A 54,312-nucleotide genomic window follows, 5' to 3' on the forward strand; every position below is an offset into this window, starting at 1 on the left:
AACTACATGGGAGGATCTTGTCAATGATCTCAAGGCAGCTGGGACCATAGTCACCAAGAAAACAATTGGCAACACATCACGCCGTGAAGGACTGAAATCCTGCAGCGCCCGCAAGGTCCCCCTGCTCAAGAAAGCACATATACATGCCCGTCTGAAGTTTGCCAATGAACATCTGAATGACTCAGAGGACAACTGGGTGAAAGTGTTGTGGTCAGATGAGACCAAAATTGAGCTCTTTGACATCAACTGAACTCGCCGTGTTTGGAGGAGGAGGAATGCTGCCTATGACCCCAAGAACACCATCCCCACCGTCAAACATGGAGGTGGAAACATTATGCTTTGGGGGTGTTTTTCTGCTAAGGGGACAGGACAACTTCACTGCATCAAAGGGACGATGGACGGGGCCATGTACCGTCAAATCTTGGGTGAGATCCTCCTTCCCTCAGCCAGGGCATTGAAAATGGGTCGTGGATGGGTATTCCAGCATGACAGTGACCCAAAACACACGGCCAAGGCAACAAAGGAGTGGCTCAAGAAGAAGCACATTAAGGTCCTGGAGTGGCCTAGCCAGTCTCCAGACCTTAATCTCATAGAAAATCTGTGGAGGGAGCTGAAGGTTCGAGTTGCCAAACGTCAGCCTCGAAACCTTAATGACTTGGAAAAGATCTGCAAAGAGGAATGGGACAAAATCCCTCCTGCGATGTGTGCAAACCTGGTGGCCAACTACAAGAAACGTCTGACCTCTGTGATTGCCAACAAGGGTTTTGCCACCAAGTACTAAGTCATGTTTTGCAGAGGGGTCAAATACTTATTTCCCTCATTAAAAGGAAAATCATTTTATAACATTTTTGACATGCGTTTTTCTGGATTTTTGTTGTTGTTATTCTGTCTCTCACTGTTCAAATAAACCTACCATTAAAATTATAGACTGATCATTTCTTTGTTAGTGGGCAAATGTACAAAATCAGCAGGGGATCAAATACTTTTTTCCCTCACTGTACTTTTCCCACCCTGCACTGTGAATGTTTACATGGTGTGTTCAATAAAGACAAGCGTATAATTGTTTGTGTGTTATTATTGTGGGTTATTGTTGTGACCTAGATGAAGATCAGATCAAATGTTATGACCAATTTATGCAGAAATCCATGCATTTCCAAAGGGTTCACATACTGCAATGTTTACAGTGGCAAGAAAAAGTGAGTGCCATGAGTCCATAGTTGCCATACTATAGAAAGAGAAACTGCATGGGAACAGAGGGACACCACATTGTTTTCTTACGAGTCTTTAAAAATATTTAAGTCTATTGACTTAACTGTGCATCAATCTAAGTGACATAATACAAAAATCCCCATTACAAACTATTATGACCACTATGAAAAGGGGACTCTCGAGAACACGATGTTCTCCGTTGTGCCACAAGTGTCACGGGACTCGTCTGAAGGTAACCCATACAAACAAATGGAAGTATGGAGGTAGTTTTGTGCCAACAAAAATAAAGGGTTAAGGATGTGTCCAAAAAAACATATTTCCTAATATTTCATATATCTCCTAGATATAGGACAGACACTGGCAGGTGCATGCATGCTGACTTCGGTCGGCAGCTGTAGTGTTCCTCCGACACATTGGTGCGGGTGGCTTCCGGGTTAAGAGGGCAGTGTGTAAAGAAGCAGTGCGGCTTGGCAGGGTTGTGTTTCGGAGGACGCATGGCTCTCGACCTTCGCCTCTAACGAGTCCGTACGGGAGTTGAAGCAAATGGACAAGACTGTAACTACCAAACTGGATATCACGAAATTGCGGAGGAAAAAAATAAATAACCAAATAATGTAATATTATTCCTTATGAGTTATTTTTTGACAGTGGTATATCTGTAATGACTAAAGTGAAGCAAGGTTTCATGGAAATGTGCCCATAATGTCTGAACAGAATTAAATCAATATTTCTCAAGTTTATTTTATGATTTTTTTTTAAATACCTGCATGTTGCCTCTGTTTGGTCCTGTGCTTGTCTGTCCCATCTCCTCATGAATCTGATTGGCCCACACAGAGTGGTCAAGAAGCCATCATACAGCTCTTCATGGTACCCACACATACTTTGGAAAACTAACAGATTTCTTCCTTTAAAGACAGGGGAAAACCGAACTTCACCACAAAGACAGTCATTGTCAGTGCTCCAATATGCCGTGACTGGCTAACAAATTTGCTGGAGCTGATAAGGTGGTTTAAAATCAGCCCAGATCGTTGCACAAGGGAAGATTCATAAACTTCCCAGGACAGCGGTGAAACTGGATCCCTGATGTAACATGGTACCAGCACAGCTCCTTTCTTCTCCCATCTGCAGATATACCTTGCATCCGACTCGTCAGATGGTTGTCATTGATTGTACGTACGTACTGTCTTGAGCAAAGTGTGTGTGAGCAGTGTGTGTGTGTTTTAGCAGCATGGTTAAGAGAATGTGAGTGTGTGTATGGATCCAGTCTGTTGAAATTTCCAACGACCTTATCTCAAAGACAGAGACACAAAGTGGTGGGACGGTTTACTGCAGATAAAGTGATTAGAGAGCAGAGCAGAATGACAAGGACAGCGACATGGGCCATTCATACAGATAAACAGCCAGCAAGGAAAAACAAAACACAAAGGGGACAGCAGGCCCTCTAGGAGTGTACGTGTCTTGGGACATGTATAACTCATATTATGTATGTGATTGGTGAATACATTCATAGCATTGTAGATACAATACTAAGGAAAAAGTTATTTCAAATGTTTTTCAGTTATTACAGCTCTAAAACGGTCAAAGCATAGGTGATTAGCTAAGAGACTAAATTAAGTTATTTCAAAATTATTTCAGAAAATACTGAATGCATATAGGCATAGATGAGACAGATTTTTCACCGGATGTATAAAATGTGAAGCATCCAGTTGGCATTTCCACTTACTAACAAATATGGTGATGAGAGGAAGCCCTGTGGCAGGCAAGTGGGAGAAGATGGAGCGAGGTGGATTTTGTCCGACTTCCTGCTCATTTTCTCATCGATGAAACATTTGATCTCCATACAGTTTTCTGTTTCCCAAACTAGAATATGTAACAAAGAATGGATTGCGTTTTGTAGACTTTACCCTTTGCCAAAGTTTTTAAAAATTGCGTTGTTTAGGAGTGCAAGGGCGAATTGAGCTATTGCAAAGGCGTTCTCTAATGGAAATATGCAAATAAATGCTAGAATGCGCCAATAGGATCTCACTAGCTCTGCCCACTATAATTAATTTGCTCCCATAGACCGGCACAGTGGACTCGTCATAATACCCAGTAATGGTTCCAATCGTTTTTCCCCCATTCATTTTTGCATCTGGAATTTTAAATCTACTTCACATAAGGTCTGTGTTTTGTGTAGGCTTACCCTGGTGTGACATTTTGATAGCCATGTAATTCTCTCTCAGACAAGGTGAGTTTTGTCAATATATTCACCTCAATTTACTCTCAAATTCGAAATGCTAATTAGCAACAGAGAATACCACAGCAAGACTACAAATTCCTGCAGGAAATTTCTGCACTTAAAGCTGTCAGCTACGTTAACCAGCGTGCCCAGAGACCTGTGCCCAATCCATTCATTTCCATCCCCTTTCCTCTGTCCAAGCTAGGCCACAGACAACACATTAGCTAGGTAACAGAGTAGTAGATCAAAAACATTTTTTGCTTTACTTAGCCTAGATAATTGTTTGTACAGTATGTGAACTTGGTGTCCATTTCCTCCCTTATGGCATTTTTCAAGGATGAGGAAAACAACATTAAAAGGGAAGAAGACCACTATGGTTAGAGGCAACTTACCGGTTTGGTCAGGGCCAGCATGACGCAACTTATCCGGTGTCGGTGAGCATAGCTATTAAGTTTGAGCATCTTAGCAATACAATGTTTTCTATACAAAGAACCACTTATTCAATGACATAATTATTAACCAGATTACCCCTGATACCAGACTTTGATTAGCGGTAACTCGATGAGCGGTAATTCTAGAATGTTGTCATTGAGAATGAATAAAACAATCTATTGACATTCAGAATGGACTTTTGTTTAGACATCTAGCCTGTATTGTAGTTTTGTGACCAGAGACAAATCTTCAAAAAGGCAAAGTATTTATTTATTCAGAGTGCTACATGCATTCCGTTTTGATTTATAGGATCCTTCCCACTATATGATTGATATGTCAAGTGATAAAATCCCAAGTTAACAAAAAAAGTTTATGGAAAAACTGCACTTGTCCTCATGTGAAAATTACAGTTTATGAAATATTCTACAGCTGTAATGTCATCAATAAAAGAAAACTATTTATTTGGCACATTTATTACAACAAATACATTTCAAGGTGTCATTGGATGGGGTGTTGTCTGTAAAGTGAAGCACAGATAAAGAGGAGAACATCAAGGCATTCAAAATGGCTACAGGGATGGATGTGCAGGAGTCAGGACTTTGGGTCACATGGTCTGGTATCCTGGAATCACCAGATGGTCTGGTGGGCACCACAACAGTGGTGGAGGTTAAGCGACCGTATGGTGCAAGGGACCTTACCATTGAAGAGGCAGTGAAGTCAAAGGATTTCTATATCCAGAGGGGGTGTCTTACAGCCTCCGTGAAGATCCTCCTTACTGGCACCAGGTTCAAGGGCAGCTCCACATCACTGGAAGGGACACTTTATCCTTCGTTGTGTGGACCACCAAACCCTCCATCACCATCCAGCGTGACGACCTTGGGCAGACTCATATTGCTGGACTAGAGGAGCTTTTCAAGGACCACAGGCTCACAAAATTGGCACTGCAACAGTGAACATCTAAATATCTTGTAAATAGTTCTCGCACAAATCCGTTTTTGGTCTTACATTGCGGTTTAATTCCAATTTGTTTTTTTTTGTTTTTTTTTGGGGGGGGGGGGAGGCACTGGATCAGCGTTCTAGTCGCACCTCCTGTCAGTACCCGTTTTCAGGGAAGCCAAGGGTCCAAAAATATTCCAAATAGTTCATACGCACACTAGGCTCCCAGAATGTTATATTACATACAAGTTTTGCTCAAAGCAGCCAACTAAAGTACTGTAGTTAATTAATGTAAGTTCAATCACAAAGGCTGGTCTGAGTGCATCTCACAGTTTCATTCAGTGGTACAACACAATTAACATAGCATTTTATCATGTGCACAGTAGGAATTTACACTACCGGTCAAAAGTTTTAGAACACCTACCCATTCAAGAGTTTCTTTATTTTTACTATTTTCTACACTATAGAATAACAGTGAAGACATCAAAACTATGAAATAACACATGGAATAATGTAGTAACCAAAAAAGTGTTCAATTAAATTATATTTTATATTTGAGATTCTTCAAATAGCCACCCTTCACCTGTAAGGAACGCCGTTTGGGTAGCAGCAGCGTAGGGGGGGTGGGGTGGGGGGGCAATGTAAATAGTCTGGGTAGCCATTTGATTTGCTGTTCAGGAGTCTTAAGGCTTGTGGGTAGAAGCTATTTAGAAGCCTCTTGGATCTAGACTTGGCACTCCGGTACCACCTGCCATGCGGTAGCAGAGAAAACAGTCTATGACTAGGGTGGCTGGAGTCTTTGACAATTCCTCAGACACCGCCTGGTATAGAGGTCCTGGATGGCAGGAAGCTTGGCCCCGGTGATGTACTGGACCGTACGCACAACTCTCTGTAGTGCCTTGCAGTCGGAGGCCGAGTAGTTGCCATACCAGGTAGTGATGCAACCCATCAGGATGCTTTTGATGGTGCAGCTGTAAAACCTTTTGAGGATCTGAGGACCCATGCCAAATTTTTCAGTCTCCCGAGGGGGAATAGGTTGCTGAGATCTTGGTTGAAAACAGCAGAGGTGTATTTGGAGGGCAAGTTGGTTAGGATGATATCAATGAGGGTGCCCGTTTTTATGAATTTGGGGTTGTACCTGGTGGGTTCATTGATCATTTGTGTGAGATTGAGGGCATCAAGCTTAGATTGTAGGATGGCCGGGGTGTTAAGCATGTCACAGTTTAGGTCACCTAGCAGCACGAGCTCGGAAGATAGATGGGGGGCAATCAATTCACATATAGTGTCCAGGGCACAGCTGGGGGCAGAGGGTGGTCTATAGCAAGCGGCAACGGTGAGAGACTTGTTTCTGGAAAGGTGGATTTTTAGAAGTAGAAGCTCGAATTGTTTGGGTACAGACCTGGATAGTAAAACAGAACTCTGCAGTAGATTGCAACTCCGCCCCCTTTGGCAGTTCTATCTTGTCGGGAAATGTTATAGTTAGGGATGGAAATTTCAGTGTTTTTGGTGGTCTTCCTAAGCCAGGATTCAGACACGGCTAGGACATCCAGGTTGTCAGAGTGTGCTAAAGCAGTGAATAAAATACACTTAGGGAGGAGGCTTCTAATGTTAACATGCATGAAACCAAGGCTTTTACGGTTACAGAAGTCAACAAATGAGAGCACCTGGGGAGTGGGAGTGGAGCTAGGCACTGCAGGGCCTGGATTAACCTCTACATCCCCAGAGGAACAGAGGAGGAATAGGATAAGGGTACGGCTGAAGGCTATCAGGACTGGTCGTCTAATGCGTTCAGAGCAGAGAGTAAAAGGAGCAGGTTTCTGGGCCCGATAGAATAGATTCAAGGCATAATGTACAGACAGAGGTATGGTAGGATGTTAGTACATTGGAGGTAAACCTAGGCATTGAGTAATGATGAGAGAGATATTGTCTCTAGAGATGTTTAAACCAGGTGATGTCACCGCATATGTGGGAGGTGGAACTAAAATGGTAGGTTAAAGCATATTGAGCAGGACTAGAGGCTCTACAGTGAAATAAGACAATCACTAACCAGGACAGTAATGGACAAGGCATATTGATGTTAGGGAGAGGCATGCGTAGCTGGGTGATCAATAGGGGTCCAGTGAGTGGTTGGGCTGGCTGGAGACACGGCGATTCAGACAGCTAGCAGGCCGGGGCTAGCAAGCTAGCAGAAGGGCCTTAGAGGGACGTCTCGATGGAGGGAAAGTCTGTTTTAGCCTCTGCTTGCGGTGACGTCGATATACCAGTCATGATGGATTAGTAGGGTTCCGAGTAGCAGAGGGATCCAAGTCCAATTGGCAAAAAAGGTATAGTGGCCCAATAAATTGGCCGATGGATCTATACAGCTAACAGTCCAATATGCTCTAGACATCTAGTGGGCTGCGGCTAGCAGCTAGCGGGGCACGGCTAGCAGATGGGCATTCAGGGGACGTGGCGATGTAGAGGCCAGTTGAGTACCCCCTCGAGCAGATTACATTGTAGTCCAGTTGTGAAGGATCGGCGGGGTTCCATACGGCCCCATACCGGCAGTAGAAGGGGTCCAGGTATTGTAGCCCAGGAGTGGCTGATGGGCCTCTTTAGCCAGCCGGGAGAAAGGGCCAATCATGGGCTAGCTCCAGGCTAATTGGTGCTTGCTCCGGGACCGACGTTAGCCAGTAGTCACTCGGATAGCAGCTAGCTAGCTGCGATGATCCAGGTGAAAATGTCCAGAGCTTGCGGTAGGAATCCAGGGATATGGTCAGAAAATAGGTCCGGTATGCTCTGGTTTGAGTCGCGTTGTACAAACTGGCGAGAGCTTTCCGAGCCAAAGGTTAGCTGATGACCGCTAGCAGTGGTTAGCTGACTACTAGCTAGTAGCTAGTGAGCTGGCTAGCTTCTGTTGGGGGATTCCGGATTCGAGGTAAATAAAAACACTTTAGGAAAAAAAACAGATCCACACCATATTGGGTGAGGCGGGTTGCAGGAGAGTGTTTTGAAGTTGAGTTTAGAAAAATATTTTAAAAAGATATGTGAAGAAAAATAAGAATAATGTAGTCAGGTTACCTTAGTGTTCTTGGGCACAGGGACTATGGTGGTCTGCTTAAAACATGTTGGTATTACAGACTCGGATAGGGAGAGGTTGAAAATATCAGTGAAGACACTTGCCAGTTGGTCAGCGCATGCTCGCAGTACACGTCATGGTAATCGGTCTGGTCTTGTGAATGTTGACCTGTTTGAAGGTCTTACATCGGCTGCGGATAGCATGATCACACAGTCATCCGGAACAGCTGATGCTCTCATGCATGTTTCAGTGTTACTTGCCTCGAAACGAGCATAGACGTTATTTAGCTCGTCTGGTAGGCCAAATTCAATGTTTTACACAATATTGTATCATATTTGATGAGCTACTGACCTGTTCGTCCACAGGCTCGATGTGCTGCAGTCTCCACAACTGGACACTTGTGCTCTGCTCACACTGCCACAGGATGTCCATGCATCAGATGGTCTGAGGGATGCACTCAGTGGTGGGTATTTAACAATGCTAGTCAACATCCTCTCAACATGGATCCTGTTTTTCGCCATGTCTTTTGTGAGATGTATCGCACTCTGTGAACCTTCCGTGGTTCAGGAATGGAGAAAAGTTCACAGTAACTCCTGCAGCCATCAAGCTCTGGATCAAAACCTTTGTCTGCCAAAATCATGTATCCAGGTGTGAAGATCTTCTCAAACCCTGACTTCTGGACAATGGCTTTGTCCGACACAGATCCAGATCACTGCAGTATGTTATCATCGCATTAGGTGCAACTCCCAGGAGTAGCTTGAAGGAGTGCATTGAATGGTACACAGAGTAGGTTTGATTCTGCAGATCCATCGGACTTGGAGTAGCAACTTCAATGTCAGTACAGTCAATGACCATCCTGCAGTTTCTGCTGGACTCCTGAGAAGACACAGGCAAGCACGTTTGGTTCTTCTCCCGACTTGGAACAGTCTTCAGGAAAAGGACTCATACAGTGGTGCTCCACTACAGCCCCGTCGATGAGAATGGTGGCGTGCTCGGTCCTCCTTTTCCTGTAGTCCACAATCATCTCCTTAGTCTTGGTTACGTTGAGGGATAGATTGTTATTCTGGCACCACCCGACAATGACGAGACAGCCTATAGGGAGGAAGTCAGAGACCTGACCGGGTGGTGCCAGAATAACAACCTATCCCTCAACGTAACCAAGACTAAGGAGATTATTGTGGACTACAGGAAAAGGAGGACCGAGCACGCCCCCATTCTCATCGACGGGGCTGTAGTGGAGCAGGTTGAGAGCTTCAAGTTCCTTGGTGTTCACATCAACAACAAACTAGAATGGTCCAAACACACCAAGACAGTCGTGAAGAGGGCACGACAAAGCCTATTCCCCCTCAGGAAATTAAAACGATTTGGCATGGGTCCTGAGATCCCCAAAAGGTTCTACAGCTGCAAAATCGAGAGCATCCTGACTGGTTGCATTACTGCCTGCTACGGCAACTGCTCGGCCTCCGACCGCAAGGCACTACAGAGGGTAGTGCGTAAGGCCCAGTACTTCACTGGGGCTAAGCTGCCTGCCTTCCAGGACCTCTACACCAGGCGGTGTCAGAGGAAGGCCCTAAAAATTGTCAAAGACCCCAGCCATAGACAGTTCTCTCTAATACCACATGGCAAACGGTACCGGAGTGCCAAGTCTGGGACAAAAAGGCTTCTCAACAGTTTTTACCCCCAAGCCATAAGACTCCTGAACAGCTAATCAAATGGCTACCCAGACTATTCTCATTCCCCCCCCTTTAACACTGCTGCTACTCTCTGTTATTATCTATGCATAGTCACTTTAATAACTCTACCTACATGTACATATTACCTCAATACCGGTGCACCCGCACATTGACTCTGTACCGGTATGCCCTGCTATTGTTATTTACTGCTGCTCTTTAATTATTTGTTATTAACCAAATCTGCATTGTTGGTTAAGGGCTTGTAAGTAAGCATTTCACAGTAAGGTCTACACCTGCTGTATTCAGCGCATGTGACAAATAACATTTGATTTATATGAAGTAGTAGTAAAATCCCAAACAGAAAAATGAATGGTGAAAGAAGGATTGTAACCATTACCGGGTTTTACCGCTAGGATTTATAAAGATATTAGGACTCATACAGTGGTACTCAATTTGGAAAGGACAAGCTCTGGTCTATCTTGGATATAGGCCAACAACTCTAGCAGTGCCCTCATGGGTGCAGGCTGGATTAAGGAGGCTATCCATGAGATTAACTTTCAACTATAGTGCCCTCTATTGGTTCTAATGCAACAAAGTTTAAGGTAGACTGATCAGTCTACTTTAGATTGAGCCCTCAGTGATACTCCTTTACATCATTGTCAACAAAAATAATAGGTTTATCCAATAAACACAGCATTGACCACTTGCATTTTATTTGAGCTCCAGTGTTACATACTGTAGCAGCATAACCACAATCATTTTAACATTTGCATGGTGTTTTTTCCCCCAAATCTAAAATATAAATTTTACTGTAGATGGCACTCTAGTCATATCATCCCAGGTTCCCCCCTTGTTTTGTTGTGTGCAAAAAAGCAGCAACAATGTTACATGATGAACATACCTGGATAAGATTTTAATTACCCAATCTCCATTGAAATATATAAAATCACTTAATGTGGCATACATAATAATACTTACAATGTACATTGTTGAAATGATCTTACGGTCAAGTTAGACAAGCTAGATAATTAAGCAAGGTTTTTTCTTCAAGTATTTTTCCTTATATCTCCAGGGCTGTAATGCAATGTGTCTAAACAAGGCAAGACCTGCATTCTGTGGATATTTTATCAGAAGCTAAAAAAGGTACTTCAGACAATCTGTGAACAATATTAGTTAATTAGAATATTGGAAACATTTGATTATCTTGAATTATCAACCAACCCATCTATTTCTTAAATAGAATATCAGTCCTGCTAAACATTTAACAATGTATAAGAGCAGTATTATTGAAGAGGAGGGGTTAAATAACCTGGTGAGTGCTTTTTAATGCAATGAATTCCATCAACTGAATGACAAGCATTTAAGCATAAGATTAATACAAATTGAATAAAAGTCAGTACAGAAATTGCATGTTCTGCATTTGGATTACTGGCAACATCCACACCGAGCTAAAAAGGCTAGAGCTGCCGCTTCCAAGGAGCGGGACACTAATCCGGACGCTTCTAAGAAATCCCGGTATATTCTTGTGTTACTTTTCTTTTTTTTAACTTTAGTTTATTTATTAAACATTTTCTTAACTCCATTTCTTGAACTGCATTGTTGGTTAAGGTCTTGTAAGTAAGAATTTCACAGTAAGGTCTACACCTGTTGTATTCGGTGCATGTGACAAATAACATTTGATTTGTACAGAATCATATAAGACAAGTCTTGAATTCACTTTTCAGAAATATGAACCAACAATATGCCATAAACTAACATCAAATGAATTAACCTTCAGCTGTCCAATAGTTGTAAAAAAGCTTGAATTTAATTGACCTAAATGTGTTAGTGTTGCATATTTGTTTACATTTAAATAAACAATAGCTGTGATATTTAGCAAAAACATAGGTGTAATTCTATAAAACACACACACAGAAAAGGCTCAAATTAAGAGAGTGACAATTTAAATTAAAACAAATGGTCATGTACTGTGCCAACTTCTCTCTACCACCGTTTACCTGGTAGTCCCAGTTTAGACTAAAATATCCCCTTCCATCAAACACGTCAGCCTCCACAGATACAGTACATTTGGAGAAGAAATGATCATATCGCTACCCTTCATAAAAATGCTGAGGCACCCACAGATACTTTCCAAACATAAGGCAATAAACCTCAAGACAGCTAAATTACAAGCTTAAATGAAGAAATCCAAAGAAAAAGACGCTAAAGATATTTTGGCTGGAGATGACGCTTGGAATGAAAGGACTTCCAATAAGCAGTCCTTTAATTTATTATTATTTCACACCGCTAACTTCAGAAATACAGGTTTGCGAGTGGAAGCATACAATGCATATCTTTAGGATTTTAACAAGGAATGAATTAGCCTACATTTGAGGGACTGATCTTTGGAGATCTCATAGAACTTTATACTTCACTGGTGAATGAAAATAAAACATAAGCATCTATTTAAAAACAAACAAATCTCGCAGCTTTGTGGTTACAGCAATATGTGGAGAACTGTCTTGTCTTCGGAGCAGAAAACACTGAGCCAAGATGCTGGGAAGAGGGAGAGCACAGTAACTGGCTAAAACATGCCAGAGAACAAACAGCTCATCTGGTCAACCATTAGTACTGGTCTCACTGTCACAGACAGAATCCACTGCTTAAAGGGATTGCATAAAAATATTTTTAAAAAGCTTATTCTCTGCAACATAGAAGATCGTTATACAATTTCCACTAACACTCTTGATCATTGTGCATGATTCCAGTGCATAGGCCTACTACCGTGCTCAAACAAGGCTAATATTTGGGCCGTTACGGCTTATTTCGAGGGATTCCAGTAAGCTCAGGAAAAGGAGGCCGACTCACTTCACTGTGTGGTTAAAATAAATTACTGAAACTAAACTACTGCAGTCTTGAGTATGGGAGGTGCAGAGGTTTGAATGAAGACCAATATAAAGTGAAAATACCCAACATGAAAATTAAAATAAACCAACATTTGGGGGTTGAGCCAATGCACTACTGTATGTAATTCTCAGAACTGCATTTCTAACACAGAATAGAAAATATCCCTAATCTTGAAAGGTTCAGCTCAGACTACAGCCACATTGCATGATGCCAACCTTCTGACCAAGGAAAAACAGCAATATGGTACCATTTCAGTACATTTGGTTTTGACATGAGTGGTTTCTTGCTATGATTGATCAAACCTGGCTTCCAGAGGTAACATTTAAAAGACCATTTGAGATTCAATCCACAGAATGATAAGCCCTTTTAATGGCAAACAATGATTATGATCATGGAAATAATGATGATCAGTCCAATCTATTTCTATTTAGGACCTGAACAACATAAAAAGCTTAGCTTGTAGCGGACTTCATTACTAAAGAGGCACTTTGAAAGGGCAATTGTTCTGTGTTTACTGTGCAGCGAGACTCAGGAATGTGTTCAAACAGTCCTTTATAAATACACAAGAAAATAAAATCAAGCAAACAGCCACGTGTCTCTTCCAAATACATAAAATACAAGCACTGAAAAGTACATTTAAAAAAAGTGTTCCCATATCAGATCCACACTGAACAAAAATATAAACGCAACATGTAAAATGTTGGTCCTCTGTTTCATGAGCTGAAATAAAAGATCCCATTTTTCCCCCATACGCACAAAAAAAGCACAAATGTGCACACATTTCTTTACATCCCTGCTAGTGAACATTTCTCCTTTGCTAAAATAATCCATCCACCTGACAGGTGTGGCATATCAAGAAGCTGATTAAACGGCATGATCATTAAAACAGGTGCACCTTGTGCTGGGGACAATAAAATGTGGCCCTTTATTTTTGAAGGAGCGTGCAATTGGCATGCTGACTGCAGAAATGTCCACCAGAGCTGTTGCCAGAGATGTTAATGTCTCTACCATAAGCCGCCTTCAACGTCGTTTTAGAGAATTTGGCAGTACGCAAACCGGCCTCACAAACGCAGACCACGTGTAACCTCACCAGCCCAGGACCTCCACATCTGGCTTCTTCACCTGCAGCATCGTCTGAGACCAGCCACCCGGACAGCTGATGAAACTGAGTGGTATTTCTGACTGTAATAAAGCCCTTTTGTTGGGAAATACTCAATCTGATTGGCTGGGCCTGGCTCCCCAATGAGTGGGCCTATGCCCTCCCAGGCCCACCAATGGCTGTACCCCTGCCCAGTCTTGTGAAATCCATAGATTTGGGCCTAATGAATCTCTTTAAATTGATTGATTTCCTTATATGATCTGTAACTCAGTAAAATCGTTGAAATTGCATGTTGCATTTATATTTTTGTTCAGTATACATACTGTATGAATGTAGCCAAACACAAATCACCAAATAGAGATAGACGAAGTTGGGAGTGTTATGCGCGTAGTGAACAGGTGATTTGTGAAAAGGGCCTGTTGCCATATGAAGATGCCCTTTTCTCTGCATTAATGGAAAGACAAGCCATCTCTGTGCATTTCCTGTTTATGTAACAGCCTCCACTCCTCTAATGAATGACACTGTACAATGGAAGGGCTTGCTGAGTAGGTAAGAAGGGTAAGGAGTGCCACAGTCTACCACTCCCACAGCAAGTCTTTCAAACTTCCTCCATTGCAGTGACTTCCCTTTGAGAAAACAAAGATTATTACACAACAGCACACAGATATAAATTATGAACACGACATTGCGTACACGATGAGACTTTTGCCATTGATTCCATTGGAGAACCAGGAGCTTCCAGAATACGTGTGGTGGATGGTCGACACCGTCCACAGCCCTTCCTCAGACTGGGCCTGCTGTCCCAGCCTCTCCCTCCATCTGCTGCTTGGTCAGGAAGTACTTAAAGAACTCATAGACTGACCAGGCAATTGCAGTGGAGGGCATCTGGTATATGACCCGGGCCTGGATCCCTTTGAAGAAGGCAGCCATGCCGCCAAAGCGATACACTGTCCTGAAGGCATTGGCCATGCCTGTGAGGTGACCGCTGATGTGCATGGAGCTGAGCGCTACGTTCTCCTGTGTGTTGAGCAGGGTCTTACACACATCCAGCGGGGTGGTTATGGCTGCAGACACGGCCCCCGCCGCAGCCCCAGACAGTATGTGGCTGCCGGGGTGGTACTGTCTGTGGGGGTTGAGCCGCTCCTGCATCAGCTCATAGGTCATAAAGTGGACAGCCTGGAAGGGAATGTTCATGGCCAGCTGTGTGCTGTAGCTGCGGTAGAAGGCTGCGAGCCCCTCAGTATGTCGTATAGTCCGAACACAGTCCAACAGGTTCCGGTAGGGAGAGTTGTACATCTGCATCCGCTGTTTCACCACTAAGACACCATGCAGGACAGCATCGTCACACAGACAGGGGAACAAAGAAAAGGGGGTTCATATTCTGTACTCATTTCTAATTGAGAACCTCACAAAAATCTAAAATCGAACACCCCAATGCCCCCTTTGAAAGCCTTACCTTCAGCTGGGTTCATGACTGCGTCATGCAGCACAGTGGCCACACAGCCTGCCAGTCCTAGTTGGGACAGAGTCATCAGTCAGTCAGGCCTCCACATGTTACCACCCATCAACATACAATAGCTCATGTGATACTACATCAGTTCTCACCTCAACTGTGTCAAGCCAATTATTTATACTGTAAGTTTATCAAAACTGCCAAAACGACTACCAAAACAATTAACTTCTTTCTGTGCCATGTTCCAGTGGTCACCTTCCAGTGGTCAGTGTGAAACATGAGAGTTCCAAGGGAAAAAGAACTGTACTGTACCATTGGCTATGTGGCTGTTTCCTCCATTCTGAATTACTTCGCTGAGTGTGCACTTGACCCGTTCGTAGCAGGCAAAGTAGAGGGCGTGGGCAGGGCCAGCCCCCAGCATGGTGATGTTGAGGCCCCTCAAGGGTCTGAGGAGACCCTCCGTTTGGATGATCCTTCTCAGGGCCTCGTATACGCTGCTGTACTGAGCCTTCGGGTCTGGCTGCAAACTCTGCATCCTGGTCTGGAGAAAGAAGAGGGTCATTTGAAGTGAGAGACCCGAGCTTCTCATGACGTGGTTCATACAACCTGCTAAAGCTAAACTAAAGACCGTAGTCAAACCTCCACACACTCACCTGGGCTGTCTGTTTCTGAGGTTATTGTTTCTCCAGTGATCTGATGTTTCTGTTAATGTCTGTTCTTGGCAGAACTCATGTCCTGGTGCGTTTCTGTCCCAGGCCTAGGGTGGGGTGCTGTGGCAGTTCTTTGTTATACCCTGCCATGCCAAGTTATTTGAACAGCACAAAGAATGTTTTTATTTGGCCTAAAATGTAGGGCAGCCCATTTATCTTCCTCAGTACATTGCCTTGTGTTTCTGTCCTTTTCCCAAACAATACAATATCAATTACATTTCCTTCAGATACATCTGGAGGCTTGAGGGACTCATACAACTTAGTTTAAGTTGTCAAATTGAACTAAAACTCTACACGAATCACACATTGTTGAAGATGAATTCTGGAGACAATAAATTCTGCACGTGCCCTCAAGACTAGCTTGTGTAGTTGTCTTTTACTTACATGTGATATTACTTATCTTGCATCAATCTCTCAACAAGTCTTTGAAAGGGGGATTCCAATGGGTCGTTCCGCCTCAAAGAGCACAAGAAAGAGGATCGACACCATCTCAGATTGTTCTGAAATTGCTTATGTTGTTAGAAAAAGATTAGCATTCCTGCAGCTTTATTGTGTTGAAATATGATTTGATCTAAGAAATTAAGCTAATTGATTGCACACAAATTGGCCATTTTAATTTATAAGAATTCATATATTTAATAAATATTACACCCAACATCCGATTTGGACTAAACCTTTTTCTAACAATGAGTTAGACATGAGGAATCCAAAGAAATGGTGAAAAGCCACCCACGCCAATCCCACCCAACAATGAGTATATAGTATCAGTTCTCTATGTCTCACAAGTAGTATGGTGCTGCAGTTCGGAGTATTGTTTCTTCATCCTATGTAATCTATTCACACTGAATTTGGTGATGTTTCTCCCCGTCCAGAGAAATTTGTCATTGAAGTTGTCCTATCCTACTTCCTGATATTACCAGGTTCTGACCACTAGATAGTGCTGTTCCGGGCATTCTTTTTTAAATTTAGTATTTGTGGCACAAATCCAATGCAAGTCAATGGTAGCTATATTAGCATTTTCACGCTTCATATCGTTTCATATTATGCTGTATCGTCTATTTCGTTGTGTCGCAAATCACACTCTAAGGCAATATTTTTCGTAAATTGGATAACGCTTTGCGTTCTGAAATTTGCAGCACAAACAAAAATGGAGGAGAGTGAACATGACACAGAGCACGGACACACGGAGCTCGTACCTAAAAGAGGGGCTACTTCGGTCGCATGGACGTGGTTTGGTTATGAAAAGTCTGACATGGACCAGAAAACCGTCCTCTGCAAAATATGCCGTAGGTCGGTCCCGACAACAGGCTCAAACACCACTAACCTCTTTTACCACCTACGGAAGAATCATGTGAAACAGTACGGAGAGAGTCTATGGATGAGACCCAAAAAAGTACAGTCGAGTGCTTAAAACAAACCCGACTCAGATGTTGCAAGAGGCTTTTGCCCGCGGCACACCATATGGCAAAGAATCACAAAGATGGAAGGAGATAACAGCTGCCGTTACAGCTTACATCTGCAAAGACGTGACCCCAATTTACACGGTCGAGAAACAGGGGTTTCATGAGTTGGTGCCAACACTCGACCGAAGGTACCAAATTGATGTGACACTTATTAATGCCAAAATAGCATGCAAAACAGGTAAGCCCCCAATATATATAAGGCCTATGTTTATTTTGTTTGCAACTATAGTTGAAGTGTTTTCTATTTACCTTTTTAGATTTTCTACATTAATATTTTGTTACATGCTTAATTTAAAATTTCCACAAAAGGTTCTAAATAAAAGGAGAAATAACCAAATATGAGTAAGTACCTTTTATTTGTCGAGTATAATTCAAAATGTAATAAGAAATAGGCCTTTACATGTGGTCATTTTATAAACTATTTATTCATTGAATTTACAGAAAATGTACTATATCGTGACATGTATCGTTATCGGGATATGAAAAGTGCCCTATATAGGGATATGAGATTTTGGCCATATCGCCCAGCCCTACAGGCAAGCATATAAGGCACCCCATCATTCGGCAAATCAGATCATGACTCTGTACTCCTGCTTCTTGTTTAAAAGCAGAAACTCAAAACAGGAAGTACATGCGTCTCTCTCCATTGAGAAAGGGTCACCAGAATCAGAGATTATGCTACAGGACTGCTTTGTTAGCCCTGATTGAAATATGTTGTTTCGATACTCCGCAGATAACATTGATGAGCTATCCACCTCCGTCACCGGCTTCATTAGAAAATGTATCGACGACGTTGTCCCCACGGTGAGGGTTTGCTGCTTCCCCAATCAAAAGCCCTGGATTAACACAGGTTGGTACTAAACTAAAAGGACAAGGCTACCACACACAGAGCTGCCGTAGACCACTCGAGGCTACGGTTGAGGACAGGAATTGGTCCCGCTATGACCTCCGCAGTCATCAAACGAGCAAAAGGACATATTAGGAAAAAGGTGGAATCATATTGCACAGGCTCCAACGCCTGCCGCATGTGGCAGGGGCTACAGTCCATTACGGATTACAAAGGAAGACCCAACAGTGATCTGACCAACGATGCCTCTCTATCAGACAAACTCAATGCATTTTAGGCACGCTTTGACAACATCGTACCGGGTGTAAGGGCTGTCACCAACCCAGAGGGAACGTGCTCTCCAAGGCCAATGCGAGAAACATCTTGAATCAGGCCAACACCGGAAAGGCCCGACAGTATTCCAGGGTGCGTTCATAGAGCATGCGGTAACTTTCAACCTGTTTTAAGATGACCACCAAAATTCCTGTCCCCAAGAATTTTAAAAGGCACAATGACCACAGCCCTGTAGCATTCACTTCTGTAATTATGAAGTGCTTTGAGACGATGGTTATGGCACATTAACTCCATCTCAGACACCCTAGACCAGTGGTCACCAACCTTTGTTGAGATCACTTTGAGTCAGATCTACCACTCAGATGTTTTCCAAACATGACTTAAAAAAACATTAGCCTACGCAACATTAACCAGGTTTCCTCCAGACGTGACGCTTGGCATTCAGGCCAAAGAGTTTAATCTTGGTTTCATCAGACCAGAGATTCTTGTTCCTCATGGTCAGAGTCTTTAGGTGCCTTTTGGCAAACTCCATGCGGGCGGAAGTGTGCATTTTACTGGAGGACTGATTCCGTCTGGCCATCACAAAAGGCCTGATTGGTGGAGCGCTGCAGAGATGGTTGTCCTTCTGGAAGGTTCTCCCATCTCCACAGAGGAACTCTGAAGCTCTGCCAGCTATAGGAAGAGTCTTGGCGCTTCCAAACTTCTTTCATTTAAGAATGATGGAGGTCACTGCTTTCTTTGGGACCTTCAATGATGCAGAAATGTTTTAGTACCCTTCCCCAGCTCAGTGCCTTGACACAATCCTGTCTTGGAGCTTTACGAACAATTCCTTCAACCTCATGGCTTGATATTTGCTCTGACATGCACTGTCAGCTGTGGGACCTTATATAGACAGGTATGTGCCATTCAAAATCATGTCCAATCAATTGTATTACAGGTTGTAAAAACATCAAGGACGATCAATGGAAACGGGATGCATCGGAGCTCAATTTCGAGTCTCATAGCAAACGGTCTGAATACTTATGTACATAATTTCTAAAAACCTGTTTTCACTGTCATTATGGGTAATTGTGTGTAGATTGATGAGAAAAAAACGATTTAATACATTTTTGAATAAGGCTGTAACGTAATAAAATGTGTAACAAGTCAAGGGGTCTGAAAACTTTCCGAATGAACTGTTAGACGGATTTCTTCAGACTCCTGTTGAAGAGGCACTGTTGCACCTTCTTCAGGCACGGTCTATGTAAGGGGCCATTTCAGGTCATCAGTGATGGAACTCGAAGCTTTTGACCCTCTCCACTGAGGCCCTGTCGATGAGGGGTGCGTGCTCTCTCTACCGTCGCCTGTAGTCCACGATCAGCTCCTTTGTTTTGTTGACGCTGAGGGAGAGGTTATTTTCCTGGCACCACTCTGCCAGGGTTATCACCTCCTCCCTGTAGGCTGTCTAGTCATTGTTGGTAATCAGGCCGACCACTGTTGTGTCGTCAGCAAACTTGATAATTGAGTTGGAGATGTACGTGGCCATGCCGTGTTGAAGATCAGCATGGCGGAGGTGTATTTGCCTACCTTCACCACTTGGGGTCGGCCCATCAGGAAGTCCTGGACCCAGTTGCAAAGGGAGGTGTTCAGATCCAGGGCCCTGAGCTTAGTGATGAGCTTGGAGGGCACCGTGGTGCTGAAGGCTGAGCTGTAGTCAATAAACAGCATTCTTACATACAGTAGGTATTTATCTTGTCCAGTTGGGATAAGAGAGTGTGCAGTGAAATGGCGACTCCATCGTCCATGGATCTGTTGGGGCTATATGTGAATTGTAGTGGGTCTAGGGTGTCAGGTAAGGTGGTGGTGATATGGTCCCTAACCTGTCTTTCAAAGCACTTCATGATGAAAGAAGTGAGTGCTACGGGGCGAGAGTCATTTAGTTCAGTTACCTTCACTTTCTTGGGTACAGGAACAATGGTGGAGATCTTGAAGCAAGTGGGACAACAGACTGGGATATGGAGAAATGTAATATGTCCGTAAAAACTCCAGAGAGCTGGTCTGCACATGCTCTGAGGACGCAGCTTGGGATGCCATCTGGACCGGCAGCCTTGCAGGGGTTAACATGCTTATAATTATTTAGTCACGTCGGACACGGAGAACGAGCGCACACATTCCTTGTGAGCGTTGAGGGCCTGCGTCAGCGGCTCAATGTTGTTTTTCTCAAAGCGGGTGAATGTGTAACACTTCCGGGAGCGAGCTGTTGGTTTTCACGACGTAGCTGGCTTTCCCTTTATAATCTCTGATTGTCTGGAGTCCCTGCCACATACGTCTCGTGTTTGAGCCATTGAATTGTGACTCTACTTTGTCTCTGTACTGTCCTTTTGCCTCCGATTGCCTTACTGAGGTCAGCTGGTCTGTTTGTACACGCCGATAGTTAAATGTGGTGGTTCGTGCTTTCATTTTTGAGCGAAAGCTGCCATATACCACGGTTTTTGGTTTGTATAAGTTGCAATCGTCACAGTGGAAACAACATCCTTACCACGGGAGCTTCCTGCTTAAGTTTCTCCTCTGGTGAGGAGCAGATTGGAGTTATGATCTGATGTGCCTAAGGGAGGGTGGAGGAGGGACTTGTAGGCATCCCGGAGTAGAGAGTAGCAATGATCCATGATTCAGTAAAACAGAGTATGTTACGGTTCCTGATGTCTCCCTGATGTCTTCCTCGCCCTAAGCTCGTCTACTTTATCATCCAGGGACTGAAAGTTAGCAAGTAATATACTTGGAAGCGGTGGATGGTATGCACGCCACCAGAGACTGACTAGGGTCCTACTTCTTCTTCTTCGGCATCTTGGTGCAGAGCCCGGGATAAATAGAGCTGCCTCGGGAATTTCAAATAAAGGATCCAGGTCAAATTTCAGCTCGAATTTCTGGTGAGAGCCCGCTGATCTAATATCCAAAAGTTATTTTCGGCTGGTGGTAACAATACAAGAAACGTTCTAAGCAAATTATGTAAGAAATAACATAAAAAAATGAAATAATGCAAAGTTGGCTAGGAGATGGAAACAGTGAAACCATGTCTGTCGGCTAGGGTTGCAAAGGGTCAGAAATTTTCCAGTAAATTTCCAGACATTTTCCATGGGAAGTTAAGCCCTGGAATTTGGGGAATTTTGCTTACATTCATCAAAAAAAAGTTAGCTTATAACAGTAAAGCTTTTTTGTCGGATACACAAGGCAATTCTAGCTCGTGGCATTTTGTTTGAACTATCCCCAATTCAATGGAATTGCAACCCTGTTGCACACTAATGAAATGCTATTGAGCCCACACTACTACACTGTCTGAGTCAAGGACTACATGCTTTCTGGTAAGTTTTGACTACAATACTGGGTGGGGTGAATATATTTTATATGACATACATGATTTTTTGTTAACTGGAAAATAGTAGGCTACAGCAAAGTGTGTTTAAATCATGTCTAACTGGTTAACAATTTCTGCTAGTTAGTTTTGCTACCATGTGGGTTTTAGCTTGCTTGAGCATGCTAACTGGGGAGTGTTAATTCACCTGTTTCCATACATGTTTCACTTTAAAACATTTATCTTACAAAGGAGTTGTTTAATCTAACTGCTTAAATATTTACAGTTGAAGTCGGAAGTTTACATACAGCAGGGGGAAAAAGTATTTGATCCCCTGCTGATTTTGTACGTTTGCCCACTGACAAGAAATGATCAGTCTATCATTTTAATAGTAGGTTTATTTGAACAGTGAGAGACAGAATAACAACAAAAAAATCCAGAAAAACGCATGTCAAAAAATGTTTTAAAATGATTTGCATTTTAACGAGGGAAATAAGTATTTGACCCCTCTGCAAAACATGACTTAGTACTTGGTGGCAAAACCCTTGTTGGCAATCACAGAGGTCAGATGTTTCTTGTAGTTGGCCACCAGGTTTGCACACATCTCAGGAGGGATTTTGTCCCACTCCTCTTTGCAGATCTTCTCCAAGTCATTAAGGTTTCGAGGCTGACGTTTGGCAACTCGAACCTTCAGCTCCCTCCACAGATCTTCTATGGGATTAAGGTCTGGAGACTGGCTAGGCCACTCCAGGACCTTAATGTGCTTCTTCTTGAGCCACTCCTTTGTTGCCTTGGCCGTGTGTTTTGGGTAACTGTCATGCTGGAATACCCATCCACGGCCCATTTTCAATGCCCTGGCTGAGAGAAGGAGGTTCTCACCCAAGATTTGACGGTACATGGCCCCGTCCATCGTCCCTTTGATGCGGTGAAGTTGTCCTGTCCCCTTAGCAGAAAAACACCCCCAAAGCATAATGTTTCCACCTCCATGTTTGACGGTGGAGATGGTGTTCTTGGGGTCAAAGGCAGCATTCCTTCTCCTCCAAACACGGCGAGTTGAGTTGATGTCAAAGAGCTCCATTTTGGTCTCATCTGACCACAACACTTTCACCAGTTGTCCTCTGAGTCATTCAGATGTTCATTGGCAAACTTCAGAGGGGCATGTATATGTATTCTTGAGCAGGGGGACCTTGCGGGCGCTGCAGGATTTCAGTCCTTCATGGCGTAGTGTGTTACCAATTGTTTTCTTGGTGACTATGGTCCCAGCTGCCTTGAGATCATTGACAAGATCCTCCCGTGTAGTTCTGGGCTGATTCCTCACCGTTCTCATGATCATTGCAACTCCACGAGGTGAGATCTTGCATGGAGCCCCAGGACGAGGGATATTGACAGTTCTTTTGTGTTTCTTCCATTTGCGAATAATCGCACCAAATGTTGTCACCTTCTCACCAAGCTGCTTGGCGATGGTCTTGTAGCACATTCCAGCCCTGTGTAGGTCTACAGTCTTGTCCCTTACTTCCTTGGAGAGCTCTTTGGTCTTGGCCATGGTGGAGAGTTTGGAATCTGATTGATTGATTGCATACGTGGACAGGTGTCTTTTTTACAGGTAACAAGCTGCGGTTAGGAGCACTCCCTTTAAGAGTGTGCTCCTAATCTCAGCTCGTTACCTGTATAAAAGACACCTGGGAGCCAGAAATCTTTCTGATTGAGAGGGGGTCAAATACTTATTTCCCTCATTAAAATGCAATTCAATTTATAACATTTCTGACATGCGTTTTTCTGGATATTTTTGTTGTTATTCTGTCTCACACAGTTCAAATAAAGCAACCATGAAAATTATAGAGTGATCCTTTCTTTGTCAGTGGGCAAACGTACAAAATCAGCAGGGGATCAAATACTTTTTCCCCCCACTGTACACTTAGGTTGGAGTCATTAAAACTCATTTTTCAACCACTCCACAAATTTCTTGTTAACAAACTATAATTTTGGCAAGTCGGTTAGGACATCAACTTTGTGCATGACAAAAGCAAATTTTCCCAACAATTGTTTACAGACAGATTATTTCACTGTATCACAATTCCAGTGGGTCAGAAGTTCACATACACTAAGTTGACTGTGCCTTTAAACAGCTTGGAAAACTCCAGAAAATTATGTCATGGCTTTAAAAGCTTCTGATAGGCTAATTGACATAATTGGAGTCATTTGGAGATGTACCTGTAGATGTATTTTAAGGCCTACCTTCAAAACGCAGTGCCTCTTTGCTTGACATCATGGGGAAATCAGCTAAGACCTCAGAAAAAAAATTGTAGACCTCCACAAGTCTGGTTCATTCTTGGGAGCAATTTCCAAATGCCTGAAGGTCCCACGTTCATCTGTACAAACAATAGTACGCAAGTATAAACACCATGGGACCACGCAGCCGTCATACCACTAAGGAAGGAGACACATTCTGTCTCCTAGAGATGAACGTGCTTTGGTGTGAAAAGTGCAAATCAATCCCAGAACAACAGCAAAGGACCTTGTGAAGATGCTGGAGGAAACAGGTACAAAAGTATCTATATCCACAGTAAAACGAGTCCTATATCGACATAACCTGTAAGGCCGCTCATCAAGGAAGAAGCCACTGCTCCAAAACAGCCATAAAAAAGCCAAACTACGGTTTGCAACTGCACATGGGGACAAAGATCGTACTTTTTGGAGAAATGTCCTCTGGTCTGATGAAACAAAAATAGAACTGTTTGGCCATAATGACCATCGTTATATTTGGAGGAGAAAGGGGGAGGCTTGCAAGCCGAATAACACCATCCCAACTGTGAAGTACAGGGGTGACAGCATCATGTTGTGGGGGTGCTTCGCTGCAGGAGGAACTGGTGCTGCAGGAGGAAAATTAGGTGGATATATTGAAGCAACATCTCGAGAAATCAGTCAGGAAGTTAAAGCTTGGTCGCAAATGGGTCTTCCAAATGGACAATGACCCCTAGCATACTTCCAAAGTTGTGGAAAAATAGCTTAAGGACAACAAAGTCAAGGTATTGGAGTGGGCATCACAAAGCCCTGACCTCAATGCTATAGAACATTTGTGGGCAGAACTGAAAAAGCGTGTGCGAGCAAGGAGGCCTACAAACCTGACTCAGTTACACCAGCTCGGTCAGGAGGAATGGGCCAAAATTCACCCAACTTATTGTGGGAAGCTTGTGGAAGGCTACCCAAAGCGTTTCACCCAAGTTAAACAATTTAAAGGCAATGCTACCAAATACTAATTGAGTGTATGTAAACTTCTGACCCACTGGGAACATAATGAAATAAATAAAAGCTGAAATAAATCACTCTATTACTCTGACATTTCACACTCTTAAAATAAAGTGGTGATCCTAACTGACCTAAGACAGGGAATTTGTACTAGAATTAAATGTCAGGAATTGTGAAAACTGAGTTTAAATGTATTTGGCTAAGGTGTATGTAAACTTCCTACGTCAACTGTATCTGTACATGGAATTGTATGTGTTATTATTTTTACTCATTTTTTCTAATCTTTACAAGAAAATGCCACAGGCACTATCTGATGAGTGGAGACATTTCACTGCAGCTAATGTAGAAGGAAAAACTGTGTACATTTGCAAATACTGTGCCAAATCAAATGTGAATGCAACAAAGATGCAGAATCATCAAGCCAAGTGCATAAAGTTCCCTCAGCGCTCACAAGCAACCTCTGACAAAAGTCCCTCTACTTCAATTCGATGTGAAAAGGATGAATCAGACACCTTATCGATAGCAACAGCTCATGGTCCTCCTGGAATCAGAAGTTTGACTCAATGGAGGAACGTAGTCAGATAAATGCTGATAATGTCTTGCTTGAGTGGTGTATGCAACTGGTTCACCTCTGATGCTCACAGGCAATGTGTATTGGAAGAGATTTCTGAATGTTCTTCGCCCTGCATACACCCCTCCAACCAGACATGCGTATTCTACTCATTTTCTGGATGCAGAGTTCAACAGAGTTCAAGTGAAGGTCAAGAAAATCATAGAGAAAGCAGACTGTATTGCAATCATCTCTGATGGGTGGTCAAATGTTCGCGGGTAAGGAATAATTAACTACATCATCTCCACCCCTCAACCAGTATTCCACAAGAGCACAGACACAAGGGACAACAGACACACCGGTCTCTACATTGCAGATGAGCTGCGAACATGAAGGCTGTTTGGTCTAAAGTGGAGGAGTCCTACCTTCACATCACACCCATTGGCTGTGCTGCTCATGCATTGAATCGGCTCCTCAAGGACATCATGGCACTGAAAACAATGGATACACTCTACAAGAGAGCCAAGGAAATGGTTAGGAAATTATAGCAGCAATCTACCTCACCAGGCAAAGTGAGAAGAGTACCACATTGAAGCTTCCCAGCAACACCCATTGGGGTGGTGTTGTCATCATGTTTGACAGTCTCCTGGAGGGGAAGGAGTCTCTCCAAGAAATGGCCATATCACTGCCGATATGGACAGCCCTATCAAGACGATCCTCCTGGATGATGTATTTTGGGAGAGAGTGGTAAGCAGCCTGAAACCTATAGCAGCAGCCATTGCACGGATTGAGGAAGACAATGCCATCCTGTCTGATGTAAGAAAATAAATCCGTACTGCCCTGCCCATTTCACTTTTGCTCCAAGCAGAAGAAACTACAGTTCTGAAATACATCAAAAAGCCTGAAGACTTCTGCCTGAAGCACATGCATGCCGCAGCGTACATGTTGGACCCCAAGTATGCTGGCAAGAGCATCCTGTCTGGTGTAGAGATCAACAAGGCCTATGGTGTCATCACTACAGTGTCTCGCCACCTTGGCCTGGATGAGGGCAAGGTTCTTGGCAGTCTGGTGTAGTACACTTCGAAGCAAGGGCTTTGGGATGGAGATGCAATATGGCAGTCGTGCCAACATACCTCAACAGCCGCCTGGTGGAAGGGACTTTGTGGATATGAGGCTCTTTCCCTGTTGCCTCCATCATCCTCCAAATCCCACCAACATCAGCTGCCTCAGAGCGCAACTGGTCCTTGTTTGGGAACACACACCAAAGCACGCAACAGGCTGACCAATACAAGGGTTGAAAAATCTGTAGCCATCTAGGCAAATTTCAGTTTTTTTGAGCCTGACAACGAGCCATCCTCAACAAGGTTGGAAACTGACAGTGAAGATGAGGCCTCAGAGTCTGATGTTCAAGAGCTGGACATTGAGGAGGTCCAGGGAGAAGACAATTTTACAGATGTATGTTGAAAACATTTTTGGGAGATGCGATGGATCATTGGGGATCATTCAATATTCCCTTATTTTGTTGTTCAGTAAAATCATCCCATGTGAAGGGTCAACTCATCTAAAGTTCAATTCGTAACTAAATTGTTTTCTTTATTTCTATTAGAAGAATTGAATGATTTGCAATTATGTCTACTTATGATCAGGTAAAATGTTTATGTTTCTTTCTCAATATGATATGGTAAATATAAACTATAGATATATATAATCAATATATGGTAAATATATCCAATGCAAAAAAAATCTACATTTAAATTGTATTAATATTCATATATTGAAAATTGACCGCTGGCTACGTCCCTTCCGTCTTCAAGAGAGCGAGAGTTGCACCCCTTCTGAAAAAACCTACAATCGATCCCTCCAATGTCAACAACTACAGACCAGTATCCCTTCTTTCTTTTCTCTCCAAAACTCTTGAACGTGCCGTCCTTGGCCAGCTCTCCTGCTATCTCTCTCAGAATGACCTTCTTGATCTTAATCAGTCAGGTTTCAAGACTGGACATTCAACTGAGACTGCTCTTCTCTGTGTCACGGAGGCTCTCCGCACTGCTAAAGCTAACTCTCTCTCCTCTGCTCTCATCCTTCTAGACCCATCTGCTGCCTTTGATACTGTGAACCATCAGATCCTCCTCTCCACCCTCTCCGAGTTGGGCATCTCCGGCGCGGCCCACGCTTGGATTGCGTCCTACCTGACAGGTCGCTCCTACCAGGTGGCGTGGCGAGAATCTGTCTCCGCACCACGCGCTCTCACCACTGGTGTCCCCCAGGGCTCTGTTCTAGGCCCTCTCCTATTCTCGCTATACACCAAGTCACTTGGCTCTGTCATATCCTCACATGGTCTCTCCTATCATTGCTATGCAGACGACACACAATTAATCTTATCCTTTCCCCCTTCTGATAACCAGGCGGCGAATCGCATCTCTGCATGTCTCGCAGACATATCAGTGTGGATGACGGATCACCACCTCAAGCTGAACCTCGGCAAGACGGAGCTGCTCTTCCTCCCGGGGAAGGACTGCCCGTTCCATGATCTCGCCATCACGGTTGACAACTCCCTTGTGTCCTCCTCCCAGAGTGCTAAGAACCTTGGCGTGATCCTGGACAACACCCTGTCGTTCTCCACTAACATCAAGGCGGTGACCCGATCCTGTAGGTTCATGCTCTACAACATTCGCAGAGTACGACCCTGCCTCACACAGGAAGCGACGCAGGTCCTAATCCAGGCACTTGTCATCTCCCGTCTGGATTACTGCAACTCGCTGTTGGCTGGGCTCCCTGCCTGTGCCATTAAACCCCTATAACTCATCCAGAACGCCGCAGCCCGTCTGGTGTTCAACCTTCCCAAGTTCTCTCACGTCACCCCGCTCCTCCGCTCTCTCCACTGGCTTCCAGTTGAAGCTCGCATCCGCTACAAGACCATGGTGCTTGCCTACGGAGCTGTGAGGGGAACGGCACCTCCGTACCTTCAGGCTCTGATCAGGCCCTACACCCAAACAAGGGCACTGCGTTCATCCACCTCTGGCCTGCTGGCCCCCCTACCTCTGAGGAAGCACGGTTCCCGCTCAGCCCAGTCCAAACTGTTCGCTGCTCTGGCACCCCAATGGTGGAACAAGCTCCCTCACGACGCCAGGACAGCGGAGTCAATCACCACCTTCCGGAGACACCTGAAACCCCACCTCTTTAAGGAATACCTGGGATAGGATAAAGTAATCCTTCTAACCCCCCCCCCCTTAAAAGATTTAGATGCACTATTGTAAAGTGGTTGTTCCACTGGATATCATAAGGTGAATGCACCAATTTGTAAGTCGCTCTGGATAAGAGCGTCTGCTAAATGACTTAAATGTAAATGTAATATATTTCTGTTAATTCCCATATATTCCCTTAATTTTCACGGAAAGTTTCCCCAAAATGTGCAACCCTACTGTCGGCGCCATCTTGTTCTTTCTTAAGTGGACCACCTCCTTTGGCCACCTCTCCTTCCAGTTCTCTGCTGCCAATGGCTGGAACGAACTACAAAAATCTCTGAAACTGGAAACACTTATCTCCCTCACTAGCTTTAAGCACCAGCTGTCAGAGCAGCTCACAGATCCCTGCACATAGCCCATCTATAAATAGCCCAAACAACTACCTCTTCCCCTACTGTATTTATTTTGCTCCTTTGCACCCCAGTATTTCTACTTGGCACACTCATCTACTGTCAAATCTACCATTCCAGTGTTTTAATTGCTATATTGTATTTACTTCGCCACCATGGCCTATTTATTGCCTTAACCTCCCTTATCTCACCTCATTTGCTCACATTGTATGTAGACTTATTTTTCTACTGTATTATTGACTGCATGTTTGTTTTACTCCATGTGTAACTCTGTTGTTATATGTTTCGAGCTGCTTTGCTTTATCTTGGCCTGGTCGCAGTTGTAAATGAGAACTTGTTCTCAACTTGCCTACCTGGTTAAATAAAGGTGAAATAAAAATAAAATAAAAAAGTGGCTCACTATTTAATAAAGTAAACCTAATCCTTGAGCGAGTTAAGATTTGTCCCTTACTTACCAGCAATAGGCCAACTGCATGTCTATAGTTTACCTCCCTATTATCTCAGCCTCCTATTCCAAGTAATTCCATCTATTTAGCTCTAGAGATAAACCACCACACAGGACAGCTTCATGGTCTCTTCGTGATATCAATAAGTCTGCACTGCTCCTCTACGACCCACTACTGCCAAACCAGCTGAATGAGCACTACAGTTGTTCTGAATCAATAGTATTTTCAGCCATCTTAACCCTCAACTGACAACACCTTCAGGACTAACTTCCCTGAAAACCCCCTACCCCACAACCCATCGATTTACACACTAACCTCCCCCCTCCCTCCCACCCCAGGCTACCCTCCCCCTCGTCACCACAGAACAGGAAGTGAACAAGCTCTATAAAGAGGCAAAACAGCAAGAAGGCTGTAGGCTCAGACCATATCTCTTCAGCTACACTAAAGCACTGCGCTGACCAGCTTTCCCCTGTTTTCACTGACAGAAATCTCTGGAACTATGCACTGTACCGGACTTCTTCAAATCCTCCACCATCATCCCCGTCCCGAAGAAACAAAAAGGTGACCAGCCTGAATGACGACAGACCTGTAGCGCTCACCTCGGTCATCAAGAAATCCTTTGAGCCCCTGGGACCTCATTGATAAACTGTGCGTACATACATAATATACCCCAAAATGTGCGTGCACCAGAGAGAATGTGCTCACCTCCACGCAAACTTTTTCCTATCATCAGTCTGCATGGTGAATGAGATATTTAGAGCTCTTGTTTAGCAGAGTTTGCAATTCAAGTGTTAAATATTCTGTGTCTGTAAAACGTATATAGGTTCAGAACTTTTGTGAAATCAGCACAGTTAAAAATATATGGCAAATAGAAATCAAACTGGATGGACATCAGAAATAGATGGGAGACGAAGGACAGGACTAAAAACAAACAAAATATGAAATAGATTGTGTCCGTAAAATGTATATAGTATGTATAATCTGGAAGTAGAAGCCTAAATGTTGTTGTTCATTAGTTTAATCCATTTAAAGGGGGTGGTAGGGTTAGCGGAAAAATTAAGAAAAATACATTTTAAAAAGATATGCGTTTATGTACAGTACCAGTCAAAAGTTGACACCTACTCATTCAAGGGTTTTTCTTTATTTTTACTATTGTCTACATTGTAGAATAATAGTGAAGACATCACAACTATGAAATAACACATGGAATCATGTAGTAACCAAAAAAATAAGTGTCAAACAAATCAAAATATACTTTATATTTGAGATTCTTCAAAGTAGCCACCCCTTGCTTTGATGACAGCTTTGCACACTCTTGGCATTCTCTCAACCAGCTTCATGGAGGTAGTCACCTGGAATGCAGCAGGTAGCCTAGTGGTTAGAGTGTTGGGCAAGTAACCAAAAGGTTGCTGGATCGAATCCCCGAGCTGACAAGGTAAAACCCTGTCGTTCTGCCCCTGAACAAGGCAGTTAACCCACTGTTCCCCTGTAGGCCGTCATTGTAAATAAGAATTTGTTCTTAACCGACTTGCCTAGTTAAATAAAGGTTACATTTAAAAATGCATTTCAATTAACAGGTGTGCCTTGTGTGTGGAATTTCCTTCTTAATGCGTTTGAGCCAAATCAGTAGTGTGGTGACAAGGTAGGGGTGGTTCACATAGGGGTGGTTCTTATACCAAAAAGGGCTAAGTCCATATTATGGCAAGAACAGCTCAAATAAGCAAAGAGAAAGGACAGTCCGTCATTACTTTAAAACATGACGATCCGTCAATCCGGAAAATTTCAAGAACTTTGAAAGCTTCTCCACGTGCAGTGGCAAAACCATCAAGAGCTATGATGAAACTGTCTCTCATGAGGACTGCCCCAGGAAAGGAAGACCCAGAGTTACCTCTGTTACAGAGGATAAATTCATTAGAGTTACCAGCCTCAGAAAATGCAGCCCAAATAAATGCTTCACAGAATTCAAGTAACAGACATCTCAACTAGAGGTCGACCGATTGATTAATTAGGGCCGATTTCAAGTTTTCAAAACAATCGGTAATCAGCCTTTTTGGACGCCGATTACATTACAATCCACGAGGAAACGGCATGGCTAGCTGACCACCTGTTACACGAGTGCAGTGTCAAAAGGACATTGTGGCTGCAATGAGCCAAGGTAAGTTGCTAGCTAGCATTAAACTTACCTTATAAAAAAATCAATCTTCAGATAGTCACTAGTTAACCTAGTAATATCATCAACCATGTGTAGTTAACTAGCTTGTCCTGCGTGGCATATAATCAATGCGGTGCATGTTAATTTATCATCGAATCACAGCCTAATTCAACTTCGCCAAACGGTGATGATAACAAAAGCGCATTTGCGGGAAAAAAAGCACAATCGTTGCACAAGTGTACCTAACCATAAACATCAATTCCTTTCTTAAAATCAATACACAGAAGTATATATTTTTAAACCTGCATATTTAGTTTTAATAAATGCATGTTAGCAGGCAATACTAACTAGGGAAATTGTCTCACTTCTCTTGCGTTCAGTGCCAGCAGAGTCAGGGTATATGCAACAGTTTGGGCCGCCTGGCTCGTTGCGAACTGTGTTTCTTCCTAACAAAGACTGTAATTCATTCTCCAGAATTTTACATAATTATGAAATAACATTGAAGGTTATGCAATGTAACAGCAATATTTAGACTTAGGGTTGCCACCCGTTCGACAAAATACGGAATGGTTCCGTATTTCACTGAAAGAATAAATGTTTTGTTTTCGAAATGATCATTTCCGGATTTGACCATATTCTTCAAGCTCGTATTTCTGTGTGTTTATTGTAATTACGTCTATGATTTGATATTTGATAGAGCAGTCTGACTGAGCGGTGGAAGGCAGCAACAGGCTCATAAGCATTCATTCAAACAGCACTTTACTGTGTTTGCGAGCAGCTCTTTGCAGTGCTTGAGGCACAGCCCTGTTTATGACTTCAAGCCTATCAACTCCCGAGATTAGGCTGGCAATACTAAAGTGCCTATAAGAACATCCAATAATCAAAGGTATATGGAATACAAATGGTATAGGAATAGCTGATGCGTCATAATTCCTATTTTTATTTATTTTATTTTTACCTTTATTTAACTAGGCAAGTTAAGAACAGATTCTTATTTTCAATGACGGCCTAAGAACAGTGGGTTAACTGCCTTGTTCAGAATTACATATTTTTTACCTCGTCAGCTCAGGGATTCGATCTTGCAACCTTTTGGTTACTAGTCCAATGCTCTAACCACTAGGCTACCTGCCGTCCCTATAAAACTACTTAACTGGGAATAATGAACCACCAGCTTTTATATGTTCTCATGTTCTGAGCCAGGAACTCAAAACGTTAGCTTTTTTACTTGGCACATATTGCACTTTTACTTTCTTCTCCAACACTGTTTTTGCATTATTTAAACCAAATTGAACATGTTTAATTATTTATTTGAGACTAAATAGATTTTTTTTATGTATTATATTAAGTTAAAATAAAAGGGTTCATTGTTCATTCAGTATTGTCATTCTAACAAATATTTTTTTTTTTTTTATAAAAAAATCAAAAAATAAATAAATAAATAAATATTATATATATATACACACACATACATACATACACACGGCATCTTTTGGTCCTCCAATAAATCGGTATCGTGTTGAAAAAAAAAAAAAAAAGAAAATCAAATCGGTCGCCCTCTAATCTCAACATCCACTATTCAGAGGAGACTGGCCTTCATGGTCTAATTGCTGCAAATAAATTAAAATAACATCAAATTGATCAGAAATACAGTGTAGACATTGTTAATGTTGTAAATGACTATTGTAGCTGGAAACAGCAGATTTTTTATGGAATATCTACATAGGCGTACAGAGGCCCATTATCAGCAACCATCACTCCTGTGTTCCAATGGCACGTTGTGTTAGCCTTTTTAAAATGATAAACTTGGATTAGCTAATTGATCATTAGAAAACCCTTTTGCAATTATGTTAGCACAGCTGAAAAATGTTCTGATTAAAGAAGCAATAAAACCGGCCTTTAGACTAGTTGAGTATCTGGAGCATCAGCATTTGTGGGTTCGATTACAGGCCAGAAACAAATAAACTTGATTCTGAAATTCTTCAGTCTATTCTTGTTCTGAGAAATGAAGGCTATTCCATGCGAGAAATTGCCAAGAAACTGAAGATCTCGAACAACGCTGTGTACTACTCCATTCACTGAACAACGCAAACTGGCTCTAACCAGAATAGAAAGAGGATTGGGAAGCCCTGGTGCACAACTGAGCAAGAGGACAAGTACATTAGTGTCTAGTTTGAGAAACAGACGCCTCAAGTCCTCAACTGGCAGCTTAATTAAATAGTACCGGCAAAACACCAGTCGCAACGTCAACAGTGAAGAGGCGACTCCGGGATGCTGGCCTTCCTACAACAGGCCAATGACCCAAAGTACAGCTCCAAACTACGCAATAACTATTTAGGTAAGATGCAGTCAGCTGGTATTCTGTCTAATGGAGTGGCCAGCACAGTCACCGGATCGCAACCCTATTGAGCTCCTGTGGGATCAGCTTGACTGTATGGTACGTAAGAAGTGCCCATCAAATCAATCCAACTTGTGGGAGGTGCTTCAGGAAGCATGGGTTGAAATGACTTCAAATCACTGGGAGTTTATACATGGAGTGTGTGACTTTGTTTTTATAGCTTACAGTTTATTCACCATTAGTCAGCACCTCTACACTAAATAATCTTCTCTGGGTGTGCGCCAGCTCATGTTTTTTAATTATTCTTTGTAAAATCTAAAATAATTACACATAAAAATTGGATAATTAGACATAGGAATCTTTTTCCTATTTATTTTTGATTCATAACCACTGCAGAATATATTCCTCACCTTTTCTGGCCGTGATGGGTTCATATTCCCGTCGGAGCCATACAACAAATGACAATGGGCATCTCTCATTTAATTGGACCTATTAGCCTAGTAAATAGATAAGCTGTATGTATTTCAGGTTTTGCAATATCATAGGCTGGGCGGTTTATAATACTGGTATACAGTCAAAATTAAATAGTTGATCTTTTACATTGAAGTAGGCCTTTGCATCAAGTTTCAAGTTTTTATTGTCACATGCACAAGTGAAATGCCTTTGCTTGCTCGTTCCCAATAATGCAGTAATGAATATCAGTAGTGCTATCAACAAAAAAGTCAAGTAGAACAAAAGCACACGAGAAAAAGAACTAACTACTGTAAGTACTGTAATATTTTTTGGGAGAGTAGCCTGCCCTAAAATGTTTCAGAATTCACAGGCAGTCCATCATATTTAGGTTGGGGGAAAAGTCTATATAAAACATTGTTGTGGACAACGCCGACATGGGCCTTCACTACCTCAACAACCCAAGGACATATGTAAGGATATTGTTTGAGGACTTTAGCTCAGCCTTCAACACAATCATTCCGGACCAGCTAGAGTACAAATTTACCCAAGCTGAATGTATCGGACTCCATCTGCCAGTGGAGACCCTGAGGGAAATTCCACGGTAACGAAATTATACTTTCACTCTTTATTTTTTTACTTTAAAAATGTATGCCAAACAAAAATCATTGATTTCAAAGTTTAACAATCCATACAACTCTATGCACAAGGTCTACTGTTAACAATTTCAACTGAATAATGAACATAAACTAATTTAGTGGAAGAACTGTGCAAACTGGGAACAGAATTATGGTTTTTATGCAACCCTTCTGTCAATGCTGAGAACCACTTCTTGTTTTAAAAACTAGTCAATATCTGCTCAGAATTAAGATTCAAAGATGTCTGCAGAAAGAACAGAGTTTCAGCTACGACATGGCACACTGATTTTGAAAAAAATCTAGTTAGGCTATTGAAGTACAGTAAAGGAAGTGGCAATGGAATTACATCATGGGTCCCTGATCTGTACTTCACAGAAATGCATAATTATGGATATGGTCATACTCCTCATGTTTCACAAGTTTGGACATCAGAGCATAGTACAATACAGCACAGCACAGGACACTGTACTTTACTTTCTTCAATGTAATGTATTGACTGTACTCTACTCACTGTTCTGTCCAAACTTGTGAAACATTCATCAATGATAAGTTCAGATTTGGTCCAGTCCGGTCCGTCTTTTTTACCATCAAGGCAAGTGGCCGGACCAAATTTCAACGTCCATGCACGTCCGGTATCGGTCGGTGCTCAGTTGGTAAGGATGCTGGTTACAGTAAATGGAAAGAGACAGGGCTCATTGGAGGTGTCAGTAAGTTCTGGGAGAGCTGACATTAACTGTAGTGTTAAAGAAAGAGAGAAATAAAGAAATAAAGAAAGGAAGGGAGAAAGGAAGGGAGAAAGAAAGGGAGAAAGGAAGGGAGAAAGGAAGAAAGGGAGAAAGGAAGAAAGGGAGAAAGGGAGAAAGGAAGAAAGGGAGAAAGGGAGAAAGGAAGAAAGGGAGAAAGGAAGAAAGGGAGAAAGGGAAGAAAGGGAGAAAGAAAGGGAGAAAGGAGAAGGAAGAAAGGGAGAAAGGAAGAAAGGGAGAAAGGAAGAAAGGGAAGAAAGGAAGAAAGGAAGAAAGGAAGAAAGGGAGAAAGGAAGAAAGGAAGAAAGGGAGAAAGGAGAAAGGAAGAAAGGGAGAAAGGGAGAAAGGAAGAAAAGGGAGAAAGGGAAGAAAGGAAGAAAAGGAAAGGAGAAAGGAAGAAAGGAAGAAAGGGAGAAAGGGAGAAAGGAAGGAAGAAAGGGAGAAAGGGAGAAAGGGAGAAAGGAAGGGAGAAAGGAAGGAAGGAAGGGGAGAAAGGGAGAAAGGGAGAAAGGGAGAAAGGGAGAAAGGGAGAAAGGGAGAAAGGGAGAAAGGGAGAAAGGGAGAAAGGGAGAAAGGGAGAAAGGGAGAAAGGGAGAAAGGAAGAAAGGAAGAAAGGGAGAAAGGAAGAAAGGGAGAAAGGAAGAAAGGGAGAAAGGAGAAAGGGAGAAAGGGAGAAAGGGAGAAAGGAAGGGAGAAAGGAAGGGAGAAAGGAAGGGAGAAAGGAAGGGAGAAAGGAAGGAAGGAAGGGAGAAAGGGAGAAAGGGAGAAAGGGAGAAAGGGAGAAAGGGAGAAAGGGAGAAAGGGAGAAAGGGAGAAAGGGAGAAAGGGAGAAAGGGAGAAAGGGAGAAAGGGAGAAAGGGAGAAAGGGAGAAAGGGAGGAAGGAAGGAAGGAAGGAAGGAAGGAAGGAAGGAAGGAAGAAAGGGAGAAAGGAAGAAAGGAAGAAAGGGAGAAAGGGAGAAAGGGAGAAAGGGAGAAAGGGAGAAAGGGAGAAAGGGAGAAAGGGAGAAAGGGAGAAAGGGAGAAAGGGAGAAAGGGAGAAAGGAAGTTTGTCCAGACTGTTTTAACACTCTTGGTTTGACCACCAGACTAATGAATGAAAGAAAACAGTTACCAGCTGAACATAACAGTATGCCAATGCATGTGACCAAACTGGCAATTAAGTCATTCATTTCTTAAAAGACACCGCACACACTTTTAGAAAACAGATTGCTTCTTCTATGCAAATGTTTTTAAAATCAGTACAAATAAAATATGTTAGCAGCTGCTAAGAGAACATAAGTCCTAAATGGAAGGCATTGTTTCTCGTCGGTATCCCCATGAAATCAGCCAAAACATGCTCAATAACTCATTCACACACACTCCTATTGAATAATATGCATTGACCTGTATTGTGAATAGACTTAGGCTACATTTTGATTTACCCAGTTTATCAATAGAGATTTACCATTCAAATAAATGATTACCATTGTTTTGTAGTTAGATTAGTTTAAAAAAAAATATATATATATATATAAAAATTGTACAATTGACTCAATGCCTACATGGCTGTCTTAAGATTATGTAAATTATGTTCAAATGCAATGATATTGAACTCAGATGCCCAATGATTTTACAGCGCAGTAGCTGAGTTTATATCTGTCTGGATCAAGTGCTATTCTGTGACTTTTGCTAAATACGTATTTTTTTTGTGGTATTGTTTTTATATAGTTTTGGTATTGAGTATCGTGACGGTATCGAGTATTGTGATACTAAACCTGGTATCGAAGTCAAAACACTAGCCAGTATCTTCTCACTAAGGCAAATTCTGTGTATATTTATACAGTGGTGTAAAGTACTTAAGTAAAAATACTTTAAAGTAATACTAAGTGGGATGTTTATGTACATTACTATTTATATTTTTGGCAACTTTTACTTTACTACATTGCTAAAGAAAATAAATGTACTTTTTACTCACATTTTCCCTGACACCCAAAAGTACTCGTTACATTTTGAATGCTTAGCAGTACAGGAAATTGGTCCAATTCATGCACTTATCAAGAGAACACCTCGTACGGCCTCTGATCTGACGGACTCAAACACACATGCTTAGTTTGCAAATTATGTCTGAGTGTTGGAGTGTGCCCCTGTCTATCCGTAAATAAAAAAGAAATGGTTTTGCTTTTGATACTTAAGTACATTTTAGCAATTCCATTAACTTTTGATACTTAAGTATATTTAAAACCAAATACTTTTACTCAAGTAGTATTTTACTGGGTGACTCACTTTTATTTGAGTCAATTTCTATGAAGGCATCTTTACTTTTATTCAAGTATGACAATTGGGTACTTTTTCCACCACGGTGTATAAATGTACTTGGCAAATAAAAATGATTGTGATGTAAGGCTGGGTGATGTTTTGAATTCAAATGTTTTTGCGCAATATTTCAAATGCCTGTAAGAATCAAGGTATTTTTTATTTCAGTTTTATGAGCGTTTAGGTCCGCTTGTTCTCATGTCTTTCTGGTCTTGTCTCTTTCACTCCTTCTGTGCCTCGTGCAATGACTGTAGGCTGGGTGCACCTTCCAATTACACACATCAAGCCCCTCCCCCTGCCACTCACAACAACAAAGATCACTTCCTCCACTCTGACAACTCGCTATTCGCATTTGAGGTTTGGTCCAACAGAATCAGTCATATGGACACAGAAACACATTGAGACATTTTACTGTAATAGAGAAGTTACACTTTTTATGTCTCAACTCAAATTGCATGCAGACACTACTAAAATAGGGGAGGTATCAATGAACATTGATTCTGGAAAATTAATTCAGTTTGTTGTACCATGTACGGCCAGCAGCATTTTTTGCCAAAGACTTATATTGGCTGTCAAGTGCGTGTTTTAATGCAATAAGCATAAAACAAAATGATAAGGAATTGGCAACTTGTTCTCATTTTGAGAAAAAGGGTAGGCTCCTTGATTTCAACATCTGAACAAAGTGGACAGGCTAGCATGCTGTTTAAACAGTTGGAGATGGACAGAGGGGTGTGTGCATAACAATTCAACTGTTCTACCCTGTTCGCTAGCAAATAGATACAAGTTGGCTAAACTTGAAATATAAAGATTGGGCCTATGTTGCTACTCACTAGCACATAGGCTTGTGCTTGAGAGATTGTTTATGAGACCTGTGTTAATTTTCTATAATGCCTGCTACAAGAAGTTACGCCTCGATCACACCGACAGCATTATCGCATTTTGGTACACCAGAAGTACATTCATTTCCAATGGAACGCTGCGTTTGCCTTGCAGCATTGCGTTGCAGAGGCAGTTGCAGTGCGTCCTGTGTGGCGCATACGTTCGATTTATCGAACGTATTTGTCAAACTGTACGCGTAGACGGCTTGACGGAAATGGTGGAAGAAGGTGAATGTTGAACTTCTGCTGCACACATATCCAGATGATGCTGTGTACTATCTTGCGCTATAACACTATCAGTGTGATCAAGGCATTAGTCATTATTAGTGAATGTGCATTATGCATGGTTCTGGTAAAAAAAATAATTACCAAAAGGATATTTTTTAAAGAGACTTGAAAGCCAGATCAGTGATTATTGTGATCTCAGATCTGTAATACTGATACACGTTGGACATCCTCTTTCAGAGCCTACTTTAAGTGATTAGTAAAAGTGTCCTCTTCCCTCTTAAGCACTAATGAAGTGAGACATACAAAATTGAGCAATCACAAAGTGGTGAAGGAAGTGTACAGAATGAGACTGTACTGTCAAACATCTTACTTTTTGATTCTCTAGGCTCAGCCTGAGACAGACGGACGGACAGACAGACAGGACAGACAGGACAGACAGGACAGACAGGACAGACACTGCCTCTGTCTGCACACACGAGTCCACTTGACAAAACAGAGCTAGCTTTATCCCAATTGGCGGGTCTCACAGTGACAGTACAATGCTTCAGGCTATTTAAAATGGCTACTCTTTCTGGCTGTGCAGTGCCAAAGAACCAGGAAACTAGCCTATTGATTGTCTAATATTCAAACTTGGTGACCTTACTTCATTTGGTTTATTTTCTCACCTTGTCCAACAAGCAACTAATGTAAAATCTCCAACAATGTAATAACTCATATTTAGGCCAACTGTATAACATAAATAAAATAAATCTGCTGCATAACACACAATGAGTCCTTTGTTTGCATTGTTCTACTGCCATCGATCTTAGTTTACCACCAGGAAATGCATTCATGATAGGCTTAAGACATACTTCATAACAAGAAGTAGATCAATTAAAAAATGTAATAAAACCCACCCTTTGGAGATGGCACACAGTAATAAAACGATTAGTAAATATATGCTACCAGGATCTAGGGTTAGGCTAATTGTAAAGTTATGTCCAATACATCCACCTGAAACTCACATTTTTTCGATTAACTCTTTATTTCAAAATATTTTTGTAAAAAAATAAATAATGTTCACCCTTCCTACTGGCAAGGGGAAAAAAAGGACCCATTTGGCACTGGAGTGGAAAAACCACACCAGCTCATCCTGCTTGTTTTGGGCAGGAGAGAAAAGCAGGTCTGGAAGGAGCAAAACTAATCTGGACTTTATGGGAAGCATAAGACATGCTGTTCTTTGACACTCTTCCATGACAATGTATGGAGGTTGCAGTTTAGACATGGGGCAGGGAATCCCTGTTTCTGTGTGACACAGCTGCTTTGTTCAGAAGGGAGTGACTTCATCAGTAGCAAGCTAACTTCAGAAGCCTGAGAAACCTCACACACTGTAGGGGTTAAAAAAAAATTCACAGCCAAGATTCTGGTTCGAATCCAGGCTGTGTCGCAGCCGGCCGTGACCAGGAGATCCATGAGGCAGCTCACAATTGGCCCAGCGTCGTCTGGGATAGGGGAGGGTTAGGCCGGCCTGGATGTCCTTGTCCCATTGCGTTCTAGCGACTCCTGTGACGGACCGGGCGCATGCACACTGACACAGTTTCCAGGTGCACGGTGTTTCCTCTGACACATTGGTGCGGCTGGCTTCCGGGTTAAGCGGGCATTGTGTCAAGAAGCAGTGCAGCTTGGCGGGTCGTGTTTCGGAGGACGCACGGCTCTCAACCGTCGCCTCTCCCGAGTCCATACGGGAGTTGCAGCGATGGGACAAGACTGTAACTACCAATTGGATTCCACGAAATTGGGGAGAATCATGACTAAATTTGTGCTCATAGCATGTGTGTAAATGCATTTGATGAGTGCATCCCATGGCTGGCACAAGCGGTTTGCTAATCGGCTTGTATAAGAGGGGGATAGTGCGCACACCATTATTCTGCAAGTGAATAATTCGAAACACTTCCACGCTGGGACATGAAGATAACACCCGACACTTCTAGAAGTAGGAACATATAGGTAACTCCCTGCAACTTTCTCCTACATAAAAGCACAAGGGTTATTGTTTTATTAATTAATGTAGCCTGTGTTTATCCTGTACTGGCAATCCTTATCACAGGGACATCAACAACTAAGTTATTGTTTCTTAATTTTACAGAGATTCAGTAAATAGATTTCTGCTGTGTCTTGTGTCTCCTAAGTGGGGAAATCACCCTGGTACCATCTTTCTTCTCATAATGTTTTTCTAGAGTATGAGTAATGTCTTCTGCAGCCACTGAATTGGCCTAGCCCAATGACAAACAATTGAAGTGATGAGCGGCTTCTTAGTTGTCAGGGTTATTTTCCTTGTCAGTAGTCACTAAACTTTTAGGCCTAACCTTCACGGTAGACGGCAAACCCGATGTCATTGTTTTCAATGAGAGCATGACGGTAAATGCCATTGAGACTGGCAGTGAATGCTGTCAGCCGCCACAGTAGACGGACATTGCCGCAAACGTTTGAATACATCATATTTTGCCATAGCATTGTTTTCTAACAGATGTTGATTTGCACTCATTGTTTACTGAAATCACCATAGCAGCGCATACCCTCGTGCTGGCTTGCTTTTGCTGTCACCCTCTTTATTGCTTTCTTGTCCCGCTACGCCGATACATATGACGGTTTTTGCGTCCCCTAATCTAAACGCAGACTTAGTGACGAAGAGGCAATCTTTCAGTGGACAACTTAAAGTAAGGGGTACAGAATATCTACTGAAATGTAATCTATTCATATATTAAAATGAAGTTCATAGCAGCTGAGTTAATGAAACACTGTGGCAATGTGTTTATCAAACATGTCAAGTCTGGCTCTTAAACCTTGAGCTGTAAGATGGACAGCGTGAAAGGTCCAACACCAGATTCTGGCAGCTACTGAGGAAGTGGCGACAATGGCTTGTTGAGCCTGTTGAATAGACACACAACCTAGTTTGGCTCCATGTCAGATTATCTTAATCAAACCATTAGAATGAGACAAAAAGTTGTATGCCTTTTTTGCCACAAACTTTATTCTGTTGATGTGTCAAGTCAAGTGTTTATGTACACAGGGCTATCCAGCAATGTACTTAGATAAACGTGTATGAATGAACTTCACTGAATGAGCTGGAAAACAATAACTACCGGTATGCAATGAGAGGGGGCATAGCAGGGGACAAAGTTCACAACTCATTACTTGTATGTCTTACTATAGGCTACTTACATGCCCTTCAGCTTTGACTAGTCCAGCCCAGAACTAAACCACTTGGTTTTGTATATTTAACATGGAAAAAAATATTGACCACTAACTACAGTTGTCCAGTTCCTTTAGGAACACCTTTCCCCCAAAGCCACCTACAATTGAGCCCGTTTGACAGCTTTTGACCTTCACTTGTTTGCCTCAATTGCCTGACAACTAGTTTAATAAGGTCGGTTGTGGGTACGATAAATAATTACATTGAACAAATGGGCACTGTGTGGTTAATGTCAGAGAGCTATCGCAACATGTGCAAGCGTCAGAACTTGATGGTTGTTGGATTTGAAAGTTTTAGCAAACAAGCTAACTGTTATATGTTACCTAACTAGCAACTGTAGCTAAGTGTGCGGCTGAATAGCTTACTGGAAACGTTCAATTGCATGTTTCGTTAACAGGGTAAGTATTTTCAGGGAGACAGGGAGGATTTCACATATGCTAGCAACAGTGTCTTGCATGTCTCATAACGTTAGTTAGCTGGCTAGTTAGCAGCTAGCTAGCCAAATAGCTAGTTTTCACACAAGCAAATCTGGTAAGGTTATTTCCTCCTATGCTTGTTGGTGAGCTAGAAAGCAGAAATGCATAATGATAAGAAATGAAATGGGCTATTGAGCCATCACTTGGTTCATGGGGTAGCTAGCCCGCCTACCTTGACAGAGTCCACTGGGTACATCACCGTGTGCTCCAGGATTCCAGCCACTGCTCCTGCTGTCATGTGGATTGTCAATGAGGCATGAGGTGGTAAACTTTCGTAGTCACCGTCGCCTTCCAAAGGTTCCTCATCTTTACCTTTAATCTCCGACATCTCCAAGGTTGCGGTCAGCGCGCAACTCCATGCGAGGCAGACTGGTCAAAAGGAGATCTTCAGACACAAGCACTGAGTGGGAGGCATGGATAACCACAACATCATTACCGAGTTCCAGCGCCTAGATGACGTCGGCGGTAAACACGATGGCTGTCTAGTTTGAGCAATGAACATCCAGAAAACCGAAAATGAGGCGGGACCAACAGCCAATGAAAGTAGCCCCGCTAGGCATACCCTACTACCAAAATTAGGGTGTTCGATTGATCTCCCCCGGGGGCCCGTGTAGGCATGTTTTGCATCGGCTGAAAGTTAATTGCATTCGGCGAAGTCGGCTCAAAACAAAAGTGATGCAATTAAGTACGTGTAGCAATTAGTATGATTCTGGGTTTCCCATGCAAAAGTGTTTGCTTTAAATAAAAACGCGTTATCTACCTTTCAAATGATTTTTTTTGAGAAAATTCAAACATTTACTTTATGGAAAAGAGAGAGATGTATGTTTTTGGACTATGCACCATGCTGCCTTCTTGACAAAATGACCGAGCAGCACAGATTGCTGCTCGATTTGAGATGGCGCTCCTCCCCCCCCCCTCTTGCCCGGTGCCCCGCAGTTCAGCATAATCGAGTCCGCGTACTGACAGTTCTTTTCAATGACCAATATGAGCACAAAAACGTCACAAAGGTCATTGATCCCTTGTCTATTTCAAAAGTAATACATTTTTATGTGATTTTGGTAATTTTTACCCTTACTAAATAATAACCGACAATGCCACTAGAATACCGCATGTGGCATGAGGAAGCACTTAAAATCTCCTCAACATTAGCTGAAGGCTGATGGTAGCATGGAGTACAAGGAGTGGAACATTAGCTAAACCAAAGAGGAAGAGAGAGGCCCAACTCGGCAGAAAATCTAGCTGTCTCCCTCCAAGAAAGGAGTTTTTGTATGGAGGTCAATAGGGTACCACAGTATGAGCCATAATTACCATAAAATCTGGCGGTCAAACAGGGAAATGGTTCCAATCATTTTTCCACCATTCATTTTTCCCATACAAGTAAAATAAGGGCTGTGTTTTGTGTAGGCTTACCCTGGCGTGACGTTTTGATAATCATGTAAATCTCTCTAGGACAAGGTTAATGTTATCAATATATTGGCCTGTATTCTACATTACTTTAAATGGACAATTCTGTGAACTTTCTTGTGCAAGTTTTAAATTGACACAATACCTGTTAGCAAAGGTGTCAGCTAGAGATGACGTGTAGGAGCTTGCAGGGAATTGTAGTTTTGCAAGATGTCTACTTTAATGCTAATTAGAATTTTTGAATCTGAGAGTAAATAGAGCCAAATGTATTGATAAATGTAACCTTGTCCAAGAGAGATTTACATGGTTAACAAAATGTCATGCCAGGGTAAGCCTACATGAAACACAGCCCTAATTTTAAAATGACTGGAACATTTCCCTGTTTGACCGCTAAGATGTATGTGTATTATGACACCTCCACTGTGGGGCTCTATCAGACTGTTGAATTTGGTAAAAAAAAAAAAAAAGAGTTGTTTATTTGATTAAATACAAGTTTCATAATTCTTAAATTGTAACAAGTGTACTGATATAAGTAGGACACGTGAGAAAAAAACACTACATCGGAGTTGTCTCGAGATGGTTATGCATATTCATGGCATGAGGCTAGTAGCATAGCATCTCTCTCCATTGAATACAGGAAGTTGACGTCAACAACCCTCATCAAAATATTAAAAAATGGATTACAATAATGAGATGTATCCACCAATCCAAAGAAAGGATAGGTGGGAGCTAGACAGACTACTGTGCCACTTTGTGGACAACGACTCCCATTTTTAGGGCGAAGAGACAAGATGTCGCCGACAGACATGGCAGCTCTGCTTCTAGCTCCTAAGCAACTTTGCAGTATTTATTTTTTTTGTCTGTTATTTCTTACATTGTTAGCCCAGAAAGTTTATGTTATTACATACAACCGGAAATAACTTTTGAATATCAGAACGGCGGTAACTCACCAGCATTAAGACCAGGAATATGACTTTGCCGAATTGGATCCTTTGTTCGTACCCCCCAGGGCAAGTGAACTTATCCCAGAGGCTGCTCCAAGACACCGCTGGCGGAGAAGAGGTAGTCGAAGTGGACGTCTAGTCCGACTCAGGAGGCGTGCACACCATCCACTGCTTCCGAGTATATTACTTGCTAATGTTCAGTCTCTGAATAATAAAGTAGATGAGCTCAGGGCGAGGATCTCCTTCCAGAGAGATAAAGGACTGTAACATACTCTGTTTCATGGAATGATGGCTCTCTCCGTATATAATGTCCCCATCCATACAGCCAGCTGGGTTCTCAGTACATCGCGCAGACAGGAATAAAGAACTCTCCAGGAAGAAAAAAGGCGGGGGTGTATGTTTCATGATTAACTGCTCATGGTGTGATTCTGATAACATACAGAAACTCAAGTCCTTTGTTCAGCTGACCTAGAATACCTCACAATCAAATGACGACCGTATTACCTCCCAAGAGAATTGTCTTCGGTTATAGTCACAGCTGTGTATATTCCCCCTCAAGCCGATACCACGACAACCCTCAAAGAACTACACTGTACTTTATGCAAACTGGAAACCACATATCCTGAGTGTAGCTGGAGATTTTAACAAAGCAAATTTGAGTAAAACGCTATCGAAGTTCTACCAATACATTGACTGTAGTACTCGCACTGGAAAGATATTGGACCACTGCTACTCAAGTTTTTGAAATGTCTACAAGTCCCTCCCCTGCCCTCCCTTCAGCAAATCTGATCACGACTCCATTTTACTCCTCCCTCCTATATGCAGAAAATCAAACAGGAAGTACCCGTGCTAAGGTCTATTCAATGCTGGTCTGACCAATCGGAATCCGTGCTTCAAGATTGTCAGGAAGTGTATAGGAGATGTTGTACCCACTGTAACTATTAAATCCTACCCAAACCAGAAACTGTGGATAGATGGCAGCATTCATGCAAAATTTCATGCACAAACCACCACATTCAACCATGGCAAGGTGACTGGGAATATGGCCGAATACAAAGAGTGTAGTTATTCCCTGTGTAAGGCAATCAAACAGGCAAACGTCAATACAAAGACAAAATGGAGTCGCAATTCAACGGCTCAGACACAAGACATATGTGGCAGGGTCTACAGACAATCACTGACTACAAAGGGAAAACCATCCACGTCGTGGACACTGACGTCTTCCTTCTGGACAAGCTAAACACCTTCTTCGCCTGCTTTGAGGATACACTGTGCCACTGACGCGGTCCGCTACCAAGGACTGTGGCCTCTCCTTCTCTGTGGCCGACGTGAGTGAGACATTTAAGCGTGTTAACCCTCGCAAGGCTGCCAGCCCAGACGGCATCCCTAGATGTGTTCTCAGAACATGCGCAGACCAGCTGGCTAGAGTGTTTACAGCCATATTCAATCTCTCCCTATCCCAGTCTGCTGTCCCCACTTGCTTCAATATGTCTACCATTGTTCCTGTACCCAAGAAAGCAAAAATAAGTGAACTAAATGACTATCGCCCTGTAACACTCACTTCTGTCATCATGAAGTGCTTTGAGAGGCTAGTTAAGGATCATATCACCTTTACCTTACCTGACACCCTGGACCCACTTTAATTTGTTTACCGCCCCAATAGATCAACAGACGATGCAATCGCCATTGCACTGCACACTGCCCTATCCCATCTGGACAAGAGGAATACCTATGTAAGAATGCTGTTCATTGACTATAGCTCAGCATTCAACACCATAGTACCCCCCAAGCTCATCATTAAGCTCGGGGCCCTGGGTCTGAACCTCGCCCTGTGCAACTGGGTCCTGGACTTCCTGACGGGCTACACCCCAGCTGGTGAAGGTAGGAAACAATACCTCCACTTTACTGATTCTCAACACGGGGCCCCACAAGGGTGCATGCTCAGCCCCCTCCTGTACTCCCTGTTTACCCATGACTGCGAGGCCACGCACGCCTCCAACTCAATCATCAAGTTTGCAGACGACACAACAGTAGTAGGCCTGATTACAAACATTGACGAGACAGCCTGCAAGGAGGAGGTGAGGGCCCTGGGAGAGTGGTACCAGGAAAATGACCTTTCACTCAACATCAACATAACAAAGGAGCTGATCGTGGACTTCAAGAAACAGCAAAGGGAGCACGCCCCTATCCACATCAACGGGACCACAGTGGAGACGGTGAAACACTTCAAGTTCCTCGGCGTACACATCACTGACGATCTGAAACGGTCCACCCACACAGACAGGGGGGTGAGTGAAGAAGGAGCAACAGTGCCTCTTCAACCTCAGGAGGCTGAAGAAATTTGGCTTGGCCCCTAAAACCCTCACAATTGAGATCATCCTGTCGGGCTGTATCACCGCCTGATACGGCAACTGCACCGCCCGCAACCGCAGGGCTCTCCAGAGGGTGGTGCAGTCTGCCCAACACATCACTGGGGGCAAACTACCTGCCCTTCAGGACACCTACAGCACCCAATGTCACAGGAAGGCCAAAAAGATCATCAAGGACATCAACCACCCAAGCTACGGCCTGTTCACCCCATTATCGTCCAGAAGGCTAGGTCAGTATAGGTGCATCAAAGACTGAAAAACAGCTTCTATCTCAAGGCCATCAGACTGTTAAATAGCCATCACTAGCCGTCTTCCACCAGGTTACGCAAAGAATTCGTTCTTAACTGACTTGCCTAGTTAAATAAAGGTAAAAAAAAATAAAAAATCATAATTTAAAATTATATCCAAATTAAATGTAGATATTCAAGTGCCTAGATTGCCTCTGACCAACACCATCTCACTCCCCTGACATGCAGACTTTCAGCCCCACTACTGGTCATGTGGTAGTCATATGAATTAGCCTTGTGTCAATTTCATGCCCTTTACAGTGTACAGCATTTTAACAAAGAGGAGCAGCATATCAATCCTTTAGTTTCAGATACTCTAGAAATACCAGAACAGGAGTTTATCAATCACAGTTGGTCTGGGATCTTTCAATGGGAGGTTTACTGCTCCAAATCTTCTGTAATGTAGTTTTGGTTAAAAATGGCCTCAACAACCAAAAAAGCTCAACACGTGTGTTCAAAACCCATTCTCACATTTTCTACATTACATCTGTCAGTCATTTGTTATCTGGCTTTCTGCTATCCACTGACTCTGGTTGCAGACCAGAAGTAAAATGTTCACTTTGAGATCAAATTAGGCCCACCAGTGCAAACCTTAGTTGTGGCAACAGGAAAATTTAATTCGCTTATGGCAGTTTGATGCTGATTGACATCTCATTTCAAGAAGCATTTATTTTGACGTTAGGCGGCGCATTTTTCAAATCGAGGACGAGGAAGAGAGAATATTAAGGTTAGTTGCGAAATACATAAGAATAAGAAGAACATTCAGAAGAAGAAGAGAGAATATTTCCACAGCTCCACGAGCTCTTTAAAGCGATTGGCGAAAGCATCATATTTAAAGTAAGTTTTATGGTTTCGCATCGGGTTTAGGTTTCCTGAACGACTTTTACGAAAGTTGATTCGCTGTGTAAGTTAACGTTAGAACTTTGGCAGACAGTTAATCAGATAAGAGAGATCGGTTCCCAATTTAGTCTAACATTATGTTTACATCTGTGCTAGTAATACACGCATACAGTGCAGTGTCAAAAATTACAGTATACGAATGTTTAGCTCATGTGGGGTAACTAGTAGGCTACAGCTGTCAGCGTTCACCAAGTTAACATTCAGCAATTTGAAATCCATTAACTCAGTTAGATTTTCATACTTGAACTCAAAACGAACAATTGTTATTATCAACATGTTAACATTACTCAGAAGATTACCACAGTTTGCAGATAGCCTGTTTGCTATTGTAAAGTTATAAGAAATTATAGCTCGCTAAGTTACTTACTGCAGAGTAGGGCTAGCCATGATCTAACTAGTAACTTAGGCTGGTAGTTGATTTTAACGTACAGTTATAATAATGGAGATTTGTAATTGAGATTGGACTAAAATGTGGGTAATTGGATGCTTAGATGTAACCATAGACTGTCTTATTTTTGCATAGGGTCAATTAAACAGGAAAAGAAAGGGAGAGATATCAGACTTCTGTTCCAAATGGGCCCAATGGTAAGCCAGGCCTATACTTTAAACTACACATTTTAGTTAGCAGCTGTTAGTATCTAATCTTGTGGATCCTTTAATTATACATTTCCATAGAGATATGACATTATTTAACGTGTATTTCAGACGTTTGCAAACATTTCCCAGAACTCTTTCAGGAGCTTTCAACAGCTCCTGGTATAAGGACAATTCATGGCTTGAATATTCTGTAAATCAAGATTAATTTTTCTCTACCCAATACACCTGAATCTGCCTTCACATCACAGTCGCAGTTTAAAGATTCTGGGTTTAAGCTCCATTCGAAGGCAGAGCATCATATCAATGCTATGTATGCTTGGAATCAGCATAAAAGGGCCATTGACAGCAACTCATCAATGTTAGATGTCATAAATGAGGACCGGGAAAAGAAAGTGAAGGAAAACTGTACTTACGTTAAAACAATTGCAGATGTGCTCCTACTAATTGCCACTCAAAATATAGCGCAGAGGTCATCGAGAGTCTAATGACTCTCACAACAAGGGTAATTTTTTGACAATCTTAGAAGAAATAGCAATGTAGGACCCTCTCATAGAGAAAAGGATGAATGCATGTGGCAATGCTAAGTATACAAGCCACCAAATCCAGAAGGAAGTTCTTGAGGGCTTAGCTGAGATGGTACAAAGTAAAATAATAAGAGAAGTAAAAGAAAGTGACGTTTTTAGTGTAATTGCAGATGAAACCAAAGATTTAAAGAAAAAAGAACAAATGGCTTTAGTTGTGAGGTACTATTACAACGGGGCCATCCACGCAGCAGGTCTCACAAAAATGATAATTGATTGCCTTGAAAAACATGGTCTGGACTACATGGCATGCCATAATCTGAGTGACAGTCTTCCAGCAGTTATGAGAGTGCTACAGGATATCACACTTGAAAATAGTAGTGGAGGCAAGGGGCATTCTTTCTCAGATAGATTTACATTTCATAGGGCTTTTGGTTACCTTTTGTAAAGTGCTTGGTGATGCCAAATGTCTTTCTGACATGCTCCAATCAAGCTCACTTGACCTAGCAAGGGCTATGGATCTAGTAGGTGCCCTTATAGACATTTCAGGACTATAGAAGTGAGTGTTACTTTGGAGAACTATGGAAAGAGGTTGAAGAGATTGCAGAGCACTGCAAAATAAGTGTACAAACAGTGTGTAAAAAAACCCAGCCTAAAACAAGCTTAAGATTTCACGACTCATTGATGATGAGCACTGTAGGACAGAAAAATAGTGACCAAAGTGATGGTGAGAGCCTCCAAAGAAGCTCTCACCAAGCTCTCACCAGGTGCTTGACAGTCTCACAGCTGAGCTGCAGAGGTGTTTTTCAAAGAAGAATTGCAAGATAATGCAAGGGGTCCAGTCTCTCAACCCAAAGAATACAACATTCTTGAATGAGGAGCCTCTGTTTGCCTTTGCTCAGACCTTTGAGTCAGATTTAGAGGACCTCAACATGAGGTTCATCAAACCAAGCGGCTTCTTGATAGGAGAGAGAAAAGTGGAAGGTACAGACTGTCTACTCTCCTTGACTTTGTTGTGTTTCTAGAACCTTATAAAGAGGTCTTCCATGAGCTATTTCGACTTTGTAAGATTTCTGTTACACCAGTCAGCAGTGCTTCTTGCGAGAGAAGCTTCTCAGCTTTAAACATAATTAAAACCCACTTTAGGACAACAATGGTTGATGACAGGTTAAGTCACCTCGGAATTGTCAGTGTTGAGTCAAGGAGGGCACGCTCCCTGAACATGGATGAGTTAGTTCTCACCAGAACCGCAGAATGATGCTGTTTTAAATCTACCTAGGATAATTCGGTCCCTCTGGTCATGATTAAAACCTGCACTGTGTACCAGCTAGTACACTGACATTCTAAAATGATCAATCCAAAGGGTATCATGTCACACAGATTTAATTTGGTCTTGATTAGGCCAATTACAAAACTCTTCTTTGCTATTAGTTAACATAATATATATGAGCATAAATATGATACTGTAAGTTTTTAATATTGCTGGGCACCAAAATTGTTTTAATTTTTCAAGTCCATTTCTGCTTGATACCTGGTATGTCAAATTGCAGTAAGTTTACCTTTTTGTGAATAAACTATGCAATTTATGTAACACAAAAATGCTATCTTATCTCCTTGGTGCTTGAGCTTTATTTTCTGGAAATATTTTGGATGTTCAACACTTATAGACCCAGATTATATATTCATGAAAACAGAGTGACCCAAGTCTCTCCTGTGTGTGTGTGTGTGTGTGTGTGTGTGTGTGTGTGTGTGTGTGTGAGAAAGAAAGAAATTGAGCTGCAGGTAGAGACACTGACTATTCATAGTATGTTAAAGAATTCTAGAGAAGTAACCCTTTTGGACCACACTATCTGCCACATCGAACAACTCCGGGTTAAGTGAATTATCACTTCTACCTCTAATCAGCAATTATAGGATTCATTCATGCTCCTTAGATGCCAGGTTAGGGTTACACACTAATTTTCTGTCATGGTCTATGGACCCCCTGAAGTAGCCTTGGCCACCACATGTATAAAACTTTAGTTCTGCCACTGAACAGGACCAAATGTTGATCTACATGTGTAGTTTAAAAGAACGCCACATAAAATAGGTTTCCATCCAATTGCCGAGAGATTTTCATGTGAATATTCTAAAAGCATTTTCCCACCAGAGATGTTTCCATCAAATGTACTTTATAAAAGGCTGTGCGTGTTGACTAGTGCACATAAAACTAACTGCTGCGGTTAAATTCCCATGTACTGAATACAATTTAAATGGGTTTCCATCTCATTTTCAACTCTACTGATCGTTTTATCACAATTTTTGTGGGGGTTATACAGCGAATGTGACCACTCAGTGCGGGTATAGCCTACTACATGATGAGATTATTATGGACAAAAGAGCAAGACTATTTTGATTTGTCAAATGGCAGCCAAGCATCTATCATCATGTCACCAGAATAAGATCCTCTGTATTTATTGGAAAGGATCGTCAAGCTCATCACCGTGCACTTTCGCCACCCTGTGAAGTTGATCATTATTTATTTCATCTGTAGCCTAATAAACAGCATGCTTTCCCAAATCGAAGTGGGAGGACCACACAACACATAATCGCGTGACTCCAAATGTACTTTGATATGATGGTTATTATGTCAATATTTTCGCATTAAAGGAAATTCCACTGCCATTTCCTGCATAATTAATTTTGTCAACACAAATGACACCAACTTGTCTAGCATGTTTTGTTGACGTTTCAGCTGTCTTGAAATGTTTTGTCCAACATTTAGCCTACTTTACTGCATAAAAAGGTTGGATGGAAACCTGGCTAGTGTTGCAAAGATAGAATGATCATCTACTCATTATCAATCATAAAACATTTAAGATTAGGCTACTTAAATTGTTATCAACATTGTTCTCCCTAGTCTAGACACCTGTCCAGATACAGTATTCACTACATCACCAAAGGTATGTGGTCACCCATTCAAATTAGTGGATTTGGCTATTTCAACCACACCCGTTGCTGACGTGTATAAAATCGAGCACACCACCATGCAATCTCCATAGACAAACATTAACAATATAATGTGCATACTGAAGAGCTCAGTGACTTTCAACGTGGCACCGTCATAGGATGCCACTTTTCCAACAAGTCATTTTGTCAAATTTCTGCCCTGCTAGAGCTGCCCCGGTCAACTGTAATTGCTTTTATTCTGAATTGGAAACATCCAGGAGCAACAACGGCTCATTGCGAAGTGGTAGGCCACACAAGCTCACAGAACGGGATCGCCGAGGCGCGTAGAGCATAAAAATTGTATGTCCTTGGTTGCAATACTCACTATCGAGTTCCAAACTGCCTCTGGAAGCAACGTCAGCACAAAGGAGCTTCATGAAATGGGTTTCCATGGCCGAGCAGCTGCACATAAGCCGAAGATCACCATGTGCAATGCCAAGCGTCGTCTGGAGTGGTATAAAGTTTGCTGCCGTTGGACTCTGGAGTAGTGGAAACTCTGGTGGAGGAGGAATATGGGTCTTGGGCTGTTTTTCATTGTTCAGCCTAGGCCCCTTAGTTCCAGTGAAGGGAAATTTTAACGATACAGCATACAATGGCATTCTAGACAATTCTGTGCTTCCAACTTTGTGGCAACAGTTTGGGGAAGGCCCTTTCCTGTTTCAGCATGACAATGCCCCTGTGCAAGGTCCATACAGAAAAGGTTTGTCGAGATCGGTGTGGAAGAACTTGACTGGCCTGCACAGAGCCCTGACCTCAACCCCATCAAACACCTTTGGGATGAATTGGAACGCTGACTGTGAGCCAGGTCTAACTGCCCAACATCATTGCCCGACCTCACTAATGCTCTTGTGGCTGAATGGAAGCAAGTCCCTCCAGCAATATTCCAACTTCTAGTGCAAAGCCTCCCCAGAAGAGTGGAGGCTGCTATAGCAGCAAAGGGGGGACCAACTCCATTTTAATGGCCATGGTTTTGAAATTAGATGTTCGACGAGCAGGTGTCCACATACTTTTGGTCATGTAGTGTACTTTAAACTGTATGCCTATGTCTCATATAAATTAAAATGTAATATTCTGCCACAACAAATTTATCCCAATCTAATCCAAGTGGTAAAGCTGTGGAAATAAATAATCTCGTTAGTTTGTTTATAAGGCCTACTCTGTTTAAGACGGTGAATGAGGTGCAGCAGAGGCAGGATCAGATGGGATCCCTCCCACAGCCCTACTATCATCACCACCACCTCACAAGTTGTAGCGTACAAACATCCCGCCTTCAAACTTCATCACGTAACCAATGTCAGTGCAACTCAGTGGGGAGGGAGGAAGCTGAAGTGGTATGACCCATGTGTAGACGGAGGATGACTCAGCACATGGAGAGCAGCCTCTTGAAGCACCTGCACCACTTGTACACAAATGCTGCTGGTGACAACTACAGCTGGTATACACTTTCAACAATGA

General features: G+C 42.4%; 1 protein-coding gene across 4 annotated transcripts; it reads right to left on the reverse strand.

The window, feature by feature from the left end:
- Positions 1–13,814: 13,814 nt before the first annotated feature.
- LOC115164548 (mitoferrin-1-like) lies at positions 13,815–43,413 on the reverse strand. 4 transcript variants are annotated; one of them, XM_029717158.1, is made up of 5 exons: positions 43,020–43,063; positions 15,618–16,183; positions 15,277–15,505; positions 14,968–15,024; positions 13,815–14,827 (listed from the first exon to the last, which is right to left on the reverse strand). In XM_029717158.1, the coding sequence occupies exons 3-5, from the start codon at positions 15,497–15,499 to the stop codon at positions 14,295–14,297; spliced, it is 813 nt and encodes a 270-aa protein (XP_029573018.1). In that variant the 5' UTR covers positions 15,500–15,505; positions 15,618–16,183; positions 43,020–43,063; the 3' UTR covers positions 13,815–14,294. The 4 variants fall into 4 exon arrangements, with proteins under 4 accessions (XP_029573018.1, XP_029573015.1, XP_029573016.1 ...); XM_029717155.1 differs by lacking the exon at positions 15,618–16,183 and having other exon boundaries at positions 43,020–43,413; XM_029717156.1 differs by having other exon boundaries at positions 15,277–16,174; positions 43,020–43,050.
- Positions 43,414–54,312: the final 10,899 nt, after the last annotated feature.

Source organism: Salmo trutta, chromosome 27, assembly GCF_901001165.1.
Source record: "Salmo trutta chromosome 27, fSalTru1.1, whole genome shotgun sequence".
Lineage (NCBI taxonomy): Eukaryota > Metazoa > Chordata > Actinopteri > Salmoniformes > Salmonidae > Salmo > Salmo trutta.

Excerpts from the sequence above, each read along its gene's own strand:
- LOC115164548 (XM_029717155.1), bottom strand. The coding sequence starts at position 43,175 with ATGTCGGAGATTAAAGGTAAAGATGAGGAACCTTTGGAAGGCGACGGT. Across the intron at positions 15,506-43,019 it reads ACCCAGTGGACTCTGTCAAG|ACCAGGATGCAGAGTTTGCA; the intron begins GTAGGCGGGCTA and ends TTCTTTCTCCAG. Across the intron at positions 14,828-14,967 it reads AGTCATGAACCCAGCTGAAG|TGGTGAAACAGCGGATGCAG; the intron begins GTAAGGCTTTCA and ends ATGGTGTCTTAG.